The sequence below is a fragment of the Pseudophryne corroboree genome, chromosome 2 (assembly GCF_028390025.1).
Source record: "Pseudophryne corroboree isolate aPseCor3 chromosome 2, aPseCor3.hap2, whole genome shotgun sequence".
NCBI classification, from domain to species: domain Eukaryota; kingdom Metazoa; phylum Chordata; class Amphibia; order Anura; family Myobatrachidae; genus Pseudophryne; species Pseudophryne corroboree.
Genome location: NC_086445.1, coordinates 84,541,562 through 84,613,650, shown reverse-complemented (window position 1 = coordinate 84,613,650; position 72,089 = coordinate 84,541,562). Strand labels below are relative to the sequence as shown.

Genomic DNA, 72,089 nt, shown 5'->3' with positions numbered 1-72,089 from the left:
TTACAGTGATTTCCAGAAATACACTGAAACGTTGCATTTTGTATTAGTGATGAGCGGGTTCGGTTTCTCGGAAACCGAACCCCCCCGAACTTCACCCTTTTTACATGGGTCCGAGCCATACTCGGATTCTCCCGTATGGCTCGGTTAACCCGAGCGCGCCCGAACGTCATCATCCCGCTGTCGGATTCTCGTGAGATTCGGATTCTATATAAGCAGCCGCGCGTCGCCGCCATTTTCACTCGTGCATTGGAAATGTTAGGGAGAGGACGTGGCTGGCGTCCTCTCCGTTTATTCATTGTTGAGTTGATGCAAATATTTGTACTTGCTTATATTATTGTGGGGACTGGGGAGCAGCTTTATATTAATATAGGAGGAGTACAGTGCAGAGTTTTGCTGATCAGTGACCACCAGTTTTATCCGTTCTCTGCCTGAAAAAAACACTCCATATCTGTGCTCAGTGTGCTGCATATATATGTGCTCACACTGCTTAATTGTGGGGACTGGGGAGCAGCTGTATTATATAGCAGGAGTACAGTGCAGAGTTTTGCTGACAGTGACCACCAGTATACGTTGTCTGCCTGAAAAACACTCCATATCTGTGCTCAGTGTGCTGCTTTATTGTGGGGACTGGGGAGTCGGGACCACCAGTATAATATTATATAGGAGGAGTACAGTGCAGAGTTTTGCTGACACAGTGACCACCAGTATATATAGCAGTACGGTACGGAAGGCCACTGCTGTACCTACCTCTGTGTCGTCATTAAGTATACTATCCATCTACATTCTAATTCTATACCTGTGGTGCATTTTAGTTTTGCAGTTTGCTGACACAGTGACCACCAGTATATATAGCAGTACGGTACGGAAGGCCACTGCTGTACCTACCTCTGTGTCGTCATTAAGTATACTATCCATCTACATTCTATACCTGTGGTGCATTTCAGTTGTGCAGTTTGCTGACACAGTGACCACCAGTATATATAGCAGTACGGTACGGAAGGCCACTGCTGTACCTACCTCTTTGTCGTCATTAAGTATACTATCCATCTACATTCTATACCTGTGGTGCATTTTAGTTGTGCGCAGTATATATAGTAGTAGGCCATTGCTATTGATACTGGCATATAATTCCACACATTAAAAAATGGAGAACAAAAATGTGGAGGTTAAAATAGGGAAAGATCAAGATCCACTTCCACCTCGTGCTGAAGCTGCTGCCACTAGTCATGGCCGAGACGATGAAATGCCATCAACGTCGTCTGCCAAGGCCGATGCCCAATGTCATAGTAGAGAGCATGTAAAATCAAAAAAACAAAAGTTCAGTAAAATGACCCAAAAATCAAAATTGAAAGCGTCTGATGAGAAGCGTAAACTTGCCAATATGCCATTTACGACATGGAGTGGCAAGGAACGGCTGAGGCCCTGGCCTATGTTCATGGCTAGTGGTTCAGATTCACATGAGGATGGAAGCACTCATCCTCTCGCTAGAAAAATGAAAAGACTTAAGCTGGCAAAAGCACAGCAAAGTGTTAGGGTCTCCTGCCCTGTGCTGCCACGTCGTCATGGCAACCGGGAGACAAGTGCTAGCGGAGTAACCTGAGCGCAGCTGATACTCCGGTTCGGGTCTTTTGCTGTGCAGTGGTTACAAGCATGGGATCCGGTGCTGGTTTTTGTGCTCACAGTCTGTGAGGTCTGAGGGGGGCGTGGACAGCACCTGCTTTATAAGGCCTCTTCTCAGATTAAGCAGATGCTGCTGAATCTTTGTTGGTTAGTCAGTTCCTGAAAGTTAGCCAGTACTGTGTAGCTTTGTATTTTGTTATTGCTTACTGCAAATAGGCCTGGGCATTTGGTACTACACTCTGCCAATCCAGACCTAGCAGTAAGACTGGAGTCAGTCGTTTAGCCTGCTGAGGTTCTTTTGCTATTCTGTGAACCCAGCAGGTTTGTGGCTGTACTTTCAGACCTGCCTGCATAATGCTCTCTCACTGTGCAGGGCGTCCATGTGTCAGTTTAGTGGCAGTAAGCTGAACCTGGGCCCTGCAAGTGAGAATTAGGATTGTGGAGACTCTCCTTGTGTCTATTATTCCATCTCTGACCAAGGAGTTTACTGCCACACCCGTTGATAACCATTTAGGGTTTTGCTGTTGCCCTTAGCAACAGCATTTCGGGTTCTCTACGTATTAAAACACAACATCTTGCTTTTTCCATCTGAGCATTTCTAATACTAGGGAGACACCCAGTTTCTTAGCCTCTGGGCTTCTCTGTTCACTCTGTGTTGGTTTTGTTACCCTATCACCTTCTGTGTACGTTATGTCATATTTCCCAGTCTGTCTGTGAGTTCATTTGTTTTGCATCCCTCTCTGTTCAGACACCAGTACATTCCTGCAGGCACTGGTGTGTATAACAGTTCAAACACCAGTACATTCCTGCAGGCACTGGTGTGCATAACATATTCAGCAGCCCAATACTCCTGTTGAAATTTTGTGGGAATATGGAGCATACCCCTCAAAATACGTTGCAACAGGTGGTCGATCAGGTGCAGGTCCTGACTCGTCAATTTAATGATTTGTCCATTAAAATGCACACCTCCCAGGCCGCTGGCGGAGCTCCCGCAGCAGCAGCACCTTCAGGGGTTAAGGAGCCGAAAGTAAATCTTCCGGATCGTTTTTCTGGAGATCGCTCGCAGTTCTTTTGTTTCAAGGAGAGCTGCAAGTTATATTTCCAGCTTAGGCCTCAGTCTTCTGGGTCAGAGATTCAGCGGGTGGGCATAGTGATTTCCTTGCTACAAGGAGACCCACAGGTCTGGGCATATGGGTTGCAGCCTGACTGTCCGTCGCTTAAAAGTGTTGATGTTTTTTTTTACGGCACTGGGCATGTTGTATGATGACCCTGACAAGACGGCCTCAGCCGAGGCTCAGATTTCGATCCTTAAGCAAGGGCGAAGGCCAGTTGAGGTTTACTGTACGGAGTTTCGGAGGTTGGCCCATGATACCCAGTGGAATGACCCAGCCCTGAGACACCAGTACCGAAGAGGTCTTTCTAACCAGATAAAAGACCAACTGGTACAATATCCCTTGCCTGATAGCTTGGATCAGCTCATGCAGTTATCCATCCGGGTGGATAGACGGCTGAGAGAGCGTAGGCTTGAAAGGGAGACCGAGGTTTCCTTCTTTCCCAAGGGAACCTCAGACTCTGAGGAATTTTCCGAGGAGCCTATGCAGATTGGGGCTACCCGCCTCTCCTCGCGTGAGAAGACGCGGAGGAGACAGCAGGGGTTGTGTTTGTACTGTGGGAATAAGGGTCATGTGGTAGTATCATGCCCAGAAAAGGCGGAAAACTTCAGGGCCTGAGGGTGATGGGAAATATCCTGTCAGGCCAGAAGTCAGAATTTCCCAAGAAGACTTTTATCATTCCGGTGACCTTGAAGATCCTCGGTCAAACTGTCAAGACTGAGGCCTTTGTGGACAGTGGAGCCGACGGGGTTTTTATGGACCGCCAATTCGCCCTGAAACACTCTGTTTCCTTAGTACCCTTGGCGTCGGAAATTGAGATTTGTGGGTTAAACGGGGAACCATTATCCCAGGGTAAAATTACCTCTTGCACTAGCCAGATTACTTTGTTTATTGGAGCCACACACTCTGAAAAATTGTCCTTTTATGTGACTGTCTGTACTTTTGCCCCATTGGTGTTGGGGTTACCCTGGTTAAGGGCCCACAATCCTCAATTTGACTGGGTCTCTGGGGAGATTCTTAGTTGGGGTACTGATTGTTTCAGGAGTTGCTTGAGCCTTCCAGTCAGGCTCTCGCAGCTAAGTTTGCCAGGATTGCCAGGGTGTTATGCAGATTTTGCGGACGTGTTCTCCAAAAAAGTTGCAGAGGTACTACCTCCCCATCGCCCCTATGACTGTGCCATTGATTTGTTGCCGAATGCTAAGCTTCCCAAGAGCAGGTTGTACTCCCTGTCACGTCCTGAGACTCAGGCTATGGCAGAGTACATTCAGGAGAACTTGGCTAAAGGATTTATCAGACCTTCACAGTCTCCAGTTGGGTCGGGATTCTTCTTCGTGGGTAAAAAGGACGGTTCATTGCGACCCTGCATCGACTTCAGGGAATTGAACCGTATCACGATTAAAAACTCATACCCACTGCCTCTCATTTCGGTCTTGTTTGACCAGCTTCGTACTGCCACCATTTTTTCTAAGATTGACCTACGTGGTGCGTACAATCTAATCCGAATAAGAGAGGGGGATGAATGGAAGACTGCCTTTAATACCCACTCAGGGCATTATGAATATTTGGTGATGCCTTTTGGGCTCTGTAATGCCCCGGCAGTCTTCCAGGATTTCATGAACGATGTGCTCAGGGAATATTTGGATAGATTCTTAGTTGTATACTTAGATGACATCCTAATCTTCTCCCATTCCCTGGAGGAACATCGGAAGCATGTACGCTTAGTCCTCCAGAAACTCAGAGACCACCGGCTTGGGGCGAAGCTGGAGAAGTGCGAATTTGAAGTTCAGCAAATCGCATTTCTAGGATATATTATCTCCCCAGAAGGTTTCCAAATGGAGGGTTCCAAGGTACAGGCAGTCCTGGATTGGGTGCAGCCCACTAGTTTGAAGGCGCTTCAGCGTTTCCTGGGCTTTGCAAATTTTTATAGACGATTTATCGCTGGATTTTCGTCTATAGTGGCGCCCATGGTGGCACTCACTAAGAAAGGGGCGGATGTTGCTCACTGGTCTCGTGAGGCCAAAGCGGCTTTTGCCCGTCTCAAAAGGGCATTTGTCTCGGCCAAGGTGCTGCGACACCCAGATCCAGAGCGTCCTTTTGTGGTGGAGGTGGATGCCTCTGAGATGGGTATTGGGGCAGTGCTCTCTCAGATGGGAGTGTCTGATAATCGCCTTCATCCCTGTGCTTACTTTTCCCGTAAATTTTCGCCTGCCGAGATGAATTATGACGTGGGTAACCGGGAATTGTTGGCTATTAAGGATGCACTCGAGGAGTGGAGACACTGGCTTGAGGGGGCTAAGTTTGTGGTCTCAATTCTCACCGACCATAAGAATTTGGCATATTTAGAGTCAGCGAAGCGTCTCAATGCCAGGCAGGCACGATGGGCTTTGTTTTTTGCTCGCTTTAATTTTTTGATAACATATCGCCCTGGGTCAAAAAACATCAAGGCTGATGCGCTCTCGCAGAGTTTTGCTCCAATCCAGGAGACCACCGAGGAGCCGTTGCCCATTGTGTCCCCATCATGTATTAAAGTGGGCATTACCCAGGACCTCTTGTCATTAGTCCTTAGAGCACAGGAGCAGGCTCCTCCAGACCTTCCGGTAGGTCTTTTGTTTGTGCCTCCTAGGTTAAGACAGCGAGTGTTCCTGGAATTCCATGCCAAGAAGTCGGCAGGTCACCCGGGTATTGCCAGAACTCGGGAGTTGCTATCTAGGGCGGTGTGGTGGCCTTCGGTGGCTAAGGATGTGGATCAGTGGGTTCGGGCATGTGACATCTGTGCCCGAAATAAGACTCCTAGAGGGGTTCCTGTTGGCCCATTACATCCACTCTCTATTCCATCTAAGCCATGGACCCACATTTCAATGGATTTTGTTGTGGACTTGCCCAAATCCTCTGGGATGACAGCCATCTGGGTTGTCGTTGACAGGTTTTCGAAGATGGCGCACTTCGTTCCACTGGTTGGGCTGCCATCGGCCAGACGCCTGTCTGAATTATTTATGCTGCATGTTGTGCGCCTCCACGGGTTGCCACTTGATGTGGTCTCTGACCGCGGATCCCAGTTTGTGGCCAAATTCTGGAGGGCATTTTGTTCCGATCTCCAGATTTCTGTCAGCTTGTCGTCAGGCTACCATCCGCAGTCTAATGGGCAGACTGAAAGGGTGAACCAGACCTTGGAGCAGTTCCTCAGGTGTTATGTCTCCAAGTGTCAGACTGACTGGGTTGCTCATCTGTCAATGGCGGAGTTTGCCTATAACAACGCGGCTCACTCTGCTACAGGGATCTCTCCCTTCCTTTGTGTGTATGGGCATCATCCTAAGGCCAATTCTTTTGACCCCCTGGACTCCACGCCTGGTGGTTCCTCTGTCGTTTCGGTCCTTAGAGGTATTTGGAGGAAAGTGAAGAAAGCCCTTGTGTCTGTGTCATTAGTGACCAAAAGGGTTTTTGATAAGCGGAAAAGACTCTGCAGCTTCAAATTAGGAGACTTCGTCTGGTTGTCTACCAAGAATTTGAAGTTGAAACAGCCATCTCATAAGTTAGGCCCCCGGTTCATCGGCCCTTATAAGATCAATAGGGTTATCAATCCGGTGGCATTTCAGTTAGATCTGCCCCGTTCTTTGGGTATCAATAAAACATTTCATTGTTCCCTTTTAAAACGGGCGATTAGTAATCCTTCTTCCAGAGGAAGACCTTCCCCTCTTCTGATACATGGCCAGAGGGAGTTTGTTGTTGAAAGGATTCTTGACTCCAAGATGGTTCGGGGTCGGCTGTCATTTTTGGTGCACTGGAAGGGGTATGGCCCGGAGGAGCGGTCGTGGGTGCGCAGTTGTGATCTTCATGCCCCCAGACTGATACGCTCTTTCTTCTCGCAGTTCCCCGATAAACCCGGTGGTAGGGGTTCTTTGACCCCTCGTCAGAGGGGGGGTACTGTTAGGGTCTCCTGCCCTGTGCTGCCACGTCGTCATGGCAACCGGGAGACAAGTGCTAGCGGAGTAACCTGAGCGCAGCTGATACTCCGGTTCGGGTCTTTTGCTGTGCAGTGGTTACAGGCATGGGATCCGGTGCTGGTTTTTGTGCTCACAGTCTGTGAGGTCTGAGGGGGGCGTGGACAGCACCTGCTTTATAAGGCCTCTTCTCAGATTAAGCAGATGCTGCTGAATCTTTGTTGGTTAGTCAGTTCCTGAAAGTTAGCCAGTACTGTGTAGCTTTGTATTTTGTTATTGCTTACTGCAAATAGGCCTGGGCATTTGGTACTACACTCTGCCAATCCAGACCTAGCAGTAAGACTGGAGTCAGTCGTTTAGCCTGCTGAGGTTCTTTTGCTATTCTGTGAACCCAGCAGGTTTGTGGCTGTACTTTCAGGCCTGCCTGCATAATCCTCTCTCACTGTGCAGGGCGTCCATGTGTCAGTTTAGTGGCAGTAAGCTGAACCTGGGCCCTGCAAGTGAGAATTAGGATTGTGGAGACTCTCCTTGTGTCTATTATTCCATCTCTGACCAAGGAGTTTACTGCCACACCCGTTGATAACCCTTTAGGGTTTTGCTGTTGCCCTTAGCAACAGCATTTCGGGTTCTCTACGTATTAAAACACAACATCTTGCTTTTTCCATCTGAGCATTTCTAATACTAGGGAGACACCCAGTTTCTTAGCCTCTGGGCTTCTCTGTTCACTCTGTGTTGGTTTTGTTACCCTATCACCTTCTGTGTACGTTATGTCATATTTCCCAGTCTGTCTGTGAGTTCATTTGTTTTGCATCCCTCTCTGTTCAGACACCAGTACATTCCTGCAGGCACTGGTGTGTATAACAGTTCAAACACCAGTACATTCCTGCAGGCACTGGTGTGCATAACACAAAGAACTGTGCGTTCTTCTAAATCACAAATCCCCAAGGAGAGTCCAATTGTGTCGGTTGCGATGCCTGACCTTCCCAACACTGGACGGGAAGAGCTTGCGCCTTCCACCATTTGCACGCCCCCTGCAAGTGCTGGAAGGAGCACCCGCAGTCCAGTTCGTGATAGTAAAATTGAAGTTGTCACTGTTGAAGTACACCAGGATGAGGATATGGGTGTTGCTGGCGCTGGGGAGGAAATTGACAAGGAGGATTCTGATGGTGAGGTGGTTTGTTTAAGTCAGGCACCCGGGGAGACACCTGTTGTCCGTGGGACGAATATGGCCATTGACATGCCTGGTCAAAATACAAAAAAAATCAGCTCTTCGGTGTGGAATTATTTCAACAGAAATGCGGACAACAGGTGTCAAGCCGTGTGTTGCCTTTGTCAAGCTGTAATAAGTAGGGGTAAGGACGTTAACCACCTCAGAACATCCTCCCTTATACGTCACCTGCAGCGCATTCATCATAAGTCAGTGACAAGTTCAAAAACTTTGGATGACAGCGGAAGCAGTACACTGACCACTAAATCCCTTCCTCTTGTAACCAAGCTCCTGCAAACCACACCACCAACTCCCTCAGTGTCAATTTCCTCCTTACCCAGGAAAGCCAATAGTCCTGCAGGCCATGTCACTGGCAAGTCTGACGAGTCCTCTCCTGCCTGGGATTCCTCCAATGCATCCTTGAGTGTAATGCCTACTGCTGCTGGCGCTGCTGTTGTAGCTGCTGGGAGTCGATCGTCATCCCAGAGGGGAAGTCGGAAGACCACTTGTACTACTTCCAGTAAGCAATTGACTGTCCAACAGTCCTTTGCGAGGAAGATGAAATATCACAGCAGTCATCCTGCTGCAAAGCAGATAACTCAGGCCTTGGCAGCCTGGGCGGTGAGAAACGTGGTTCTGGTATCCACCGTTAATTCAGAGGCAACTAGAGACTTGATTGAGGTACTGTGTCCCCGGTACCAAATACCATCTAGGTTCCATTTCTCTAGGCAGGAGATACCGAAAATGTACACAGACATCAGAAAAAGAGTCAGCAGTGTCCTAAAAAATGCAGTTGTACCCAATGTCCACTTAACCACGGACATGTGGACAAGTGGAGCAGGGCAGACTCAGGACTATATGACTGTGACAGCCCACTGGGTAGATGTATTGCCTCCCGCAGCAAGAACAGCAGCAGCGGCACCAGTAACAGCATCTCGCAAACGCCAACTCGTTCCTAGGCAGGCTACGCTTTGTGTCACCGCTTTCCAGAAGAGGCACACAGCTGACAACCTCTTACGGAAACTGAGGAAGATCATCGCAGAATGGCTTACCCCAATTGGACTCTCCTGGGGATTTGTGACATCGGACAACGCCAGCAATATTGTGCGTGCATTACATCTGGGCAAATTCCAGCACGTCCCATGTTTTGCACATACATTGAATTTGGTGGTGCAGAATTATTTAAAAAACGACAGGGGCGTGCAAGAGATGCTGTCGGTGGCCCGAAGAATTGCGGGCCACTTTCGGCATTCAGCCACCGTGTACAGAAGACTGGAGCACCACCAAACAATCCTGAACCTGCCCTGCCATCATCTGAAGCAAGAGGTGGTAATGAGGTGGAGCAAAAGGCCATTCAAGCCTATACATCTGCCCACGATATAGGCAAAGGAGGGGGAATGCACCTGACTCAAGCGCAGTGGAGAATGATTTCAACGTTGTGCAAGGTTCTGCAACCCTTTGAACTTGCCACACGTGAAGTCAGTTCAGACACTGCCAGCCTGAGTCAGGTCATTCCCCTCATCAGGCTTTTGCAGAAGAAACTGGAGACATTGAAGGAGGAGCTAAAACAGAGCGATTCCGCTAAGCATGTGGGACTTGTGGATGGAGCCCTTAATTCGCTTAACCAGGATTCACGGGTGGTCAATCTGTTGAAATCAGAGCACTACATTTTGGCCACCGTGCTCGATCCTAGATTTAAAACCTACGTTGTATCTCTCTTTCCGGCAGACACAAGTCTGCAGAGGTTCAAAGACCTGCTGGTGAGAAAATTGTCAATTCAAGCGGAACGTGACCCATCAACATCTCCTCCTTCATATTCTCCCGCAACTGGGGGTGCGAGGAAAAGGCTAAGAATTCCGAGCCCACCCGCTGGCGGTGATGCAGGGTAGTCTGGAGCGAGTGCTGACATCTGGTCCGGACTGAAGGACCTGCCAACGATTACTGACATGTCGTCTACTGTCACTGCATATGATTCTCTCACCATTGAAAGAATGGTGGAGGATTATATGAGTGACCGCATCCAAGTAGGCACGTCAGACAGTCCATACGTATACTGGCAGGAAAAAGAGGCAATATGGAGGCCCTTGCACAAACTGGCTTTATTCTACCTAAGTTGCCCTCCCTCCAGTGTGTACTCCGAAAGAGAGTTTAGTGCAGCCGCTCACCTTGTCAGCAATCGGCAATGTGGAGAAGATGATGTTCATCAAAATGAATTATAATCAATTCCTCCATGGAGACATTCACCAGCAATTGCCTCCAGAAAGTACACAGGGATCTGAGATGGTGGATTCCAGTGAGGACGAATTAATAATCTGTGAGGAGGGTGATGTACACAGTGAAAGGGGTGAGGAATCGGAGGATGATGATGAGGAGGTGGACATCTTGCCTCTGTAGAGCCAGTTTGTGCAAGGAGAGATTGATTGCTTCTTTTTTGGTGGGGGCCCAAACCAACCAGTCATTTCAGTCACAGTCGTGTGGCAGACCCTGTCGCTGAAATGATGGGTTCGTTAAAGTGTGCATGTCCTGTTTATACAACATAAGGGTAGGTGGGAGGGCCCAAGGACAATTCCATCTTGCACCTCCTTTTTCTTTCATTTTTCTTTGCATCATGTGCTTTTTAAGGACAATGTTTTTGAAGTGCCATCCTGTCAGACACTGCAGTGCCACTCCTAGATGGGCCAGGTGTTTGTGTCGGCCACTTGTGTCGCTTAGCTTAGTCACACAGCGACCTTGGTGCGCCTCTTTTTTTCTTTGCATCATGTGCTGTTTGGGGACTATTTTTTTGAAGTGCCATTCTGTCTGACACTGCAGTGCCACTCCTAGATGGGCCAGGTGTTTGTGTCGGCCACTTGTGTCGCTTAGTCACACAGCGACCTTGGTGCACCTCTTTTTTTCTTTGCATCATGTGCTGTTTGGGGACAATTTTTTTGAAGTGCCATTCTGTCTGACACTGCAGTGCCACTCCTAGATGGGCCAGGTGTTTGTGTCGGCCACTTGTGTCGCTTAGCTTAGTCACACAGCGACCTTGGTGCGCCTCTTTTTTTCTTTGCATCATGTGCTGTTTGGGGACTATTCTTTTGAAGTGCCATCCTGTCTGACACTGCAGTGCCAATCCTAGATGGGCCAGGTGTTTGTGTCGGCCACTTGGGTCGCTTATCTTAGTCACACAGCGACCCTGGTGCGCCTCTTTTTTTCTTTGCATCATGTGCTGTTTGGGGACTATTTTTTTTAAGTGCCATCCTGCCTGACACTGCAGTGCCACTCCTAGATGGGCCAGGTGTTTGTGTCGGCCACTTGTGTCGCTTAGCTTAGCCATCCAGCGACCTCAGTGCAAATTTTAGGACTAAAAATAATATTCTGAGGTGTGAGGTGTTCAGAATAGACTGGAAATGAGTGGAAATTATGGTTATTGAGGTTAATAATACTATGGGATCAAAATGACCCCCAAATTCTATGATTTAAGCTGTTTTTTAGGGTTTTTTGAAAAAAACACCCGAATCCAAAACACACCCGAATCCGACAAAAAATTTTCGGTGAGGTTTTGCCAAAACGCGTCCGAATCCAAAACACGGCCGCGGAACCGAATCCAAAACCAAAACACAAAACCCGAAAAATGTCCGGTGCACATCACTATTTTGTATGCAGATACAGCTGCTGTCACACACAGAATATAGGCGTGCCGCATATCATTTTAATCAGCAGAAGCTGCTTGTACCCCTAAGCATACCAAATGCCTTAGGCATTTGCCTAGCTTGGCTATGCCTAGGGCCGGCTCTGATTGTTGATAATATTAGGGATTGACAATACAATTAAATTGAACCCATGGCTACAATCAAGTGGTGGAAGCCATTTTGGAAGCTGGACAGAGGCGGAACTACTGGTACAGTGCACATGGGTCCCTGGGGACTAATGCGCCCACGGCGGCCCGGTCCCGAGATTAGTTTTTGCCTCATGCACCACCACTCCGAAATGCAATGGGATGGACACCTCCACAATTGCGAACTTGCAATTGGTGCATCTGGTTGTGATGACTGGCTGCCAGCCCTGAGTTCCCTTTCCTTTCCTAGTCTGAACCAGGCTGCTTGCTGTCACTCTCAGCCTCCCGCTGTCATCCACTGCTTCTCCCTGTCGCCTTCTACTTCCCCCTGTCACCCTCTACCTATACCTGTCACCCTCTGCCTCTCCCTGCCAACTCTTCCTCTCCCTACCACCCGCTGTCACCCTCTGCCTCCCAGTGTCACCATCTGTTCCCTGCTGTCACCCTCTGTCTCTCACTATTAAAACTCCAATTGGTATATTCATAATTGTGCACCGATTAGCCCGTTAATCAGAGTTGCCACGAGTTGCGGTGGAAAGATACCAAACTGTTGAAAACTTGTGTGTACAGGATTGAGAATGTAGCCGACTTTCTGTACACACCAGCAGATGCCTTAATACAACAAACAGCCCAGATACTTTACCAGTGGAGCGGTTTATAGATGGTATATAGTGTACAGCCATACTGACTGATATACACACTCTGGTAATGGAGCGGGGCATGAGGGAAGAAGGGGTGTCATACAGCTCACCAGTTGGTGAGTGAATGCAGGTAGAGGGTAGTGCTGCAGGATCATTCTAAAGCATTGCAGCCTCAGTATATAGCAGGATTCACCAGAGCTAAGTGGAAGTCTACTGTCTATCACTGTGGCACTCTATAACAGTGACAAGATGGTTCCTGCGCATATGCAGTACTTAGGTTGGTGGCCATCTTGGTACAGAGAATGAATACTCCATGGAGGAACAATATGGAGTCTGCATTGCTAAATGGGTGCATTACTAGAAAATAATATGCAGTAACTACTATATATAAAGTACCTATTCAGCTTGATGGGTTTAGCTGTAGATACGCCTATTTCTAGGCATATAATTTGCACCTACAGAAGTATAGAGTAGGTGTAAATGGGATCCGGTCTCTAAGTTGACAGTAACTAGGTCGACAGGGACACTAGGTCGACAGGGTCTCTAGGTCGACATGTTCTAGGTCGACAGGTCAAAAGGTCGACATGAGGTTTTTACAATTTTTTCTTTTTCTTTTTACTTTTTATACTTAACGATCCACGTACACTACGATTGGGAATAGTAACCTGCCCGAAGCATGGCGAGTGAAGCGAGCCATGTGAGGGGACACGGTGCACTAATTGGGTTCCCGGTCACTGTACAGAGAAAACGACACCCAAAAAACTTATGTCGACCTTTTGACCTATCAACCTAAACCATGTCGACCTAGAGACCCTGTCGACTTAGCTACTGTAGACCAATAGTGGTCGACCTAGATACTGTTGACCTTCCATACCATACCCGTGTAAATGTGCAGTGATTGTGCTGACTAGAAGCAAATCCAGTGCACACAAAGAGGGCAGGTGAACCACAAGAAGCAGGCAACTCTGCATTACTCATCAAGACTCTTATTGTGTGGAGTTTGTATGTCCTCTCCATGGTTGCATGGGTTGAACCAGGGAATAGGTACAGATGTGAATGAGTAAAAGCACAGCACAATATGTGTGTGGTATATAAATGATAGGGATACAATACCAAAAATTTATGCTTTTCATCAAGATTATAATAATACTGATAATTCGGATAATACGGCATGTACCTGAATCTGACTGGAGTCTGCATCATCTGTTTCCGCTTGTATTTTCCTGATACTGCATGCGCCATTTGCGTTGTTGCGTTGTATGCGCATGTTGCAGCACTATCACAGCAGCTGGAACGTTTGTATTGCTCACTTTGGGGGTCATTCCGAGTTGATCGCTCGCTAGCAGTTTTTAGCAGTTGTGCAAACGCTAAACTGCCGCCCTCTGGGAGTGTATTTTAGCTTAGCAGAAGTGTGAACGAAAGGATCGCAGAGCGACTACAAAACAAAAATGTGCAGGTTTAGAGTAGCTCCAGACCTACTCCTAGCTTGTAAACACTTCGGACTGTTCAGTTCCGGATTTGACGTCACAAACACGCCCTGTGTTCACCCAGCCACGCCTGCGTTTTTCCTGGCACGCCTGCGTTTTTTCGAATACTCCCTGAAAACGGTCAGTTGACACCCAGAAATGCCCCTTTCCTGTCAATCACTCTGCGGCCAGCAATGCGACTGAAAAGCTTCGCTAGACCTTGTGTGAAACTGCATCGGCCGTTGTGAAAGTACGTCGCATACGCATGCACAGCAGAAGTGCCGTTTTTTTTGGGTTTTTTTGCTTCATCGCTGCGCAGCGAACATTTTCAGCTAGCGATCAACTCGGAATGACCCCCTTTGAGCCTAATTCAGAGTTGATCGCAGCAGCAAATTTGTTAGCAGTTGGGCAAAACCATGTGCACTGCAGGGGAGGCAGATATAACATGTGCAGAGAGAGAGTTAGATTTGGGTGGGGTGTGTTCAAACTGAAATCTAAATTGCAGTGTAAATATAAATCAGCCAGTATTTACACTGCACAGAAACAAAATAACCCACCCAAATCTAACTCTCTCTGCACATGTTATATCTGACCCTCCCCCACCCCCCCCACCCCACCCCTGCAGTGCACATGGTTTTGCCCAACTGCTAACAAATTTGCTGCTGCGATCAACTCTGAATAACCCCCTTTATTTGGTGTTGGAACATGAAATTCTACCGACCTGAAATTGTCATAGCTGAAAAAACGTTAAATAGAGAAAATGTGATACTAGCTTCTGTTTTGCAATGTTAGCTTGTTAAATGTAATGTACCATTTACAATGTTGTACTGCAATGAAGGGAACTACTATATGAATTCCACTGGCAGCTTGGTGATTGCCAGCATTATTGAGAGTAATAGACTGTGTGAGGTCCTGCAGGGAAAATATCTTTCTCCCAGACAGCTCACCCGCCATGTATCTATGTCTGGTGCCGCATGTACACAGACTACGGACAGGGGTGACCCGCAATGCAATACCATGAAACTTAGGGTTACATTACATGGTGGCGGGCACTCATGGTTATGCAAGAAATGTAATGCTAAATGCTACATTTTTTTAATAAACGAAAATTAGAAGCATTTAACATTACGTTTCTTTCATATCCATGAGTGCCACCGCCATTGCAATCTATGTATGCTGGGGCGGAACTACCGCCAGTGCAGGCAGTGCCTTGCACTAGGGCCCGCCACTGTCCAGGGGCCCAAAGCATGTAATGAGTCAAACTGATTCATTACATGCCGCTGTGTGCTGCACACAGCCACCCGCCGAGGAGAGGAGAAGAGCGCAGCAGCACGGGGGAGAAGAAAGAGGAGGAAGGTGGAGGAGGGAGCCGCAGCAGCGCTGTGTAATTGGTAGAGGCGCTGCTGCTGCTGTCCCTCTGCTTCACCATAGGCTGCCCTCCGCCGCTGTGAATGCTGGGAAGCGCATCCCAGCATTCACAGCGGCGGAGAACAGCCTATGGTGAAGCAGAGGGACAGCAGCTGCAGCGCCTGCACCAATTACACAGCGCTGCTGCAGCTCCCTTCTCCCCTGCCCGGGATCTCTGCAGAAGCTGCACCGAGGAGCCTGAGCCAGCAGAGAGAGTAAGTCTAATTCTTTCTTTCTTTCTTTCTTTCTTTCTTTCTTTTCTATCTGTCTTAATGTTTAAAAAGGGGGATGATGTCTGCCGTAATGTGTAAAAAGGTGGGCGCTGTCTGCCATAATGTGTAAAAAGGGGGACGCTGTCTGCCGTAACGTGTAAAAAGGGCACGCTGTCTGCCGTAATGTGTAAAAAGGGGGACGCTGTCTGCCGTAATGTGTAAAAAGGGCATGCTGTCTGCCTTAATGTGTAAAAAAGGGGACGCTGTCTGCCGTAATGTGTAAAAAGGGGGACGCTGTCTGCCTTAATGTGTAAAAAAGGGGACGCTATCTGCCGTAATGTGTAAAAAAGGGGACGCTGTGGAGACTACTGTGCACCGTTATATGAATTGGTATTATTTTGTGGCCACACCCCTTCTTTATGAAGCCACGCCCCTATATAGTTTGTGCGTGCCTACGGCGCGCACTGCCCCTGTTTTCCATGTAGGGGTGGGGCTCCGATGCCGTTTCTTGCACACAGTGCTAAAATGTCTAGTTACGGCACTGTTGCTAGGCATCCATTACTCTGGCCCTGAGCAGGTCCCCCTCACCAGATCCTCTCCAGGGGTGAGTTGGTGGATTGGATGGGATGGGGGGGGGGCAAAGCATTTTTTTGTCGCACCTGGGCCCACCGCTCGCTATTTCCGCCACTGTATATATGTACAGTATATTATATATATATATATATATATATATATATAGTCCCAAGGAATGTCCGCACTCACATCTATGAATCCATATTTGAGGGGTGCTCCTCAAGAAAACCCAAAAAGGCTTCAGCTATACCAGGTATGCGAGATCAAGAAATCCCAGCAGAGGGCACTCACCAGTCCAAGAAAAATGTAAAAGACTTTTATTGGTGCATCACAATCTTTGGTAAATAGTCGACGTTTCGACCCATAGGGCCTTTCTCAAGACAAACAAAAGAAGACATCCAGTCAGCATGCCAGCTACAAGCTTAATGACACTGCCTACCGGGTCCCCTTATATAGCATATCACATCACAATCAATAATACAATCACCCCAAATGGATCAGACATGCTACAGCTTTGTTACCAGAATCTGCATATAATAAAACTTCAGGATTCACATAATCAAACAAGCGCCACATTCCATGTTACAGGGATAGGCTAACAAGCACTCATTACCGATACCCAGCAGCTGTAGACGCGGGCCGCGCACCCGGAGCTACCGGAAGTGCTTCATTCACGTCTCATCAGTCACCATAGAAACCCTCAACTCTGTGTGTGGAACGCAAACCCGGAAGTGCCGGAAGCGCACACGATGCGTTCCACCAGCGCTCCGGGCTGCTCTCCACAATACCAGGATCAGCAAAGAATCTAACCATTACATAGTATACTTTAAGAGTTTAGAATGTTAATCAGTACAATCACTGACATGAGTTCATTATAGACTTATAAGAACAACTTGGTAATGAGATTACAAATATGACATATATGCTTATGATAGACAACCACACGCCACGTTATCAATCACGAAGGGGGGGTAATCAGTACTTATTAGCGATTAATGCCGACTGTGGACGCGGACCGCACACCCGGGAATCATGGATGTGTGCCATTCGTGTTCCACCAGTCGCCATAGTAACCTTACATTGGGTCTATCGAGCACAAGGCCAGACCTCATCGGAAGCGCATCATATGCGAGACCCCAGTGCTCAGGGCCACGCTCTATAAGATAGAAAATCGGTACATCAATATATCACATTGTGCACTTCTAGAATTTTAGAATAATCATAATTAGTACTGATAACATGGATATATATCAATCAATAGGGACATAATACCCCCGACGTCATGTGATACACAAATCATCTAATGCGCTCTAGTGTAAACCCTCTCTCTTGTAAACATCTCATTAGGGGTATCAAAGATCTATAACAAGTTCCTTCAAACTAGACCATAATATAACACAATATCTAATTGCTATAGAAGAGGACCCGGCAGAAATAGACCACCAACAAATACATACATCAAATAAACAAAAACACATAAAAACTCAATATACAAACAATAACACTAGCACTGTACCTCCCAATGGCGGAAATCAACATGTGATTCCCATTATTGACGCTCATTGGATGAAAATATTCAGAGGATTATGTTCATTCAGACCATGTGGGGTGATAGTATCAAGTCTATGAATCCATCGAGCTTCACATTTTTTTAGAGTAAGCACTCGATCACCACCTCTCAGAGGTTCCGGAACATGATCAATGACCATACAACGTAATGAAGCCACCTGGTGATTAGCCTGGAGAAAGTGTTCAGCGACCGGTTTATCAGTATCATCAACTTCAATTGCTTGTCGAATGGAATATCTGTGGTTGGCCATTCTGTCCCTAAATGGTCTTTTGGTCATCCCAATATAGTAAAGACCACAAGGGCAGATAATTATACAGATCACATAGACACTAGTGCATGTCAGGTTATACCTAATGGGTATCCTCGTGCCATTATGTGGATGGCGAAATTCTTTACCACTGATCATCGAGTTGCATGTGGTGCATCCCTTGCATTTATAGCAACCAGGGTCTTCTTTTGTTTGTCTTGAGAAAGGCCCTATGGGTCGAAACGTCGACTATTTACCAAAGATTGTGATGCACCAATAAAAGTCTTTTACATTTATATTGGACTGGTGAGCGCCCCCTGCTGGGATTTCTTGATCTCGCATACCTGGTGTGTATATATATATATATATATATATATGTACAATCAAGGATGCGGCACTCACGAACACTTTATAAAGAATCACAGACACCAGCTGAGGTATAGTCAACGTTTCAATCCTTTACGGATTTTCGTCAGGAACAAACAAATGTTTGTTCCTGACGAAAATCCGTAAAGGATTGAAACGTTGACTATACCTCAGCTGGTGTCTGTGATTCTTTACAAAGTGTTCGTGAGTGCCGCATCCTTGATTGTACATGTTTCTTCCATGAGGGCACCAGAACCAGTAGTATACTAGGTGGAGTGCCGGGTAAATTGCATAGTGTATATAATAAGAATTTACTTACCGATAATTCTATTTCTCGTAGTCCGTAGTGGATGCTGGGGACTCCGTAAGGACCATGGGGAATAGCAGCTCCGCAGGAGACTGGGCACATCTAAAGAAAGCTTTAGGACTAACTGGTGTGCACTGGCTCCTCCCCCTATGACCCTCCTCCAAGCCTCAGTTAGGAAACTGTGCCCGGACGAGCGTACACAATAAGGAAGGATTTTGAATCCCGGGTAAGACTCATACCAGCCACACCAATCACACCGTATAACTTGTGATCTGAACCCAGTTAACAGTATGATAACAGAGGAGCCTCTGAAAAGATGGCTCCCAACAATAATAACCCGATTTTTGTAACAATAACTATGTACAAGTATTGCAGACAATCCGCACTTGGGATGGGCGCCCAGCATCCACTACGGACTACGAGAAATAGAATTATCGGTAAGTAAATTCTTATTTTCTCTAACGTCCTAAGTGGATGCTGGGGACTCCGTAAGGACCATGGGGATTATACCAAAGCTCCCAAACGGGCGGGAGAGTGCGGATGACTCTGCAGCACCGAATGAGAGAACTCCAGGTCCTCCTCAGCCAGGGTATCAAATTTGTAGAATTTAGCAAACGTGTTTGCCCCTGACCAAGTAGCTGCTCGGCAAAGTTGTAAAGCCGAGACCCCTCGGGCAGCCGCCCAAGATGAGCCCACTTTCCTTGTGGAACGGGCTTTTACAGATTTTAGCTGTGGCAGGCCTGCCACAGAATGTGCAAGCTGAATTGTACTACAAATCCAACGAGCAATAGTCTGCTTAGAAGCAGGAGCACCCAGCATGTTGGGTGCATACAGGATAAACAGCGAGTCAGATTTCCTGACTCCAGCCGTCCTGGAACATATTTTCAGGGCCCTGACAACATCCAGCAACTTGGATTCCTCCAAGTCCCTAGTAGCCGCAGGCACCACAATAGGTTGGTTCAGGTGAAAACGCTGGAACCACCTTAGGGAGAAACTGAGGACGAGTCCTCAATTCCGCCCTGTCCGAATGGAAAATCAGATAAGGGCTTTTACAGGATAAAGCCGCCAATCCTGACACGCGCCTGGCCTAGGCCAGGGCCAACAGCATGACCACTTTCCATGTGAGATATTTTAACTCCACAGATTTAAGTGGTTCAAACCAATGTGACTTTTGGAACCCAAACTACATTGAGATCCCAAATTGCCACTGGAGGCACAAAAGGAGGCTGTATATGCAGTACCCCTTTTACAAACGTCTAAACTTCAGGGACTGAAGCTAGTTCTTTTTTGGAAGAAAATTGACAGAGCCGAAATCTGAACCTTAATGGACCCCAATTTCAGGCCCATAGACACTCCTGTTTGCAGGAAATGTAGGAATCGACCCAGTTGAATTTCCTCCGTCGGGCCTTACTGGCCTCGCACTACGCAACATATTTTCGCCAATTGCGGTGATAATGTTTTTTGCGGTTACATCCTTCCTGGCTTTTGATCAGGATAGGGATGACTTCATCCGGAATGCCTTTTTTCCTTCAGGATCCGGTGTTCAACCGCCATGCCGTCAAACGCAGCCGCGGTAAGTCTTGGAACAGACAGGGTCCTTGCTGGAGCAGGTCCCTTCTTAGAGGTAGAGGCCACGGATCCTCCGTGAGCCTCTCTTGAAGTTCCGGTTACCAAGTCCTTTTTGGCCCATCCGGAGCCACGAATATAGTGCTTACTCCTCTCCATCTTATCAATCTCAGTACCTTGGGTATGAGAGGCAGATGAGGGAACACATACACTGACTGGTACACCCACGGTGTTACCAGAGCATCTACAACTATTGCCTGAGGGTCTCTTGACCTGTCGAGTTTTTTAATCATGTGGACGACTTCTGGGTGAAGTCCCCACTCTCCCAGGTGGAGGTCGTGCTGAGGAAGTCTGCTTCCCAGTTGTCCACTCCCGGAATGAATACTGTTGACAGTGCTATTACATGATTTTCCGCCCAGCGGAGAATCCTTGCAGCTTCTGCCATTGCCCTCCTGCTTCTTGTGCCACCCTGTCTGTTTACGTGGGTGACTGCCATGATGTTGTCCGACTGGATCAACACCGGCTGACCTTGAAGCAGAGGTCTCGCTAAGCTTAGAGCATTGTAAATGGCCCTTAGCTTCAGGATATTTATGTGAAGTGATGTATCCAGGCTTGACCCTAAGCCCTGGATATTCCTTCCCTGTGTGACTGCTCCCCAGCCTCGCAGGCTGGCATCCGTGGTCACCAGGACCCAGTCCTGAATGCCGAATCTGCGGCCCTCTAGAAGATGAGCACTCTGCAACCACCACAGGATGGATACCCTTGTCCTTGGTGACAGGGTTATCCGCTGATGCATCTGAAAATGCGACCCGGACCATTTGTCCAGTAGGTTCCACTGGAAAGTTCTTGCGTGGAATCTAACGAATGGGATTGCTTCGTAGGAAGCCACCATTTTTTCCCAGAACCCTTGTGCATTGATGCACTGAGACTTGGTTCGGTTTTAGGAGGTTCCTGATTAGCTCGGATAACTCCCTGGCTTTCTCTTCCGGGAGAAACACCTTTTTTCTGGACTGTGTCCAGGATCATCCCTAGGAAACAGAAGACAAGTCGTCGGAACCAGCTGCGATTTTGGAATATTGAGAACCCAATCGTGCTGCCGCAACACTACCTGAGATAGTGCTACACCGACCTCCAACTGTTCCCTGGATCTTACCCTTATCAGGGAATTGTCCAAGTAAGGGATAACTAAAATTTCCTTCCTTCGAAGGGATATCATTTCGTCCATTACCTTGGTAAAGACCCGGGGTGCCGTGGACCATCCCTACGGCAGCGTCTGAACTGATAGTGACAGTTCTGTACCATAACCTGAGGTACCCTTGGTGAGAAGGGTAATTTTTGACATGAAGGTAAGCATCCTTGATGTCCCGAGACATCATGTAGTCCCCTTCTTCCAGGTTCGCAATCACTGCTCTGAGTGACTCAATCTTGAATTTGAACCTCTGTATGTAAGTGTTCAAAGCTTTTAGATTTTAGAATCGGTCTCACCGAGCCGTCTGGCTTCGGTACCACAATAGTGTGGAATAATACCCCGTTCCCTGTTGCAGGAGGGGTACCTTGATTATCACCTGCTGGGAATACAGCTTGTGAATGGCTTCCAAAACTGCCTCCCTGTCAGAGGGAGACGTCGGTAAAGTCGACTTTTGGAAACGGCGAGGGGGAGACGTCTCGAATTCCAATATGTACCCCTGAGATATTACCTGAAGGATCCAGGGGTCTACTTGCGAGTGAGCCCACTGCGCACTGAAATTCATTGAGAACGGGCCCCCACCGTGCCTGAGCTTGTAAAGCCCTAGCGTCATACTGAGGGCTTGGCAGAGGCGGGAAAGGGTTTCTGTTCCTGGGAACTGGCTGATCTCTGCAGCCTTTTTCCTCTCCCTCTGTCACGAGCAGAAAAGAGGAACCTTTTGTCCGCTTGCCAACAAAGGACTGCGCCTGATAATACGGCGTCTTATTTTGAGAGGCGACCTGGGGTACAAACGTGGATTTCCCAGCTGTTGCCGTGGCCACCTGGTCTAAAAGACCGACCCCAAATGTCCCCTTTCAAAGGCAATACTTCCAAATGCCGTTTGGAATCCGCATCACCTGACCATTTTACTGGTAGAATTGGACAACGCACTTATACTTGATGCCAGTCGGCAATTATTCCGCTGTGCATCATGCATATATAGAAATGCATCTTTTAAATGCTCTATAGGCAATAATATACTATCCTTATCTAGGATATCAATATTTCCAGTCAGGGAATCCGACCATGCCAACCCAGCACTGCACCTCCAGGCTGAGGCGATAGCTGGTCGCAGTATAACACCAGTATGTGTGTAAATACCTTTTTTGGATACCCTCCTGCTTTCTATCAGCAGGATCCTTAAGGGCGGCCATCTCATGAGAGGGTAGAGCCCTTGTTCTTACAAGCGTGTGAGCGCCTTATCCCCCCTAGGGGGTGTTTCCCAATGCATCCTAACCTCTGGCGGGAAAGGGTATGCAGCCAATACTTTTTAAGAAATTATTAATTGTTATCGGGGGGAAACCCACGCATCATCACACACCTCATTTTATTTCTCAGATTCAGGAAAACTACAGGTAGTTTTTCCCTCACCGAACATAATACCCCTTTTTTGGTGGTACTCGTATTATCAGAAATGTATAAAAACATTTTCCATTGTCTCAATCATGTAACGTGTGGCCCTACTGGAAATCACGGTTGTCTCTTCACCGTCGACACAGGAGTCAGTATCCGTGTCGGCGTCTGTATCTGCCATCTGAGGTAACGGCCGCTTTAGAGCCCCTGACGGCCTATGAGACGTCTGGACAGGCACAAGCTGAGTAGCCGGCTGTCTCATGTCAACCACTGTTTTTTTATATAGAGCTGACACTGTCACGTAATTTTCAACAGTACATCCACTCAGGTGTCGACCCCCTAGGGGGTGACATCACTGTTACAGACACTCTGCTCCGTCTCCACATCATTTTTCTCCTCATACATGTCGACACAAACGTACCGACACACAGCACACACACAGGGAATGCTCTGATAGAGGACAAGACCCCACTAGCCCTTTGGGGAGACAGAGGGAGAGTATGCCAGCACACACCAGAGCGCTATATATATACAGGGATAACCTTATATAAGTGTTTTTCCCCTTATAGCTGCTGTATGTTTTAATACTGCGCCTAATTAGTGCCCCCCTCTCTTTTTTTTTTTAACCCTTTCTGTCTGCAGGGAAGAGCCAGGGAGCTTCCCTCCAACTGAGCTGTGAGGGAAAATGGCGCCAGTGTGCTGAGGAGATAGGCTCCGCCCCCTTTTCGGCGGCCTTATCTCCCGGTTTTTTGTATATTCTGGCAGGGGTTAAATGCATCCATATAGCCCAGGAGCTATATGTGATGCATTTTTTGCATTGTAAGGTATTTCTGTAATGTTTTATTGCGTCTCAGGGCGCCCCCCCCCAGCGCCCTGCACCCTCAGTGACCGGAGTATGAAGTGTGCTGAGAGCAATGGCGCACAGCTGCAGTACTGTGCGCTACCTTATTGAAGACAGGAACGTCTTCTGCCGCCGATTTTTCCGGACCTCTTCGCTCTTCTGGCTCTGTAAGGGGGCCGGCGGCGCGGCTCCGGGACCCATCCAGGCTGGACCTGTGATCGTCCCTCTGGAGCTAATGTCCAGTAGCCAAGAAGCCCAATCCACTCTGCACGCAGGTGAGTTCGCTTCTTTACCCTTAGTCCCTCGATGCAGTGAGCCTGTTGCCAGCAGGTCTCACTGAAAATAACAAACCTAAACTAAAACTTTCACTAAGAAGCTCAGGAGAGCCCCTAGTGTGCACCCTTCTCGTCGGGCACAGAAATCTAACTGAGGCTTGGAGGAGGGTCATAGGGGGAGGAGCCAGTGCACACCAGTTAGTCCTAAAGCTTTCTTTAGATGTGCCCAGTCTCCTGCGGAGCCGCTATTCCCCATGGTCCTTACGGAGTCCCCAGCATCCACTTAGGACGTTAGAGAAATATATATATATATATATATATATATATACACACACACAGTATATGTAAAGCGCTGCGGAATATGTGTGCGCTATACAAATAACCCAGAACCTAAACTTTAAGTACAGCCAGCCTTACCTTGTTTTTACTTGCTGGCAGGCTGCTGTCACACACAGGAGAGCGAGAGTTCCTCTCTCTTTGGTGGTCATTCCGAGTTGATCGCTAGCTGCTTTCGTTCGCAGCGCAGCGATCAGGCAAAAAATCGTCACTTCTGCGCATGCGTATGGGGTGCAATGCGCACGCGCGACGTCCTTTCACAAAAGCCATTGCAATTTCACACAAGGTCTAGCAACGCTTTTCAGTCGCACTGCTGGCCGCAGAGTGATTGACAAGAAGTGGGTGTTTCTGGGAGGTAACAGACCGTTTTCGGGGGGTGTGTGTAAAAACGCAGGCGTGTCAGATACAAACGCGGGCATGCCTGGAAAAATGCAGGCGTGGCTGGCCGAACGCAGGGCGTGTTCTTGACGTCAAAACAGGAACTAAACAGTTTGAAGTGATCGCTAGCTAGGAGTAAGTCTCGAGCTACTCAGAACTGCACAATCTTTTTTTGTAGCAGAGCTGCGATCCTTTCGTTCGCACTTCTGCTAAGATAAGATACACTCCCAGAGGGCGGCGCTCAGCTGCCCTGCCTGTATCCCCTGTAGCTCAGTTACGTGACGTCAGAGGCGTCACCAGGTGTGGTGACACCCGGAGCGCACTCTGTATTATCACACACACACACCCCGTGAAGCCCGTAAAGGGGGCGTGGCCTAATCAAACGGTACGTGGCCTCGCGGGTCTTTTTTCCCTTCGCTTCAGGGGCATGTCCAGCTTCCCCGAAGATGCTGGCTGCCCCCGGAGACTGCTCAGCGTGCAGTGCCGGCTCTTCTCTGTGAAAGGAGCCGAGTGCTGCAGGAGTTTATCTCAAAGCAGCACTCGGCTCCTATCACTACAGAAGAGCTGGCACTTTGGTGTCACCCCTTCCGAGGGGGACACCTGGGTGCGGGCCGCACTTCCCGCACCCGCCTTCTGACGCCACGCAGCATGTGGCGCCGCGCTGGTGTTTTGTTATTGCAAATGGGAGCCGGGAGCCAGGACAGCCATCGCTCAGCTGCCTGCCCTGCTTGTGGTGTGGCCGCACAACCGTCTGGCAGTGCAGTGGGGAGCCGCTGTCAGGAGCACAGCACCGCAGATCGGATCAGAGATCCGAACTGTGGAAGGTGACGGGGCCACAGGGGACCCCCCTTTTAAAAAAGGGGGCCCGGAGTACATACCCCCAGGACTCCCCCCCCCCTTAATCCGGCTCTGAGTATAACAGAGGGCCAGGGGCATCTCTGTGTGCAGACTCCGTGTGTGGGCACCTCCTCTCCTGTAGCCATCACGCTGCTGCTAGCGCTCTGAGCGCTGTAGACTCTGGTATAGCACCAAAGTCTACAGCGCATGCGCAGGACTCCAAAAAATGCCTGCCGCGCCATTTTTTCAGAGTCCTGCGCATGCACTGTAGACTCTGGCACTGTGCCAGAGTCTGGGTCTGGGACTCAGGGTCGACAGCACAAAGGACGACACACTTTAGGTCGACGCCAATTGGTCGACACACATTAGGTCGACATGGTCAAAAGGTCGACAGGGTCAAAAGGTCGACAAGAACAAGGTCGACATGGAAAAAGGTCGACATGAGTTTTTTATGTTTTTTTGGTGTCGTTTTCTTCGTAGAGTGACCGGGAACCCGAATTAGTGCACCGCGTCCCCTCGCATGGCTCGCTTCGCTCGCCATGCTTCGGGCATGGTGCCTTCGCTCCGCTACCGCTTCGCTCGGCACACTTTACCGTTCCAATCGTAGTCCACGTGGATCGTTAAGTATGAAAAGGTTAAAAAAAAAGAAAAAAATCGTGAAAAACTCATGTCGACCTTTTTCCATGTCGACCTTGTTCCTGTCGACCTTTTGACCATGTCGACCTTTTGACCCTGTCGACCTAATGTGTGTCGACCAATTGGCGTCGACCTAAAGTGTGTCGACCTTTGTGCTGTCGACCTGGAGTCCGGATACCCCAGAGTCTCTAGTGGTCAGTGCGCTAGCAGCGGCGTGATGGCTACCGGAGAGGAGTGGGCCCACACACGGTCAGCAATGGACTCCGGAAAGGTAACTATAGGAGAAATGTGTGCAGTGTGGACCTCCCTGGGACTCAGGGGCCCGTGTGCACCGCACACACTGCACCCATTATAGAAACGCAAATGGAGAGAGATCTGAAGATCCCTACGGTGCATGCGTTATACAGAGTGTATGTACAAAGGCACTGTTGTGATCGGGTCAGATGGTATCACAAATTTGGTAGAAACGTTATGTGCATTGCTGGGCAGTGACTGGAAGGTGATAAAAAGCATACGCAAAAATGGTCCGTTCAGTGGGCGTATAATGGGAGTGCCTGAGGCGTGCCAATGTAAGCGTCTATGTCACAAATCCAGCCAGTCCCCAAATATGTCACTCTGAAACCGCTGGTCGTGCTTATGGTTACGTCAGCACTCACGGTAAATACACAGCTCCTCTGACACCATGACGGGGAACAGGAGCCTTACGTTCTCCGGATGATTACTATACCACAATTATGATTATTCAAACAATAAGGTTACACCTATGTAGCACAGACTTTAACAGTACGTACAGCCCAGGGTCGGACTGGCCCACAGGGAAACCACCAGTGGGCCCCACTGCCTGAGGGCGCACTCCTTCCTCTGGGGATCAGGTTCCAGACTATGCACTTGTATTATACATGGTAGATATGTTGCATTACACTGCACTAAACTATTATGTATTTCAAGCCTCTGTGGAAGCTGGACATACCCCCTTTGTAGGCTGTCCACACCCCTAAGTATGGGCCCCTATAACTGCATTCCCCCGGTGGGCCCTTCATGTCCCAGTCCGACACTGGTACAGCCTTATAGGTTCATGGAAGGAACTTCAGAAATCACCCTAAGGTTAATGATTTTTTTTAATCTGAGTACATCCAATCTTTAAACAAGTTAAAAAAAAAAGCTTTTTAAAAAAAAAAGGACACCTATTTGTATTGATCTGGTACATGTAATTTTTGTGCTGTTCTTTGTTGATGTATATGTACACTTTTTCACAATAAACTTTATATGTTTTTGTTTTGTTTTTAAAAAGGACTCACATGGAAAAAAAAAAATATATATATATATATATATATATATATATATATATAAATAAAAACAGTTATTCTTATGTAAATAAAAACTATGGGGCCGATTTATCAATGAGTTTTAGCTATTTAAAACTTGTTGAGTATGATAAATGGTGCTCCAGACAATCAGCTCCCAACTGTCATTTTTCAAACCCAGTTTGTCACATGACAGTTAGGAGATGATCGGCTGGTACTTTATCTCCATACACTTCATCTCCATCCAAAGCTTAGTAAATAGACCCCTTAATCTCTATCTGGGGTTTTGAAGTATTGGCCAGACCAGGGAATGGCTCATAAATGGTCGCGGTTTCTGGGAGTTTCTTTACAGATGCTTCCAATACACAATTTTGGGGATCTGAGGATCCTGATATCTAGAAAAGGATATTGGCCCTCATTCCGAGTTGTTCGCTCGGTATTTTTCATCGCATCGCAATGAAAATCCGCTTAGTACGCATGCGCAATGTTCGCACTGCGACTGCGCCAAGTAACTTTGCTATGTAGAAAGTAATTTTACTCACGGCTTTTTCATCGCTCCGGCGATCGTAATGTGATTGACAGGAAATGGGTGTTACTGGGCGGAAACACAGCGTTTCAGGGGCGTGTGGCTGAAAACGCTACCGTTTCCGGAAAAAACGCAGGAGTGGCCGGAGAAACGGTGGGAGTGCCTGGGCGAACGCTGGGTGTGTTTGTGACGTCAACCAGGAACGACAAGCACTGAACTGATCGCACAGGCAGAGTAAGTCTGAAGCTACTCTGAAACTGCTAAGTAGTTAGTAATCGCAATATTGCGAATACATCGGTCGCAATTTTAAGAAGCTAAGATTCACTCCCAGTAGGCGGCGGCTTAGCGTGTGTAACTCTGCTAAATTCGCTTTGCGACCGATCAACTCGGAATGAGGGCCATTGTTTGATCTATGTAACATGGCAGTAGTGACTTCATACAGAATCCCTCCAACAGGTCATAAATGGTGAGCTGGTTCTTGGAGACATGCTGGCTGCCCATAGCTTGACAAACAACGAACGGGACATCTGTACAAACACATACTAGGTCACACATAGGTCCACAGAAAACAGTTATTATAAAGTTTGGGGAATTATCATATCTAATGGTTACTCCTGAGCAGTACCCTGACATGCTGTGTTCACAGACGCATAGCCGCAGGCATAGGAGGCCGGTGTCTGACAGGGAAATCGCATCCGGCATTGGATTGGAGGAATTTTATATGGTGCGACCAATGGTGGTTTATAAGGCTGCACCAATCGGTATTACAGCGCGCACAGGTATTAAAGTGTGAGTCTCAGACCTTGCACATTCGGGCGTACGGATGTACACAAGGGGAGGAGCTTGTAGCAGCATTTACATAAACTCGCAGTCGGAAGACCGCCAACAGACGCTGCTGTGTGCAACACTGAATCATGCCCACAATATGCTATTCCATCCTCAATGTACTGAATATAATCAAACTTGCCGACTTCTCAGCCTGCCCCCCTGGTAAAGCAGCGGATGGGCCATGTTGACGCACATCACGCTGAATTGCGTTAACGTGGCACGTATAGACAGGTAAGGATGTAATATCACCACCATACCAATGGTCCTGACTACACTAGATCCCTGCATCTAATATTGCCAACAAACTGGTATTATAGTGCAGCGGGATATGTTGGTGCTATATAAGTAAATGTTAATGATAATAATAATAATAATAATAATAATAATAATAAGTATTGAATCCTGATTCCACTGGATATAATGTTGGCAGACTAAATGGCACTGGTTCCAGACACTGGACTATGGGCCTAATTCATAATGGATCGCTATTGTGAGAAATTGCAGTTGTCTGCGAGTAGAATGACGCCGCCCCGACAGAAGGAAAAAACGCCCCCTTTAAACTTGCGAATGTATCGAGATTGCAATCCATTCGCAGATGCATACGCAATTTCCGGATCATCGAAGATTTTTTATCATCTGAGCAAATGTAAGTAGGCTTGAGGCTGGCAGTAATCTGTGACTGAGATGGCCAGGAAGTGGTCTGCGCTGACGACAGAGACCCTCGCCAAAAACGCCTGGGCACGCCTGCATTTTTTTCTGGAACTTCCCACTGTACCACCCACGGGCCGCAATATCATGCGCGGGGGGGGCATGTCACTTCACTGGAAGAGAGGGGCTGGCGACATGGCCAGCTGCTCACAGAGCGCTCGGCATGCCCCCACAGTGACGACAACAAGAGGCGTGGCTCGCAATCGCTGGATTCTCATGAAGCCATGGGTCTTTGTCGAGGCCATGCCCCCTTTCCAGGTGTGCGCAGCAGATCTGATTAGGCCCTACAAGACGTTGGGACGTAACAAAGACAGCCATAAATGCGTTCTGTATAATAAACACAGGGGTAAAATTCCTGTGTCTGTGAACCCCCTCTCTCGTCTGCTCATGTGTATAGCTCCAGTAAAATGTCACCAGCTCCATCTGCAGCATTAGTGGTGAGACAAGCATAGTATATTGGTGCAGGAGGAGCAGTCTGGGGGCCCATGAGGCCCATGTACAGCCCACACAGTGTCGGACTGGGGCATGTAGGGCCCACCGGGAAAATTCAGTGGTAGGGGCCCATGTTTAGGGGTGTGGCCAGTCTCTAGAGGGGGTGTGGCCAGTCACCACACTGGTTTGCCTAACCATTTTGCAAGCGTTGGTCCCCTAGATAAATATATACAGTAAATACTGTAGTGCATGCAAGATAATATACTAGATTAGTAACAGCACAGTCTGGAATCTGATCCCTAGAGCAGGAGGTGGGCCTCCAGGCCGTAGGGCCCACCGGTGGTTTCCCCTGTACCCCTGTGGGCCAGTCCAACCCTGAGCATACACCTTGTACGCATTATAGATACACCCCTGAGCTCAGCATTAAATTGCAATTAAAAATAAAGCATCCTGGGGGACATGTTCTAAGCAGTGATAAGAGTGGAGAAGTGAGCCAGTGGAGAAGTTGCCCATGGCAACCAATTAGCATTGACGTAACATTTATAATTTGCATACTATAAAAGTATACAGAGCAGCTGATTGGTTGCCATGGGCAAATCTCCACTGACTCACTTCTCCAGTTTTACCACTGCTTAGTACATCTCTCCCCCTATTCCTTGTGCGCTACCTGAAAATGAAGGAAGTATTTTCCCTGCATGCAAAAAACAAATTAATTTGCACCCCCCGCAGCGCCGCAATGTTTGTCCAGGTGCAAATGTAAACTTTAATGTTGTTTTCCTATTTTAATTGGGCAGATTCTCAGACAGTTGCACATTGCACTTTCTGTTTTGGAACATGTCCTCTATTCCTACATCTCTATAGAGTTGTGTTTTGCGAAGGGGGCGGAGGCTTTGTTTCTGGAATAAATCTCTGCCCCCCGCTTCTATGCGAGGAGATGTATTCCTGCTCCGTAGCTCTCACGCTGAGCTCTCCGGAGAGCTTCTTGGCAACATTGGAAATTGTCAACATATTGTCATTGTGAGGAAAACAACAATTCCAGCATGTACATTTACACACAATTCCAGGCATAATGATGCCAAGTAAAATGTTATTACTGCAATGCAGACTAGTGTACAGCAGCCTGTCTCCGAGCTCTTATTATCGGAGCTTATATGTGCATTATGGGGGTCATTCTGACCCGATCGCACGCTGCAGTTTTTCGCAGCGTATCGATCGGGTCAGATCTGCGCGGCGCATGGCCGCACGTCGCTACACTATGATCGCCTCTGCCTGATTGACAGGCAGATGCGTTCGATGGGCGGGAGGGGGCAAAACGGCCGTTTCGTGGGTGCCGTGGTGCCAACGCAGGCGTGGCCGGACCGTGCGGGGAGTGGCCTGCAGCGGCTGCGTGACGTCACACGCAACCACTGCGGGCCAGGGAGTGAAGAGTAGCTCCCAGCCAGCACGCTAAAGCTGCGCTGCCCGGGAGCTACTCTTGAAGTGCAAAGGCATTGCCGCTGTGCGATGCCCTTGCACTTCTGCGGTGGGGGGGCGGCACTGACATGCGGGGCGGACTAGCCCTGTGCTGGGCGTCCCCTGCATGTCTGAGTTTAGGATCCTAGTCGTGCTAAATTTAGCACAGCTACGATCAACTCGGAATGACCCCTTATAGCTCTATGTATACTTATGGCTTTATATATACTGTAGTCTTACTACTATTTTATATGTGGGTGTGGTATGCAAGGTCGACAGTAACTAGGTCGACCACTATTGGTCGACAGTAACTAGGTCGGCAGGGTCTCTAGGTAAACAGGGTCTCTAGGTCGACATGGTGTAGGGCGACAGGTCAAAAGGTCAACATGAGTTTTTAATGTTTTTTTGGTGTCGTTTTCTCCGTACAGTGACCGGGAACCCCGATTAGTGCACCACGGCCCCTCGCATGGCTCGCTTCACTCGCCATGCTTCAGGCAAGGTGCCTCGCTACGCTTAGCACAGGTTACTATTCCCAATCGTAGTCCGCGTGGATCGTTAAGTATGAAAAAGGTCAAAAAAAGAAAAAATAAGAATTTACTTACCGATAATTCTATTTCTCATAGTCCGTAGTGGATGCTGGGACTCCGTCAGGACCATGGGGGGATAGCGGGCTCCGCAGGAGACAGGGCACATCTAAAAAAGCTTTTAGGTCACATGGTGCGTACTGGCTCCTCCCCCTATGACCCTCCTCCAAGCCTCAGTTAGGTACTGTGCCAAGGACGAGCGTACACAATAAGGAAGGATCTTGAATCCCGGGTAAGACTCATACCAGCCACACCAATCACACCGTACAACTTGTGATCTGAACCCAGTTAACAGTATGATAACACAAACGAAGTAGCCTCTGAACAGATGGCTCACAACAACAGTAATAACCCGATTTTTGTAACAATAACTATGTACAAGCATTGCAGACAATCCGCACTTGGGATGGGCGCCCAGCATCCACTACGGACTATGAGAAATAGAATTATCGGTAAGTAAATTCTTATTTTCTCTAACGTCCTAGTGGATGCTGGGACTCCGTCAGGACCATGGGGATTATACCAAAGCTCCCAAACGGGCGGGAGAGTGCGGATGACTCTGCAGCACCGAATGAGAGAACTCCAGGTCCTCTTTAGCCAGAGTATCAAATTTGTAAAATTTTACAAACGTGTTCTCCCCTGACCACGTAGCTGCTCGGCAAAGTTGTAATGCCGAGACTCCTCGGGCAGCCGCCCAGGATGAGCCCACTTTCCTTGTGGAATGGGCCTTTACAGATTTAGGCTGTGGCAGGCCTGCCACAGAATGTGCAAGTTGGATTGTACTACATATCCAACGTGCAATCGTCTGTTTAGACGCAGGAGCACCCAACTTGTTGGGTGCATACAATGTAAACAACGAGTCAGATTTTCTGACTCCAGCTGTCCTTGAAATATATATTTTTAATGCTCTGACAACGTCCAGTAACTTGGAGTCCTCCAAGTCGCTAGTAGCCGCAGGCACCACAATAGGCTGGTTCAAGTGAAATGCCGAAACCACCTTAGGGAGAAATTGAGGACGTGTCCTCAATTCTGCCCTGTCCGAATGGAATATCAGATATGGGCTTTTGTATGACAAAGCTGCCAACTCCGAAACTCTCCTGGCTGAAGCCAGGGCCAACAGCATGGTTACCTTCCATGTAAGGTATTTTAAATCTACCGATTTTAAAGGCTCAAACCAATGAGATTTGAGAAAATTTAGAACCACGTTCAAATCCCACGGTGCCACTGGAGGCACTATTGGGGGTTGTATATGTAGTACACCTTTGACAAAAGTTTGTACTTCAGGCACTGACGCCAATTCCTTCTGGAAGAAAATTGATAAGGCCGAAATTTGAACTTTAATGGACCCCAATTTGAGGCCCATAGACAATCCTGCTTGCAGGAAATGTAAGAATCGACCCAATTGAAATTCTTCCGTTGGAGCCTTCTTGGCCTCACACCACGCAACATATTTTCTCCAAATGCGGTGATAATGTTGTGCGGTCACTTCTTTCCTGGCTTTAATTAAAGTAGGAATAACTTCCTCAGGAATGCCCTTCTCTTTTAGAATCCGGCGTTCAACCGCCATGCCGTCAAACGCAGCCGCGGTAAGTCTTGGAACATACAAGGTCCCTGCTGAAGCAGATCCCTTCTTAGAGGTAGAGGCCACGGATCCTCCGTGAGCATCTCTTGAAGTTCCGGATACAAAGTTCTTCTTGGCCAGTCCGGAGCTACCAGTATTGTTCTTACTCCTCTTTTCCGTATAATTCTCAGTACCTTTGGTATGAGAGGCAGAGGAGGGAACACATACACTGACTGGTACACCCACGGTGTTACCAGAGCGTCCACAGCTATTGCCTGAGGGTCTCTTGACCTGGCGCAATACCTGTCCAATTTTTTGTTGAGGCGAGACGCCATCATGTCCACCTTTGGTTTTTCCCAACGGTTCACAATCATGTGGAAAACTTCTGGATGAAGTCCCCACTCTCCCGGGTGAAGGTCGTGTCTGCTGAGGAAATCTGCTTCCCAGTTGTCCACTCCCGGGATGAACACTGCTGACAGTGCTACGACATGATTCTCCGCCCAGCGCAGAATCCTTGCAGCTTCTGCCATTGCACTCCTGCTTCTCGTGCCGCCTTGTCGGTTTACGTGGGTGACTGCCGTGATGTTGTCGGACTGGATCAACACCGGCTGACCCTGAAGCAGCGATTTTGCCAGGCTTAGAGCATTGTAGATCGCTCTTAGCTCCAGTATATTTATGTGAAGAGACGTCTCCAGGTTTGACCACACGCCCTGGAAGTTTCTTCCCTTTGTGACTGCTCCCCAACTTCGTAGGCTGGCATCCGTAGTCACCAGGACCCAGTCCTGTATGCCGAATCTGCGGCCCACTAACAGATGGGCAGTCTGCAACCACCACAGGAGAGACAACCTTGTTCTCGGTGACAGTGTTATCCGCTGATGCATGTGCAGATGCGATCCGGACCATTTGTCCAGCAGATCCCACTGAAATGTTCGTGCATGGAATCTGCCAAATGGAATCGCTTCGTACGAAGCCACCATCTTTCCCAGGACTCTTGTGCATTGATGTACTGACACAGTTCCTGGTTTTAGGAGGTTCTTGACAAGTTCGGATAACTCCCTTGCTTTCTCTTCCGGGAGAAATACCTTTTTCTGAACCGTGTCCAGAATCATGCCCAGGAACAGCAGATGTGTTGTCGGGGTCAATTGAGATTTTGGAAGATTCAGAATCCACCCGTGTTGCTGAAGCACTACTTGTGTTAGCGCTACACCGACTTCCAGCTGTTCTCTGGACTTTGCCCTTATCAGGAGATCGTCCAAGTAAGGGATAATTAATACGCCTTTTCTTCGTAGAAGAACCATCATTTCGGTCATTACCTTGGTAAAGACCCGAGGGGCCGTGGACAACCCAAACGGCAGCGTTTGAAACTGATAATGACAGTCTTGTATCACGAACCTGAGATACCCTTGGTGTGAGGGGTAAATCGGGACATGTAGATAAGCATCTTTTATGTCCAAGGACACCATGAAGTCTCCTTCTTCCAGATTCGCTATCACTGCTCTGAGTGACTCCATCTTGAACTTGAATTTCTTTATGTACAGGTTCAAGGATTTCAGATTTAGAATAGGCCTTACCGAACCGTCCGGTTTCGGTACCACAAATAGTGTGGAATAATACCCCTTTCCCTGTTGTAGGAGGGGTACCTTGACTATCACCTGCTGAGAATACAGCTTGTGAATGGCTTCCAAAACCGACGTCCTTTCTGAGGGAGACGTTGGTAAAGCAGACTTTAGGAACCGGCGAGGGGGAGACCTTTCGAACTCCAGCATGTAACCCTGAGATACTATCTGCAGGACCCACGGGTCCACTTGTGAGTGAACCCATTGATTGCTGAAAATCTTGAGTCGACCCCCCACCGTTCCTGAGTCCGCTTGTAAAGCCCCAGCGTCATGCTGATGGCTTTGTAGAAGCCGGGGCGGGCTTCTGTTCCTGGGCAGGGGCTGCTTGCTGCCCTTTCTTACCCTTTCCTCTGCCTCGCGGCAGATAAGACTGTCCTTTTGGTCGCTTTTTATAGGAGCGAAAGGACTGCGGCTGAAAAGACGGTGTCTTTTTCTGTTGGGAGGGGGTCTGAGGTAAAAAAGTGGATTTGCCGGCAGTTGCCGTGGCCACCAGGTCCGAAAGACCGACCCCAAACAATTCCTCTCCTTTATATGGCAATACTTCCATATGCCTCTTGGAATCCGCATCACCTGACCACTGTCGCGTCCATAAACTTCTTCTGGCAGATATGGACATCGCGCTTACTCTTGATGCTAGAGTACAAACATCCCTCTGAGCATCTCGCATATAAAGGAAAGCATCCTTTAATTGCTCTAGAGTCAATAAAATACTGTCCCTATCCAGGGTATCAATATTTTCAGTCAGAGAATCCAACCACACTACCCCAGCACTGCACATCCAGGCTGAGGCTATTGCCGGTCGCAGTATAACACCAGTATGTGTGTATATACTCTTCAGTGTAGTTTCCAGCCTCCTATCTGCTGGATCCTTGAGGGCGGCCGTATCAGGAGACGGCAACGCCACTTGCTTTGATAAACGTGTGAGCGCCTTATCCACCCTAGGGGGTGTTTCCCAGCGCGCCCTAACCTCTGGTGGGAAAGGGTATAATGCCAATAACTTCTTGGAAATTAGCAGTTTTCTATCGGGGTTAACCCACGCTTCATCACACACGTCATTCAATTCCTCTGATTCTGGAAAAAATACAGGTAGTTTTTTCACCCCCCACATAATACCCCTTTTTGAGGTACCAGCAGTATCAGAGATCTGCAAAGCCTCCTTCATTGCCGTGATCATATAACGTGTGGCCCTATTGGAAAATACGTTTGTTTCTTCACCGTCGACACTAGATTCATCTGTGTCGGTACCCGTGTCGACTGACTGAGGTAAAGGACGTTTTACAGCCCCTGACGGTGTCTGAGACGCCTGAACCGGTACTAACTGGTTTGCCGGGCGTCTTATTTCGTCAACTGACTTTTGTAATGTGCTGACATTATCACGTAATTCCATAACTAAAGCCATCCATTCCGGTGTCGACTCCCTAGGGGGTGACATTACCATCATCGGCAATTGCTCTGCCTCCACACCAACATCGTCCTCATACATGTCGACACACACGTACCGACACACAGCAGCCACACAGGGAATGCTCTAATCGAAGACAGGACCCCCTAGCCCTTTGGGGAGACAGAGGGAGAGTTTGCCAGCACACACCAAAAGCGCTATAAATGTATATAAACAACCCTAGAAGGTGTTGTTTACTATATATGCGCTCTTAATATATAAATATCGCCAATTTATGCCCCCCTTCTCTTTGTTACCCTGTTTCTGTAGTGCAGTGCAGGGGAGAGACCTGGGAGCCTTCCTCACCAGCGGAGCTGAGCAGGAAAATGGCGCTGAGTGCTGAGGAGAATAAGCTCCGCCCCTTTTTCGGCGGGCTTTTCCCCGTTTTTTAAGAAACTGGCCTGGGTTAAAATACATACATATAGCCTTAATGGCTATATGTGATGTATTTATTTTGCCACTAAAGGTAATTATATTGCTGCCCAGGGCGCCCCCAGCAGCGCCCTGCACCCTCCGTGACTGAGTCAGTGAGCCGTGTGACAACAATGGCGCACAGCTGCCGTGCTGTGCGCTACCTTCAAGAAGACTGAGGAGTCTTCTGCCGCCTGCTTTCCGGACCTCCGTTCTGCCGTCTCTTCAGCGTCTGTAAGGGGGATCGGCGGCGCGGCTCCGGGACGAACCCCAGGCTGACCTGTGTTCCGACTCCCTCTGGAGCTAAGTGTCCAGTAGCCTAAGACTCCAATCCATCCTGCACGCAGGTGAGTTGGAAATCTCTCCCCTAAGTCCCTCGATGCAGTGATCCTGTTGCCAGCAGGAATCACTGAGATTGAAACCTAAAAAAAAACTTTTCTAAACAGCTCTTTAGGAGAGCCACCTAGATTGCACCCTCTCGGACGGGCACAAAAACCTAACTGGGGCTTGGAGGAGGGTCATAGGGGGAGGAGCCAGTACGCACCATGTGACCTAAAAGCTTTTTTAGATGTGCCCTGTCTCCTGCGGAGCCCGCTATCCCCCCATGGTCCTGACGGAGTCCCAGCATCCACTAGGACGTTAGAGAAAAATTGTGAAAAACTCATGTCGACATTTTGATCCAGAACATGTCGACCTAGAGACCCTGTTGACCTAGTTACTGTCGACCAATAGTGGTCGACCTAGTTACTGTCAACCTAGAAACCGGATCCCCTTATATGTAACGGCTGTTTTCCACCGGTTATTCGTTTGAATGGTTCAGTATTTCTACATGTATATAATGGGATGTAGTCAGAAGGTCAACACTAAAAATATTCACATTCATAATGTCAACAGTTACTGTATGTCAACAATATAAAAATGTCAACAGGTGAAATGTTTTCCTCGTCAGAATGTTGACTTAAGGGTAAGGCTGTGGGAAGATGCTGCTGCAGCCACCAGGAGAAGGTAAGTCACCGCTGGGCCACCAGGGATGACATGTCCACATTTCATTACTGTCTACATGATGAATGTCGACAAGTAATACCCAACCAAATACATTTAATAAACCTGATATATGCCAAATAATTGTATTTCTATGTTGCTGTTGTGACTCCATAAATACTTTTTGTAATAGTTCTTTGGTAAACTTTTAAGACACATCAACTAAAACTAAAGAGTACCTCATATGCCACTATAAAATAATATAATAAAATACATCTTGTGAAAACACCTAGAGTCTGTTAAATTATAAAGGTACAGTATGTGCTAGATTTATAAACTGCATGGTTCTACAAGGTAAAATATATTTAATATGTTAAACTCTGTGAAGAAAATGACCTAACAATAAATTCAACGTGTATAACATGTACGATTTAATGCGCATTTCACCACAACTGGCTTGCTTACAGAGCAATCCACTCATGGCGAAATGCATGGCTGACTGTCCGGGGGCATTAAAGAACTTCCAGGAATATTGAGGTATCTTTACACTGTTTCCTTCATTTCCATTACTAAAGGATCTGCTCATTGTGGATTACCACTAATTTGGGCATCTTTGACTCAGGCAAATATACAGATGATAGCTACCCATTATATCCATTGGTGTGCATCATATTTTATACACCTGGTCATTCACTGCTTTGGCACATGGTCAGTGCATTGGTGCTATACTATCTTATGGATCTTTAATCTGCTGCTACATACTATACTATAACTGCCATTGGCCACCATTGGCTGCCTTTCTGTGAGATGCGATTGGCTGACGTACGGCACCAAATTTTAAATGCCGCCACTGTCTCTCCATGCAATGGCTGGCTGCTGGTCTATGATCTGCAACCAACTTGGTGTCCTAAGAGGTAGCGAAAGTAACAGCAGCGATGGCTATCTCCCACCATCAGCTGGTCTTCCTGTACAAGGTGCAAGCCTCATTGGATGACCTGCACCACCCTGCCAAGGTCCAGCACATCTTGCCCTGTGCCCCCCAGGTCCAGCCTTCCCTGTCCTTTGTCCCCCCCATCTCCCCCCACACCAAGGTATGGCCTTCCCTGCCCTGTGCACCCCAAGTCCAGTCTTTCTTGCCCTGTGCCCCTCTATTAAGGTTTCAGCTATCCCTGTCCTGTGGCCCCCCCCCCTTACCAAGGTACAGCCTTTCCTGCCCTGTGCACCCCAAAGTCCAGTCATTTTTGCCCTGTGCCCCTCTATTAAGATCTATCTTTCCCTGCTCTGTGCCACCCCCCATCATGTCTAGCCATCCCTGCGCACCCCCCCCCCCCACTCATCCCCTTCCCCGATAGGTCCAGCCCTCCCTGTCCTGAACTTCTCCTTGGTCCAGGCCTTGCTGCCCTGTGCCCCAGGTACAGGGGGGCCTGCCTATTTTCTCAGTCCCGGGTCCCACAATTTCTGATGGCAACCCTGGTTACTATGTGAGTGCAGTATTGTAAAACGGCCTGTTCTTAAAAGACTGCTGTATGTACAAATGGAATTTCTTCTTATTTTGCAGAACTACATCACATTCCAATGAGCAATGAATCAGTAACAAAAAAAGATGTGCAAAGATTTTTTAACTTCAGCAGCCTGCAGTGTCTTACCCTTCTGACATTTTCACGCAGCATGCATAATTTACATGAGGGATTAATATTTTAGTTTTATTCCTAAAAACAGAGATTTTGTTTATTTCTGTCTGCATTCTGCATATAACACGCAAGACGTGTCGGTTCAGCCACAGATTTGTGTTGTTGACCGTCGTCAGGGGCAAGCTCGGCCCATAACACATGTCTGACCGTGGTTACAGTGAGCGCTGACTCACGTTCCCTTGTCAATGATCAGGGTTTTTACTTACAGGGAATAAAAGTAAGTTTTCCTTTTAAAGAAACATTGATATTCTTTTAGCAATTCAGGCTGACAGTGATAAATACGTATTTAAGTCTACGCGGCTCGTGGAATACCGTCAGCGTGATGTCTGCGCACTCACCAACCAAATAATTTTTGAATAATCATCTCGCTACTTTTAATCTGTGGAATGGAATCAGGGGCCCGTCACTCAGTGGGATGGGATTTGCCATTGTGACCACATCCGCAGCCGCTTTGCATTCCTCAGGCATTCACCTCCAGCAGCGTGCTTGGCTACGCTTGAGACTCAAAATAACGGCAAAACGATTATCTGTTTTTGTTAATCTAAGGCAATGTGACAATCTTTTACCCAATTTTGCTGGATACTATGTGATAGATTTAGAATTACAGACAGAAGCATCTTGAAGTAGAAGTTTGGGAAAAACTACATAACAAAAAAAAAACCAGACCAGACGTTTAGGTTTGTGAAAATGGATGCCAGGCGCCATCTAGTGGCCAAAGTCAAGACATAAAAATCTAATTTAAATACAGAGTTTGGCAACATTGCCTGTTCTGCAAAGGTGATTAGTTACAGATGGTTAGCTTGAATGCCACAGGTCAGAGACAATAATGATAACAAAGCATTTTTGTTACACTGCATGTTGGGAAGTTTGAATTTAATCAGCCTGTAATGACCTTAACTTAAAGAAGCTTAAAGCTCAAAAGACTCGAGCTAGTACTTTGGTTCACCTGCTCAGGCAGAAACATTTGTATTCATTTTGGGCAGAACTCACTGTGACTGCTGATTCCAAATATTGTACTCCCTGTGTCATTTATTATTTCACTCTGTATTATACAAAATTTATTGAAGAAGACAATACTTTCCAGTTTCTTTTGAATGGAACAATCTAGCATATTTGTACTTCCATTTCCTTCTGTACAGTTTACAGATTATTTATTAATTAACCTAGAGATATGCAACATATTGCAATGGTGCTACTACTCCATATCAAATATATAGTCCAAAAAACAGTTTTATTTCAGCTACTTTCTTGGACATCTGCATTTATAAGCCGTGCACACATGGCGTTACTTTGAGGGCAGGTGTGTATTAAGAGAGGAGCGGGCCCGTGTGCACTCCCCACCTTCCCTGTCTCCATTACTGTGACAGGGATGGTGGGCCCCTCTCAGCTCTGGGCCCCATAGCAGCTGCACTGTCTGCACCTACGGTAGCCACACCCTTGTATATAACACATGTAACTGTGACAGGGAAGGTGGGCCCCTCTCAGCTCTGGGCCCCATAGCAGCTGCACTCCCTGCACCTAGAGTTACATGTGTTATATACTTTTTCACCATTGGGTGGTACGTAGGGGTCCTTTCAAACTTTTTCCTTGGGGCCTGCGATATATCTAGGTATGCCCCTGGACCTGCTCATTGTAGTGTGGTATAAAATGAACTGGAGGGCATTATAATGTTATATAATATGAACCGGGGCACTGTAATGAGGCACAATATGAACTATATATCTTAATGTGAATTGGGGGTACTGTGCGGCATAATGTGTACTGGCAGCTCTGAAATGTGACATAGGGTGAACTTAAGCACTACTGTGATTCATAAAAGAAACAAGGGCACTACTATGGGGCATAACATTAAATAAGGTTCTACTATGGTTCAGATAATGAACAAGGGCACTATTATAGGGCATACAATGAACAACTGCTGCAGAGAAGTGTCTCTCTAGAAGCACTGGGATGGGGGCCCCTTCAAAATGTTGCTATGGGGCGCACAAAGTTCTGGCTACCCCCCTGAGAGGGGGGCAGCTCAGTTAGTGCCCCAAGGGGGAAGAGATGAGTTTCTGGGTTCCCTGGTGTCCTAAATTGCAGAAGAGAGTGGAATAATCATTGAAGGGTTCACCATCGATGGTGCCATCAGTACTTTACATCAATGACACTAAACCATCAATGGCTTGGACCATCAATGGGCATCAGTGTCAATCAGAGATAGGAGTGAGGATACTTAGGCAGTGGGGTGGAGCAAAGCGCTTTGCCCCCTGTGCTGGGGAAAAAAAACACCCATCTCTCCTATCAATGGTAGAGAACCATTGGACTTCCACCTTTGATGGCAATTACGCAGCAGTTGTTGATTGTGAGACGCCCAAGTCACTCCTGTTACCTTCCAGGGACACCCACTGAAAGTCAGACGCATGAGCAGACTGAAAATATTGGTCGAGTGAATGCTACATTGCCATTATGTGTACTTCTGCATCAGGTCTTAAGTGTTCTGGGTGGATATACTCCATGTTAATTGTGAGGGTCTATCAAAATTATTTTTACTATCAGTGTCCTAAGAGCTTGGAGTGTGCGTCAGCATTTTTCTTTCTCCAGCATAGTACTAGCAGCCTTAGCATGTTAGCACTTCCTAATATGCTTAGAAATAGGGTGTGCAGTCCAGTTCACCCCCCCCCCCCCCTTTTTCCCAGAACTGGGTGCCAGCTCAGAACTACAGTTGTGCCCCCATGCACCTAGCATCAATCTGCCCTGCGGTGCCCAGTGCGACTGAGCTGCTCGGAGACGTGTAGCGTGCTGCCTTTTCCTATACATGTTGCACCTTATTCATATCGCAGATGCAGCAAAACACCACTTGCAGTGCACTACAGCCACTGGGCTGTGACTTTATCCGCACAGAAAATAGTTTTACGCACATACAAAGTCTGCGATGAAGCACAGTGAAACGTGGCGTCAGGTAAAGCTGTGGCTGTTGCATCATACCACTTCATATACAGACTCAGATTTTGCTACTGCTTATGATCGCAAAATGAGGGATGCCCAGTACAGGGCAAGGCCATCCAGCATGCCAAGTCCCGCCCAGTGTTGCGATCGCAATCTAATTGTGATCACATCGCCGACCAGGAAATAGGGGATGCACCGCCACCATCTTTTTCATTGGAGTGGCGGTGTGTGACGTCATGCAGCCTCCCTGAAAACAGTCCGGCCATGATGCGTTGGCTGGACCACTCTCCAGCAACGCCAGAATTGCAATTTGACCCCCGCACATGTGCAGACGACCTGTGTTTTCACAGCATTGCAATCCAAGCTGAATGAGGGCCAATGGCTACGATAAGAGGATGCTGGGGATGCTTCAAGAACCATGGTGTATAGACGGGATCCGCAGGAGACATGGGCACTTTAAGACTTTAAAAGGGCATGTGAACTGGCTCCTCCCTCTATGCGCCTCCTCCAGACTCCAGTTATAGGAACTGTGCCCAGGGAGACAGACATTACGAGGAAAAGGATTTATTTAATTTTTATTTTTTTTAAACTAAGGTGAGATACATACCAGCTCACACCTCAAACATGCCGAACAACATGGCATTCAACAACAACGCATGCAACGGCATAATCAACATCAGCCACAGACTGACTGACCTTAACTCAACATGAGTGTAACCATAACCAAACTACAGATACAGTCCGCACTGGGACGGGCGCCCAGCATCCTCTACGGACTAAGAGAAAAGGATTTACCGGTAGGTATTAAAATCCTATTTTCTCATACGTCCTAGAGGATGCTGGGGATGCTTCAAGAACCATGGGGTTTATACCAAAGCTCTAGAACGGGCGGGAGTGTGCGGATGACTCTGCAGCACCGATTGACCAAACAAGAGGTCCTCCTCAGCCAGAGTATCAAACTTGTAAAACTTCGCAAAGGTGTTTGATCCCGACCAAGTAGCAGCTCGGCAAAGCTGTAATGCCGAGACCCCTCGGGCAGCCGCCCAGGATGAGCCCACCTTTCTGGTAGAATGGGCTTTTACCGATTTTGGTAACGGCAATCCTGCCGTAGAATGAGCCTGCTGAATCGTATTACAGATCCAGAGCGCAATAGTCTGCTTGGAAGCAGGAGCCCCAATCATGTTGGGAGCCCACAGGACAAAGAGAGCCTCTGTTTTCCTAATCTGCACCGTTCTGGCGACATATATTTTCAAAGCTCTGACCACATCGAGAGACTTCGATTCCGCCAAGGCATCAGTAGCCACTGGCACCACAATAGGCTGGTTTACGTGAAATGATGAAACCACTTTTGGTAGAAATTTCTGACAAGTTCTCAACTCCGCTTTATCAGCATGGAAGATTAAATAGGGGCTTTTGTGAGACAAAGCCGCCAACTCAGATACCCGCCTTGCGGATGCCAAGGCCAACAACATGACTACTTTCCAAGTAAGGAATTTTAACTCAACCTTATGTAAAGGTTCAAACCAATGAGATTGCAGGAACCGCAACACCACATTAAGATCCCACGGTGCCACAGGGGGCACAAATGGAGGTTGGATGTGTAGTACGCCTTTCACGAAGGTCTGAACTTCTGGAAGGGAGGCCAATCCTTTCTGAAAGAAGATTGATAAGGCCGAAATGTGTACTTTAATAAAGCCTAACTTTAGGCCCGCATCCACACCTGCTTGCAAAAAATGGAGCAAACGCCCCAGCTGAAATTCTTCTGTAGGAGCCTTCTTGGATTCACACCAAGACACATATTTCCTCCAAATACGGTGGTAATGCTTTGCCGTTACTTCTTTTCTAGCCTGAAGAAGCATGGGAATGACTTCACTGGGAATACCCTTCCGGGCTAGGATTTGGCGGTCAACCGCCATGCCGTCAAACGCAGGTAAGTCTTGATACACGCACGGTCCTTGTTGTAACAGGTCCTCCCGTAGAGGAAGAGGCCAGGGATCTTCTATGAGCAACTCCTGAAGATCTGGATACCAGGCCTTCTTTGGCCAATCTGGAACAATGTGTATTGCCTGAACCCTTGTTCTTCTTATAATCTCTATCACCTTTGGAATGAGTGGAAGTGGAGGGAACACATAGACCGACGGAAAAACCCACGGTGTCACTAGGGCGTCCACCGCTATTGCTTGAGGGTTCCTCGACCTGGAACAATATCTCTGAAGTTTCTTGTTGAGGCAGGACGCCATCATGTCTATTTGGGGAATTCCCCAATGACTTGTCACTTCTGCAAAGACCTCTTGATGAAGACCCCACTCTCCTGGATGGAGATCGTGTCTGCTGAGGAAGTCTGCTTCCCAGTTGCCCACTCCTGGAATGAAGACTGCTGACAGAGCGCTTGCATGTATCTCCGCCCAGCGAAGAACTTCCGTGGCCATTGCCGCTCTGCTCTTTGTTCCACCCTGGCGGTTTATGTACGCCACTGCTGTTATGTTGTCTGACTGAATCAAGACGGGCAGACCCCGAAAAAAAAAGAGGTGCAATGAGGTAGCTGTGTGACTAAGCTAAGCGACCCAAGTGGCCGACACAAACACCTGGCCCATCTAGGAGTGGCACTGCAGTGTCAGACAGGATGGCAGATTTAAAAAATAGTCCCCAAACAGCACATGATGCAAAAAAAAAAAGAGGTGCACCAAGGTCGCTGGATGGCTAAGCTAAGCGACCCAAGTGGCCGACACAAACACCTGGCCCATCTAGGAGTGGCACTGCAGTGTCAGACAGGATGGCAAATTTAAAAAATAGTCCCCAAACAGCACATGATGCAAAGAAAAAAAAAAGAGGTGCAATGAGGTAGCTGTGTAACTAAGCTAAGCGACCCAAGTGGCCGACACAAACACCTGGCCCATCTAGGAGTGGCACTGCAGTTTTCTAGCGAGAGGATGAGTGCTTCTATCCTCATGTGAATCTGAACCACTAGCCATGAACATAGACCAGGGCCTCAGCCATTTCTTGCCACTCCGTGTCGTAAATGGCATATTGGCAAGTTTACGCTTCTCATCAGACGCTTTTAATTTTGATTTTTGGGTCATTTTACTGAACTTTTGTTTTTTGGATTTTACATGCTCTCTATTATGACATTGGGCATCGGCCTTGGCAGACGACGTTGATGGCATTTCATCGTCTCGGCCATGACTAGTGGCAGCAGCTTCAACACGAGGTGGAAGTGGATCTTGATCTTTCCCTATTTTACCCTCCACATTTTTGTTCTCCATTTTTTAATGTGTGGAATTATATGCCAGTAATATATCAATAGCAATGACCTACTGTACCGTACTGCTATACATTATATACTGGTGGTCAGCAAATTATGCACTGTCCTCCTACTATATATACTGCGCACAACTTAAATGCACCACAGGTATGGATGGATAGTATACTTGACGACACAGAGGTAGGTAGAGCAGTGGACTACTGTACCGTACAGCTATATATTATATACTGGTGGTCAGCACAATTATGAACTGTCCTCCTACTATATATACTGCGCACAACTTAAATGCACCACAGGTATGAATGGATAGTATATTTGACGACACAGAGGTAGGTAGAGCAGTGGACTACTGTACCGTACTGCTATATATTATATACTGGTGGTCAGCACAATTATGCACTGTCCTCCTACTATAAATACTGCGCACAACTTAAATGCACCACAGGTATGGATGGATAGTATACTTGACGACACAGAGGTAGGTAGAGCAGTGGACTACTGTACCGTACTGCTATATATTATATACTGGTGGTCTGCAAAATTATGCACTATCCTCCTACTATATATACTGCGCACAACTAAAATGCACCACAGGTATGGATGGATAGTATACTTGACAACACAGAGGTAGGTAGAGCGGTGGACTACTGTACCGTACTGATATAATACTGGTGGTCACTGGTCAGCAAATTTCTGCACTGTCCTCCTACTATATACTACAATGCAGCACAGATATGGAGCGTTTTTCAGGCAGAGAACGTAGATATTTTCAGCACACTGAGCACAGATATTTGCAGCACACTGAGCACAGATATTTGCAGCACACTGAACACATCTGGGAGAACGCTGCACGTCCTCTCCCTATCATCTCCAATGCACGAGTGAAAATGCCGGCGACGCGCGGCTCCTTATATAGAATACGAATCTCGCGAGAATACGACAGCGGGATGATGACGTTCGGCGCGCTCGGGTTAACCGAGCAAGGTGGGAGGATCAGAGTCTGCCTCAGAACCGTGTAAAATGGGTGAAGTTCGGGGGGGTTCGGATTCCGAGGAACCGAACCCGCTCATCACTAGTGAGAACGCAACGTTTTTCATCAATTGCTCCTTGGATCTCGCCTTTATGAGGAGATCGTCCAAGTACGGGATAATTGTGATTCCCTGCTTGCGCAGGAGAATCATCATTTCCGCCATAACCTTGGTGAAAATCCTCGGAGCCGTGGACAGACCAAACGGCAATGTCTGAAATTGGTAATGACAATCCTGAACAGAAAACCTCAGGTAAGCCTGATGTGGAGGATATATGGCAGGCATGTCCAAACTGCGGCCCTCCAGCTGTTGTGAAACTACATATCCCAGCATGCCCTGACACAGTTTTGCTGTCAGAGTATGCTAAAGCTGTGTCAGGGCATGCTGGGATGTGTAGTTTCACAACAGCAGGAGGGCCGCAATTTGGACATGCCTGGTATATGGGGACGTGTAAGTAGGCATCCTTTATGTCGGCCGACACCATAAAATCCCCCTCCTCCAGACTGGAGATCACTGCTCGGAGAGATTCCATCTTGAATTTTAATTTTTTTAGAAAGAAATTGAGGGATTTTAGGTTCAGAATCGGTCTGACTGAGCCATCCGGCTTCGGTATCATGAACAGACTCGAATAAAAGCCCTCCCCCTGTTGTGACGGGGGTATCGTGACAATGACTTGATTTTGACACAGCTTTTGTATTGCAGCGCATACTACCTCCCTTTCTGGAAGAGAAGCTGCCAAGGCCGATTTGAAAAATCGGTGAGGGGGCACATCTTGAAACTTTAATTTATACCCTTGGGTTACTATTTCTAATATCCAAGGATCCAGGGCCGAGTGAACCCAGACCTGACTGAAGAGTTTGAGACGTGCCCCCACCAGTGCGGACTCCTGCAGAGGAGCCCCAGCGTCATGCGGTGGATTTGGTAGAAGCCGGAGAGGACTTTTGCTCTTGGGAACTTGCCACAGCCGGTGACCTTTTTCCCCTTCCTCTTCCTCTCGCAGCAAGGAAGGAGGACCCTCGTCCTTTTTTGTATTTATTTGGCCGAAAGGACTGCATCTGATAGTGGGGCGTTTTCTTTTGTTGTGCAGGAACATAAGGTAAAAATGATGACTTACCCGCGGTAGCCGTAGATACCAGGTCAGTGAGGCCGTCACCAAACAAAACACTACCATTAAACGGTACAGACTGCATAGTCTTCTTAGAGTCAGCGTCAGCATTCCATTGATCAGCATTCCACAATGCCCTCCTAGCCAAGACCGCCATGGCATTGGCCCTTGATCCCAAAAGGCCAATATCCCTTGCAGCTTCCTTTAAATATGCTGCAGCGTCCCTGATATAACCCAGAGTCAAGAGCACGCTATCCCTGTCCAGGGTATCTATCTCAGATGACAAGTTATCTGCCCACTTTTCAATAGCGCTACTCACCCATGCCGAAGCAACGGCAGGTCTGAGTAGTGAACCCGTAGTGACATAAATGGATTTTAGTGTATTTTCCTGTTTACGATCCGCAGGATCCTTTAGGGCTGCTGTGTCAGGAGACAGAAGCGCAACCTTTATGGACAGACGCGATAGAGCTTTGTCCACTGTGGGGGATGACTCCCACTTTTCCCTGTCCCCAAAAGGAAACGGATATGCCACTGGAATTCTTTTGGGAACCTGTATCTTCTTGTCAGGATTTTCCCAAGCCTTTTCAAAAAGAGCGTTCAGGTCATGAGAGGGAGGAAACGTTACCTCAGGTTTATTTCCTTTAAACATACAGACCCTTGTATCAGGAACAGCAGGGTCCTCCGTGATATGTAATACGTCTTATTGCCACAATCATGTACTGAATGCTCTTAGCCAGTTTAGGATTCAATCTGGCATCACTATAGTCGACACTGGAATCAGAGTCCGTGTCGGTATCTGTATTTGCTATCTGGGTAAATGCACGTTTCTGTGACCCCGAAGGGGTCTGAGCTTGCGACAATGCATCCTCCATGGATTTCCTCCATGTCTGGTTCTTAGACTCAGATTTATCTAATCTCTTAGTCAAACGAGCCACATTTGCATTCAAAACACTCAACATATTTACCCAATCAGCCATCGGCGGTGCCGACACGGTCACTCCCACAGCCTTTTCTGTCCCCACTCCAGCCTCCTCCTGGGAAGAGAACTCAGCCTCAGACATGTCGACACACGCGTACCGACACCCACAACCACACTGGGGCTATAGGAGGCAGACCCACAGCAAAGCCTGTTAGAGAAACACAGAGGGAGTTCTGCCAGCTCACAACCCAGCACCTATCCCGGTTCTGAAGCGAGTAATATACTGTTACTTGTACAGTAGTGTGGGAGGCCAGGCTCAGCGTCTCTGCAGCTGTGAAGAGAAAATGGCGCTGGTCAGAGCTGTGAAGGCTAAGCCACGCCCCCATAATGGCGCGCTTCAGACCCGCTTATTTTTACATATTTATACTGGCGGGGGTCTGTATTTAGTGCCCAGGCACTGTATACACTTGTGCCAGTCGCCCTGCACCCTGCAGTGCCGTTTTGTATGTGGGAGCATGGCGCGCTTCTGACTTCTGGCTCTGCAAGGGGGTTGACGGCGCGGCTCCAGGAACGAGCATCTAGGCATACCTAGCGATAAGACCCTCTGGAGCTAAATGGTGTCCAGTAGCCTAAGAAGCAGAGCCTTGAAACTCACAGAAGTAGGTCTGCTTCTCTCCCCTCAGTCCCACGATGCAGGGAGCCTGTTGCCAGCAGGTCTCCCTGAAAATAATAAACCTAACAAAAAGTATTTTTTCTGAGAAACTCTGGAGAGCTCCTCAGTGTGCATCCAGTCTCACTGGGCACAGAATCTAACTGGAGTCTGGAGGAGGGGCATAGAGGGAGTTGCCAGTTCACACCCCTTTTAAAGTCTTAAAGTGCCCATGTCTCCTGCGGATCCCGTCTATACTCCATAGTTCTTGAAGCATCCCCAGCATCCTCTAGGATGTACGAGAAATTTTGTTGCAGTGACATTGAAACACCTGCAATGGCACCCTAAATTGCGCTTTTCATTCTGCAGCCTATTAGGTTTTGCATATTAAAATACATCATTTAAAGGCTACCGTAAGTGCAACTTATGTGTGCACTACGCCGCTGGCATCACACCTAATAATTCTGCCCCCTAAATGTCTGTAGCGTGTCTGTGTACAGCACAGGTCACTGTTGTATGAGGAAGCGGTTACGTGGACACTGCGCACCGGATTCCGGTGGTCAGCATTCCGAAGTCAGGATCCCGAAGACTCACAATGCCGCCAGCCACAATACCCATAGAGTGGGAATAGAACCTGTGGCGAGCCCAGTGAGCCCACAAGGGTCTTCGGTGCACTCGCCCCCTGCCGGCATTCTGACGGCTGGGATCCTGATGTCGGTATACTGACCGCCAGGTTCCCGTGCGCCGGCAACGTAACCCCAACCCATTGTATGACTAATCTGAATAGGAACACTAGCCATATGCCTGGGGTACAAGTGTTTAGAGTGTTCCCACAACTGTAAGAAGGTTTTGTTTTGTCCTTAATTTATCAATAATTTATCAATAAGCCAAAACCATCCAAACTAATAAAGGTGCTGGATGGAGGAGAAAGAACATGTGGGTACACATTTACTAATTTGGGCTATATTCACGCATTATACAACGGGAAGCCTAATATCCGACTTTAATTGGTACAAAACCTCTGCTATCATATTTTCCCTTCATACCTACTGTATATTACACCCCTTCTGCTGGTCCCCGCTGTGGGGGATGGGGTAACAGCAGCCCTACTACAGATTACTTTGTGTTGTATACAAGATATTGGCCCTCATTCCGAATTGATTGCTCGCTGCCGATTTTCGCAGTGATCAGGTAAAAAAAACGGCAAAACTGCGCATGCGTACGAGTTGCAGTGCGCACGCGCGACGTACTTTCACACAAAACTGCAATTTCACACAAGGTCTAGCGACTCTTTTCCGTCGCTCTGTTCATTGGTGAGTAATTGACAGGAAGTGGGTGTTTCTGGGAGGTAACTGACCGTTTTCCGGGAGTGTGCTAAAAAACGCAGGCGTGTCTGGGTAAACGGGGGAGTGGCTGGCCGAACGCAGGGCGTGTTTGTGACGTCATAGCAGGAACTAAACAGACTGTGATCACAAGGTAGGAGTAGGTCTGGAGCTACTCAGAAACTGCAAGGAATTATTTAGTAGCAGTTCTGCTAACCTTTCGTTCGCACTTCTGCTAAGCTAAGATACACTCCCCGAGGGCGGCGGCTTAGCGTTTGCACTGCTGCTAAAAGCAGCTAGCGTGCGATCAACTCGGAATGAGGGCCATTACTGGGAACATACTACATTTCTCAGAGACTAATCAAGGCAATTTCCTGGACATTTACAAACAGGTTTATGTGCTAATGTGTATAAAGTAAATGTGTATAAATGACAGATATATCAGATAAATCACACAAATCGGAGCTGGTCACACCTCTTAGTATTACTGTCGTTTGTGCCCACAACAATGAGGAGTTACACTGTGTCCCCCAGTGACAGTAATCCCACTATACAATAGAAGAATATGCAGAGAATAAACAGCATAAATGGGTTACAGACGTTAGGTCGACACAACTTGGGTCGACACTCATTAGGTCGACCACTGAAGGTCAATAATGTCATTAGGTCAACATCCATTAGGTTGACAGGTCAAAAGGTCGACATGAGGTTTTTTTTTTTAAATGTTTACATTTTTTGGATTTTTTCATACTTAACAATCCACGTGGACTACGATTGGAATGGTAATCTGTGCCGAGTGAAGCGGTAGCGGAGCGAGGCACCTTGCCTGAAGCTTGGCGAGCGAAGCGGTGATTTAACTTGGGTTCCTCGTCACTTTACAGAGAAAACGACACCAAAAACAGTCAAAAACCTCATGTCGACCTTTTGACCTGTCGATCTAGTACATATCGACCTAATGGCAACGTCGACCTATTGTCCCTGTCGACCTGATGCATGTCGACCTTCCATGGTCGATCTAATGACTGTCGACCTAAGTTGTGTCTACCCAACGACCCATACCCGCATAAATATGATATACTGTATGCACTAAGTCACACTGTACAGGTCTGTGGAGCTTAATTTATTAATAATGTCACTAATATTGTTACTAATGGTTACAGCTAGATCAGTTGTATTCACCTTATCCGGCACTTGTAAAGATGAAAGTGTAGTGCCTTGCAGTGTTTTACTTATTTTCCTAATGTCAAATTCTGGTTCTGTGAACCCGCAGCTGTAAATGTAACAGTGACTCTACCGGGAATATTTGTCTTGACATTCTGGAAGACTCCCGCACTTCCACGATGATGCAGTTTGCTTTGCCACTTCTCCCATACTACCTCCCTTCTAGGACGGAAAGGCAGAAGTACTGTAGGTAAGTACGCTCACAGGGCACCTGTGGATAGTGCATTTAGAAAGTGGCAACCAAAGATGAAAGTATAGTTCTTGAAACCTCAATAGGGAGTGGAAAGCCAGGGCTTATTTCTGCAGCCAAATGATTTATGACTTAAATGTCCCAGTGTCCAACTTGGATATGGTTGGATGTAGGGTTATAATACAATCTCTATTGTAATATGTGGGGTATTACGTCAGCCACACCGCATCGCATTTTACTAGTTGGAATCGTGGGGATAGTTGACAAAAGGGAGAAGCTGTTGTTCTGACGGAAAGGTAAGAAGAAGAAGGCAGCAAGTGGTGGTGGTCTAGAGCAGAGGTTCCCCAACTCGGTCTCCAAGGAGCACCGGTCCAGGTTTTAAGTATATCCATGCTTGGTTCCAGGTGACTTATATGATTTAACCATCTGTGCTGAGCTGTGGATATACTTAAAACCTGGGCCATTAGTGCTCTTTGAGGACCAAGTTTGGAACCACTGGTGTAGAGAGGTGGAAAGAAAGTGGAAGCGGGAGAAGGGGAGTGAAAGTCAGCAGATAGAAGTGACACAGAGAGGGGCAAGTGAGCGGAGGAAGCAGGAGTGACATACTGAGCAGCAGCCAGCACAATGGGGTTCCTCCTGAGAGAGCTCCTATGAGCAGTTTCTGAACCAGGGCTGGCAGTAGCAGAGAGTGAAAGATTTTTTTGAGCATGTGTATGACCCGGTAATTGCTCTGATGGACTTCCCCTGTTAGAATTTAGTTTGGTCAGCAGTTTATACCCAATAAAAAAAAATGGTGACTTACCAAGTATAAGTATTTCGGGTTGGGGACGGAACACCTGCAGTCAGAATACTGACACCGGCATCCTTACTGCAAAAATCCAGACAGGTGGCCACAACTAAACTAACTCTCCCTTCATACAATCTAACCCTCCCCCCGCAGCCTAACCCTAACCTTCCCCCCCCCACACACACACACACTGCCTAACCCTCCCCCTGCAGCCTAACCACAACCCTCCCTTCTTACAACCTAACCCTAACCCTCCCCCTGCAGCCTAACCCTAACCTTCCCCCCACACACACACACACTGCCTAACCCTCCCCCTGCAGCCTAACCACAACCCTCCCTTCTTACAACCTAACCCTCCCCCCCCGCAGCTTAACCCTAACCCTCCCCCTGTAGCCTAACCACAACCCTCCCTTCATACAACCTAATCCTAACCCTTCCCCCCCTCCCCCTCGCAGCTTAACCCTAACCCTCCCCCTGGAGCCTAACCCCAACCCTCCCTTCATACAACCTAACCCCCCCCCCCCCCCCGCAGCTTAACCCTAACCCTCCCCCTGGAGCCTAACCCCAACCCTTTCTTCTTACAACCTAACCCTAACCCTCCCCGGCATACTTCCTTTTGGTATTCCGGCATCCTGACAGCTGTCAAGATTCCGATGCCGGTATTTTGATTGCCAGGATCCCGTACATCTGAATGTCAACTACATTCCAGTCAGTTCCTATTTTTGAAGAGAAAACCACTCTTAGGAGCAGCCCAAAGCCAGGCACCTGGCTATATTAAAGCAGTCAGCCATTGCACCCTCCTAGCAGTCCCCGCTGTACAGAGCCATGACTACTGCACCAGTAACAACTGTTGTACTTGCTGGGAGATTGTGAAACAAAGGCCCATATTTATCAAGCCCTGGAGAGTGACAGGCCCCAAACACATGGGAAGAGATGTGTTCTGAGCGAGGAGGGGGGGGGGGGGGGGGGGGGGGGCGCTCATTTCCCCCAGCAGTGTGCTAGATTCTGCCATGCAGGCCAATCTAGTACCAGCGATAGTATCGCTGGAGGGGAATACACACGGAGAGATACGTGCTTAACTTCTAAGTAATCTAGTCAGATTGCTTAGAATTTAAGCACGGATCTCTCTGTGTGTACCCCCCTATACATTGCACGGTGATAAAGTACCAGCCAACCTACTCCTAACTGCCATGTTACAGGCTAGGGTTTAAAAATGACAGTTAGGAGCTGATTGGCTGATACTTTATCACCGTGACGTTTATCACTCTTCAAGGTTTGATAAATATGGGCCAAAGTAACAAAATGTATACAACATTTCCTAGGCAACAACTTACAGCAGAGGCCCAGAGTGGAAGTGATTGCAGAGAATAGGTCAACCCTCACAGACCGGTAATATGTACTGTATTGAGTTCACACTACTTTTAAACAGACTGGTACTAGGGATGCACTACAAGTAACCAAGGGGGTAATTCAGACTGGATTGCTGCAGTGGCAGCGATTGCAGTCTGAATTAGTTTGCGGAGTGCGCATGCGCAACGGCCGCACTGTGTGTGCGCACCCCGGGAGCCCAGCGAGATCCTATCAACTTCTCACTGGCTGGGATCGCCTCTGCCTGATTGACAGGCAGAGGCGGTCGCAGGGCCGGAGGGGGCGTGCTAATGGCATTAGAACGCCGCTGGCGGGGTGTGGTCCGGACAATGGAAGCGTGTCTGGACCGTTAGGGGGCGGGCTGCGGCGGATGTGTGATGTCACACACAGCCGCTGCGACCTGGGACGTGGCAAGTAGCTCCCTGCAAGAGTGCAGGAGCTGCGTTGGCAGGGAGCTACTCGTCAGGTACAAAAGTAACGCCGCCATTTGATGCTTTTGTACCTGTGCGGCGGGGCAGGGCCTGACATGCGGGGCGGGCTAGCCCTGTGCTGGGCGTCCTCCCGCATGTCAGAGTAAATGATCGTAGATGTGCTACGATCAACTCTGAATTACCCCCCAAGAGTGAATTTTCTTTGTGGAGAGGGACGCTAGATAAAACAAAAGCACTAACGGTACCTGTAAAGTTTTTATAAATACTGTCGGGTGTCTGTAGAATCTTAAGTGCACCAGAGATCAGCGCCATGTGTCACAGCCGCAACCACTGGACACACATCCCCGGTACTGGGCCCAGGCAGACATCGTGGCAGCATGGCTTCACAGAAATGCCAGTTGCCAATAACGTACATATTATCAGAGGCTGGTATTGCTGCTGCTTAGCAAAAACCACCCACATTTTCCCCAAGAATTATTCAGCTATTACTCGCCTTCTGTATCAAGAAAAGAGTTGAGCAAAACGAGGGGTCTTCTTTACAGACCGAGAATATAGATAATCCAAGTATAAAGAATTAAACTAAATTGGTTTGGAGAGTAAATAGTAGGATATCTTTAACCATATCCAAGTGCTTGAACACCCCATATGAATGATTCACCTTTGTCTGCAGTTTTGTCTAACGCCGACAGTAAGTGACTACACCACCGCTGATGGTTAGGGTTGGGATACTGATGAATCCAGGAGAAACAGCACCAGTTCAGCTACAGTGACTATTAACTGTATCACGGCTCAGGCCTTCCAATCACTCTCTAATACCCCTTTCTGGTGCACAAGAATCAACCCGGGTCCTGCTTATGTTTGAAAGGGTCTGACCTGGGTTGACAGTCCCAGGTCCGCGACCCTGCAACCGACCAGGGTTATTCCCAGACCTGTGTCTTCATGGTCATGCCTAAAAGAAATTCATTGGCGGGAACAGTAGTGCTTGGAGATGACATCATCTGTAACCAGAAGTTACTGGAAGACCTGGTCCGGTGTGAAGGATGAAGACCCAGGAATGATCCGATCGTCAACCATGTGTGAACAGGGGATAAGTACAGAAAACCCCAGCTTCAATCTGTGCTCAGTGTTCCGGGTCCGAACTGGCGTTTCTATCTGAAAGGGGTATAAGCATACCTCCCAACATGGCCCTCTCCAGGAGGGACACAGTGCTCTGCTCCTAGACTTCCCTCTTAATGTATGATTGCCATCACCTGTGCTGAAACACCTTTCTTATCCAGTAACCTGTTCAAAACAGGTGCTGGCAACCATAGATTGAGAAAAGTCCAGAAGCAGAGCATGTTGTTCCTCCTGGAGAGGGTTATGTTGGGAGGTATGATATAAGGGACGTTGCCAGGTAGAACACAGTAACGAGACCGGGATGGCACAAATGTTGGCATGAAGGAATTAGTACATTTGAAGCAACCTGTGATAGAAGACGAGTCAGAGGATACTGTGGGACTAATTCAAACCTGATCGTAGATGTAAATATCCACAATCTCAGGCATGCGGTGTGCTCTAATGTGTACGCAGGAACTGCCACAGCCTCCTGCTATGTACCGAGGCGCTTTGCGAATCCCAGCAGCTGCGTATAAAGATGCAGCGTAGAACGCATATCAGTGGATTATTGAACTTCTGAGTATGGTCGCTCAGCGTGGCCGCAGGAAGCGAGATGCCAAAGCCATTGCAGCTGCATACGGGAACGCAGTCCGAGCCATGCCCCCATAAGTCACAAAACGCCGGCACTTTTGCCGCCTCTCCCTGCAACCTACCTTAAACGGTCCCTTTCAATCACTTGGCATGTAAATCCTTTGGTCACATGCACAGCCGGCCAATAGTTGCTCAGCTGCAAAGACATCGGATTTGCGCTCATCTCTGTATCAGGCCCTAAATCATCATTTATCACCATCTAAGCAGAACAGCATTTCTAAGGATTCTGACCAAAGCTGTCCCTACTGATAGCCACCGTGTAGCACTGAGATCAGTCCATACTTTCAGCATGGCAGTACCCTTGTGACTACAGAAAGCTATTCCATGGCTAGATGGATATGCAGTCAGGTTAACCAATCAGGAAAGGTGTGTCATGGTTGTGGACATCTTCATTAAGGGGATTCTGTTCTCCAGTACAGAAAGACCCATCTTATATCAATCAAATATACAGTACAGTATTCCAAACATCACTGCGGCATAATATAAACTTTGTTATGCTTGCTACTGTATGTACTAATCTTGTCGACATTCACGTCAGGACCTACATATGTAGCCATGTTGAGCATTGCTGTGATGCGCCACGCTGCATCGCGCGCCAGGCTGTGACTATTTGCATCCGGTGGCCGCTACATTAATTTATTTTGGACGTGCACATCCTAGTCACGGGCACGCTAGTCACGCCAGCTATGCTGCGACGAGTATGCCTTGCGGAAAGAGGAGCATGGCTACATCTGTAGGTGGATCCCAGAATGCCAGGTTGACAAGGTAAAAATGCTGATGAAAGTATGTCATAGAAACATAGAATTTGTCGGCAGATAAGAACCACTTGGCCCATCTAGTCTGCCCCTTTTTTTTTTTTTTAATATTATTTTTATCTCTAACCTTGTTTGATCCTTATTTCTTTGTAAAGATATCCTTATGTCTATCCCATGCATGTTTAAATTGCTCTACTGTCTTAGCCTCTACCACCTCTGATGGGAGGCTATTCCACTTGTCCACTACCCTTTCTGTGAAATAATTTTTCCGCAAATTTCCCCTGAACCTCCCCCCCTCCAGTCTCAGTGCATGTCCTCGTGTCCTATTGCTTCTCTTCATTTGGAGAATGTTTCCCTCCTGGACTTTGTTAAAACCCTTGATATATTTGAAAGTTTCTATCATGTCCCCCCTTTCCCTTCTCTGCTCCAAACTATACATATTGAGATTTCTCAGTCTTTCTGGGTATGTTTTGTGATGTAGGCCATGCACCATTTTAGTTGCCCTCCTTTGTACAGTTTCTAATGTATTAATATCCTTTTGAAGATATGGCCTCCAGAACTGAATACAGTATTCTAGATGAGGCCGTACCAATGACCTATACAGTGGCATTATTACTTCTTTCTTTCTGCTGCTGATTCCTCTCCCAATGCAGCCAAGCATCTGACTAGCCTTCCTCATTGCCTTGTTACATTGCTTACCTGCCTTCATCTGAAATAGTGACTCCTAGATCCCTTTCCTCATCAGTAGTTTCCAGTATAGTGCCATTAATACTGTATTTAGCTTTAGGATTTTTGAGACCCAAGTGCATGATTTTGCATTTTTTGGCATTAAACTGTAATTGCCAGACTCTTGACCATTCCTCTAGTCTACCTAGATCCTCAATCATTTGTTTTACCCCACCTGGTGTGTCTACCCTGTTGCATACCTTTGTGTCATCTGCAAAAAGGCATACTTTCCCTTTAATGCCATTTGCAATGTCACCAATAAAGATATTAAAAAGCACTGGTCCAAGTACAGATCCCTGGGGTACTCCACTGGTAACATTTCCCTCCTGTGAATGCACTCCATTTACCACAACTCTCTGTTTTCTATCCTTCAACCAAGATCTTATCCATTCAATAATCCTAATATCCAATCCCAAACATTCAAGTTTATTTAGCAGTCTGCGATGTGGAACTGTGTCAAAAGCCTTACTAAAGTCTAGATAAGCTATATCCATGGCTCCACCTTTATCCATCACTTTAGTCACACAATCAAAAAAGTCAATAAGATTTGTTTGACATGATCTCCCCCCAGTGAATCCATGCTGTTTGGGATCCAGTAAATTGCCGGATTTGAGATAATCTACAACTCTTTCTTTTAAGAGTGTTTCCATCAATTTCCCTACTACTGATGTAAGACTCACTGGTCTGTAGTTGTTTGCCTCTTCCTTGCTTCCACTTTTGTGCAGTGGGACTACGTTTGCTCTTTTCCAGTCCCCTGGAATTACTCCTGTAGCTAATGACTGGTTGAATAATTCTGTCAATGGTGCTACCAGCACCTCTTTAAGTTCTTTTAGTATCCTTGGATGTATCCCATCTGGCCCCATAGATTTGTCCACTTTCAGCTTTGAGAGTTGTTAGGACCTTCTCCTCTGTAAATGTACTTGTTTCATTTTCCTGAATATCCCTGCAACTTAACTGTGGCCCCTTCCCCTCTCTTTCAGTAGTAAATAATGAGCAAAAATAATCATTAAGATGATCTGCTATTATATTGTCTCCTTCAACAAGACTCCCAGTGTCCGTCTTTAGTTTTATAATTCCGCCTTTTGTTTTTCTCTTTTCGCTTATATACCTAAAAAAAGTTTTGCCTCCTTTACCCACTGACAGGGCCATTTTCTCCTCAGCTTGTGCCTCTGATTACCTTCTTTGTCTCCTTCTGTCTAACAAGATATATCTTTTTGTCTTCATTATTTTGTGTCTGCTTATATTTCCTAAAAGCCATCTTTTTTGCTCTCACAATATTTGCTACTTCTTTTGCAAACCACACTGGCTTCCTTTTCCTTGTGTTTTTCCTAACAGTTTTGATACAAAGGTCTGTTGCCTTCAATATTGCACATTTTAATGTTTCCAACCTCTCCTGCACTGTTTCCAAGTTCTTCCACTCTGCCAAAGAATCGCTTACACATTTTCCCATTCCTATAAAATCAGCCTTCCTAAAATCCAACACCTTTGTTTTTGTATGGGACGAGTCAGTCTCTGTCTTAATGCTGAACCATACTGCTTGATGATCACTGGATCCCAGGTTTTCACCCACTTTTACGTCCGATAATCTGTCTCCATTTGTAAGTATTAAGTCTAATATTGCGTCTTTCCGAGTGGGCTCCCTCACCAATTGGTGGAGGGATGCTCCCTGAAGGGAATTTAAAATGTTCCTACTTCTAGTGGAACTAGCAACAGACACCTCCCAGTTTACATCAGGAAGATTAAAGTCTCCCATGATTATTACCTCTCCTTTTAATGCCATTTTAGTTATGTCCTGCAATAGGTTCTTGTCAAGTTCCTCTTCCTGACCTGGTGGCCTGTATATCACGCCAATACGAATAATCAACTTTTCCCCTGTTTCTATGGTCACCCAAAGGGCCTCAGTTTTTTCTTCAATACTTTGTATTAATGTAGTATTTATGGCATTTTTTACATACATTGCTACCCCTCCTCCGATTTTTCCAATTCTGTCCTTCCTAAATAAAGTATATCCCGGTATAGCTATGTCCCAGTCATGATTTTCATTGTACCATGACTCTGTAATTGCCACAATGTCTAGATCATCCCTTGTCATTATTGCAGTTAGTTCTGGGATTTTATTTCCTAAGCTCCTAGCATTTGCACACATAGCTTTTAGAGTTTTGTTTGTGCTTTTTCTGTTCCTAGCTATGTTCTTCTCTCTGCCTATTTTTATTTGGTTTTGATCTGAATTATCTTCTGTAACGTGTAATCATCAGGTTTACAGCCGAAAGGCAGGAACTCACAAAATTATCTTCCGCACGTGTAATCATCAGGTTTACAGCCGAAAGGCAGGAACTCAAAAAATGCTTTAAGTACACTTACCTATCCCCCTGGCACCCTTGTTCCAAGGTTCTTACAGGGATGCAAATAAAAAGCTGGCTGTCGGGATCCCAGCGTTCAGGAGACCTATGCCAGAATACTGACACACAAAATCCCCACCGCTGCCCTGTATACCCACTTGGTGGGGGGATCCATGCTACCAACCACGTGTGAATAGACCCTGTGACGAGCGTAGCGAGCCACCAGGCCCAAAGCATGCCAAGCAGACTTGCTGCCAGGATTCCGTCAGATGGGATGCCGCTGCCGGTATACTGAAAGCCAGCATCCGGTCTGCCGGTAAATCATACCGGATCCTCCTTACATTTATGTGTCAAGGCCCATATAAGTGATGCAAGTATGACCAGATGATGCAGACCATTACCGTCTTCTTGACCAACCTCCAGGCAAGCACAAATGCTGTACTTGTGAAATATAGATCTATAGCGTGCAGGTTTAGTAGTTACACCTCTGTGGTAGTGATGAGCGGGTTCGGTTCCTCAGAAACCGAACCCCCCCGAACTTCACCCATTTTACACGGGTCCGAGGCATACTCGGATTCTCCCGTATGGCTCGGTTAACCCAAGCGCGCCCGAACGTCATCATCCCGCTGTCGGATTCTCGCGAGATTCGGATTCTATATAAGCAGCCGCGCGTCGCCGCCATTTTCACTCGTGCATTGGAAATGTTAGGGAGAGGACGTGGCTAGCGTCCTCTCCGTTTATTAATGTTGATGCAAATATTTGTGCTTATTGCTTAATTGTGGGGACTGAGGAGCAGCTGTATTATATAGGAGTACAGTGCAGAGTTTTGCTGATCAGTGACCACCAGTTTTATCCGTTCTCTCTGAAAAACGCTCCATATCTGTGCTCAGTGTGCTGCATATATCTGTGCTCACACTACTTTATTGTGGGGACTGGGGACCAGCAGTATTATATAGGAGGAGTACAGTGCAGAGTTTTGCTGACCAGTGACCACCAGTATTATACGTTGTCTGCCTGAAAAACGCTCCATATCTGTGCTCAGTGTGCTGCATATATCTGTGCTCACACTGCTTTATTGTGGGGACTGGGGACCAGCAGTATTATATAGGAAGTGTACAGTGCAGAGTTTTGCTGACCAGTGACCACCAGTATTATACGTTGTCTGCCTGAAAAACGCTCCATATCTGTGCTCACACTGCTTTATTGCGAGGACTGGGGACCAGCAGTATTATATAGGAGGAGTACAGTGCAGAGTTTTGCTGACAGTGACCACCAGTATATATAGCAGTACGGTACAGAAGGCCACTGCTCTACCTACCTCTGTGTCGTCAAGTATACTATCCATCTAGTTCTATACCTGTGGTGCATTTTAGTTTTGCAGTTTGCTGACAGTGACCACCAATATATATTGCAGTACAGTACGGAAGGCCACTGCTCTACCTACCTCTGTGTCGTCACGTATACTATCCATCCATACCTGTGATGCATTTCAGTTGTGCACAGTATATATAGTAGTAGGCCATTGCTATTGATACTGGCATATAATTCCACACATTAAAAAATGGAGAACAAAAATGTGGAGGTTAAAATAGGGAAAGATCAAGATCCACTTCCACCTCGTGCTGAAGCTGCTGCCACTAGTCATGGCCGAGACGATGAAATGCCATCAACGTCGTCTGCCAAGGCCGATGCCCAATGTCATAGTAGAGAGCATGTAAAATCCAAAAAACAAAAGTTCAGTAAAATGACCCAAAAATCAAAATTGAAAGTGTCTGATGAGAAGCGTAAACTTGCCAATATGCCATTTACGGCACGGAGTGGCAAGGAACGGCTGAGGCACTGGCCTATGTTCATGGATAGTGGTTCAGATTCACATGAGGATGGAAGCACTCATCCTCTCGCTAGAAAACTGCAGTGCCACTCCTAGATGGGCCAGGTGTTTGTGTCGGCCACTTGTGTCACTTAGCTTGGTCACACAGCGACCTTGGTGCGCCTCTTTTTTTCTTTGCATTATGTGCTGTTTGGGGACTATTTTTTTTGAAGTGCCATCCTGCCTGACACTGCAATGCCACTCCGAGATGGGCCAGGTGTTTGTGTCGGCCACTTGTGTCACTTAGCTTGGTCACACAGCGACCTTGGTGCGCCTCTTTTTTTCTTTGCATTATGTGCTGTTTGGGGACTATTTTTTTGAAGTGCCATCCTGCCTGACACTGCAATGCCACTCCGAGATGGGCCAGGTGTTTGTGTCGGCCACTTGGGTCGCTTAGCTTAGTCACACAGCAACCTCGGTGCAAATTTTAGGACTAAAAATAATATTGTGAGGTGTTCAGAATAGACTGAAAATGAGTGTAAATTATGGTTATTGAGGTTAATAATACTATGGGATCAAAATGACCCCCACATTCTATGATTTAAGCTGTGTTTGAGTGTTTTTTTGTAAAAAAAACACACCCGAATCCAAAACACACCCGAATCCGACAAAAAATTTTCAGGGAGGTTTTGCCAAAACGCGTCTGAATCCAAAAGACGGTCACTGAACCGAATCCAAAACCCGAAAAATCACTAGTCTGTGGTATATGGGGGTAATTCAGACTTGATCGCAGCAGCAAATTTGTTAGCAGTTGGGCAAAACCATGTGCACTGCAAGGGAGGCAGATATAACATGTGCAGAGATAGTTAGATTTGGGTGGGTTAGATTGTTTCTGTTCAGGGGAAATACTGGCCGCTTTATTTTTACACTGCAATTTAGATTTCAGTTTGAACACACCCCACCCAAATCTAACTCTCTCTGCACATGTTATATCTGCTGCCCCCCCCTCCTGCAGTGCACATAGGGAGTAATTCCAAGTTGATCGCAGCAGGAAATTTTTTAGCAGTTGGGCAAAACCATGTGCACTGCAGGGGAGGCAGATATAACATGTGCAGAGCTAAATTTAGCACAGCTACAATCATCACACTGACATGCGGGGGACGCCCAGCACAGGACTATCCCACCCCACATGTCACTGCCCCCCTCCCCCCCTTCCGCAGAAGTGCAGAGGCATTGCACAGCAGCAATGCATTTGCACTTCAAGAGTAGCTCCCGACCAGTGCAGCTTTAGCGTGCTGGCTGGGTGCTATTCATCGCTCCCCGGCCCACAGCAGCTGTGTGTGACGTCACGCAGCAGCGGGACAGCCCAGCCCCCCCCCGTTCAGTCCGGCCACGCACTGACGCCAGCGCATGCGCAGTTCTGACCCAATCGCACCGCTGCAATAAACTGCAGCGTGCGATCAGGTCAGAATGACCCCCTATGTGCACTGCGGGGGGGCAGATATAACATGTGCAGAGAGAGCTAGATTTAATATATATATAAGATTTAATATAGATAAATAATCATGGTTGACACAAACCATCTCAAAACAATTAAATATGGAAGTGAGTTTGAAACCTGTCAACTCTCATCTCAGTTTTCAAATAGCATACAAGGGATACGGTCATTAGGTCGACCACACGTAGGTCGACAGTCATTGGGTCGACCACTATCTGTCAGCATGGTCACTAGATAGACATGGAAAAAAGTCAACATGCGTTTTTCACTTTTTTTTCCGTTTTTTTTACTTTTTCATACTTTATGATCCACGTGGACTACGATTGAGAATAGTAACCTGTGCCGAGCGCAGCGGTAGTGAAGCGAGGCACCTTACCCGAACGCGAGGGGACACGGTGCACTAATTGGGGTTCCCAGTCACTTTACGATGAAAACGACACCAATTTTTTAAAAAAAAAACTCATGTCGACCTAATGACTGCGTCGACCTATTTCAGGTGTCGACCTAGTCACTATCAACCTAATGCATGTCGACCCTATGATCCATACCTGCATACAAAGGGATGTAGTTTTGTGACCGGTGGTCAGGAGACCGCCGGTCACAACACCTCCCCCTACATCCCGCCCACGACACCCATAGAGTGGACATAGAACGTCGCCCGCAGCGTGGCGAGCCCTCAAGGGGCTTATTGCGCGCGCTCGCCCGCCCCTTATATCATCAGATTTAGATAAAAGTGGCCAATCTCGCCCGCACTATCAGCGTAATCCCCCAGGTAACCTGAAGAGACACATGGCCGAGGCTGGTCTATTCGACACGTGGCGGGCACACTACCAGTCCTCCAGAGACTATACCTTCTTTTCAAATCCCCATGGTACATATACACGTATAGACATGATTTTTGGATGCAGTAGCTTCCTACACATACTACTGAAGGTAGATATTATTTCAAATGCCTGGTCAGACCATTCGATTGTTTTGGGCTCTATTGATCCAATGGATTCTCATAAGGGCCGCAATTCTTGGAGGTTAAATAAAACCCTCCTTTGCATCCCGCACTTCAAAGAATACATTACTACCCAATTGAATGACTATTTTGATGTTAATGTTATGGACAATGTTTCCTTTCCAGTAATTTGGGAAGCCCATAAGGCGGTCCTTAGGGGCGCGATAATGAAGTATGCATCCCATAGGAAAAAACAACAGAACGAGAGGATCACCTCTCTCACGACTCAATTGACTCAACTAGACAGCACACATAAAACAATCCCACTCTCCCCATGTTTTAAGCCTGATCCATAGTGTTAGAGGCGAACTTCAGTCCCTTCTAGCCGAACATACCAAAAAATCCCTTAGATATCTCAAGCAAACATTTTATGAAAAGAAAGTAATAAATGTGACTCCCTTCTGGCAGCAAGACTCAGAGGAAAATGAGCCTCTCAAACTATCCTGGCTCTTAGGAATGATTCGATGACCTTAGTTACGACCCGGGTTCTATCAATAATTTGTTTTATACTTACTATAAATCTCTCTATAACTTGCCCGACCTGGCTGTGGGACCCAATAAGCCTTTTGAAATTGCTCAGAACTACCTGGATGCCAGTAACCTTCCTAACCTCTCGGACTCTGCCATACACACCCTTAACTCCCCTTTTTCCCTCAAGGAGTTTCATTCGGCCCTGGAAACTCAAAAACCGTCAAAGGCACCAGGTTTCCCTATGTCCTGTTAAAAGTCTTTCTCAGGTTTACTGGATCCCCATTTGGTTGCCGTTTTCAATAGTGATGAAAGGTGACCGATTTTATACAGATTCTTTAAAATCTGCAATCATTGTGCTCCCTAAGGAAAAGATCCCACACGTTGCACGAGCTACAGGCCTACTTCACTCATCAATGCAGACATAAAGCTACTTGCAAAAATATTGGCTATCAGGCTCAATTTCTACCTGACAACTGATCAACCAGGATCAAGTGGGATTTGTCCCTACAAGACAGGCCCTAGACAATAATAGGCGTACGATCAATTTCATCTCATACATCAGCAAACTTAAGACTCCATCGGTTCTGTTATCCTTGGATGCTGAAAATGCCTTTGACCGCCTGTCCTGGCCTTTTAGGTTTCAAACGTTGAGATCCTACAGCCTATGCGGTGGCTTTATATCTGCATTGCATGCTATGTATCATAACCCTGCAGCCATAGTTTCCACTAATGGGCTCTCCTCCCCTTCTTTCAGCTTGGGAAATGGAACCAGACAGGGTGTACAACAGAGGGCAGCCCTAAGTATTAAACCCCTCGCGGCTCATATTAGGCAGAATCCTGACATTAAAGGGATATCAGTTCAGGATTCCCAATACAAAATCTCGCTTTTTGCGGCTGATGTCCTGCTTTCTTTATCGTCTCCACTGACTTCTCTCCCTAATTTACAGGCTGAACTTTCGTTATATGGTACTTTATCGGGACAGAAGGTGAACAGCACTGAATCCGAAGCATTGGCTTTTCACCTTCCACACACCTCTGTGCAACTATTGGAGAAGAACTTTGATTATGTCTGGCGGCATTAATCCATTAAGTATCTTGGAATGCAAAACACTATGATCAGCTGTCTACAGTCAATTATATCAATCTATTGCACAACATTAAACAGGATATAGCTAAAAGAACTCCCCTGTGCATTTCATGGACGGGTAAAATAAATTCAATTAAAATGTCTATTGTTCCATGATTGCTCTATTTCAGGGGTTCTCAAACTCGGTCCTCAGGACCCCACACAGTGCATGTTTTGCAGGTAACCCAGCAAGTGCACAGGTATATTAATTACTCACTGACACATTTTAAAAGGTCCACAGGTGGAGCTTTATTTCACTTGTGATTCTGTCAGGAGACCTGGAAAACATGCACCGTGTGGGGTCCTGAGGACCGAGTTTGAGAACCTGTGCTCTATTTCAAACCATTTCTATAATTGTTCCCTACTCATATCTTCGCACCATGCAATCTTTGTGCGGTCAACTCATCTGGTCTAATAAAACACCTAGGCACAGTAGGAGATGTCTAGCTAAATCCTCAATTAATGGTGGCTTAGGCCTATCTATCATTGAGTGGTATTTCCAAGCTGCACAACTGAGCCACATAATGGCTTGGCACACTCAAGAGGGGTGCAAAAATAGGATTTTGGTACTTACCAGGTAAATCCTTTTCTTTGAAGCCATAGGGGGCAGTGGAGTACTCTTGGGATATGGACGGCTTCTGTAGGAAACAGGGCACTGAATATTTAAATTTAGAACACTCCACCCCTCCATATCCCCGAGTACCTCAGTGTTTTTTACTAAGCCGAACAGGAACTATAGAGAGGTTGACAATGGAGTATTACATATAACATAACGGACAACAACGAAGTTGACACACAACGTTACTGACACCTAAACAGTTGACACCATAACCAGCACTTAATAATTTGAACCAGTCAGTGAGAGTATGTTACCATAAGATCCTCTGAACTTACCACAAACCAGGTAAAACTGCTCTTGGTGGGCGACCAGTGCCCCCTATGGATTCAAAGAAAAGGATTTACCTGGTAAGTACCAAAATCCTATTTTCTTTTTCATCCACTAGGGGTCACTGGAGTACTCTTGGGATGTACCAAAGCTTCCCCCGTGGGCGGGAGAGCTGTTTGGCACCTGTAACACTAGGCGGCCAAAGCTAGATGCTGATGCCGCAAACGTATCAAACTTGTAAAAGCGCACAAACGTGTGCACTGAAGACCATGTAGCCGCACGGCAAAGCTGCGTCGTAGAAGCTCCACGACCAGCTGCCCATGAAGTTCCCACAGAACGTGTGGAATGAGCTGTTACTGATGTAGGCGGCTGTAACCTAGCATTAAGGTAAGCCTGACGTATAGTCAGTTTTATCCATCTGGATAAGGTCTGCTTAGAAGCTGGCCAACCCATCTTGGCAGCATCATAGAGAACAAACAACGTATCCGTCTTACGAACTGTAGACGTTCGGGATACATAAACACGTAATGCGCGTACCACATCCAGCGTTCCAGAATGTGCTGTTAACACAGGAACTACTATTGGTTGATTGATTGATGTGAAAAGATGACACTACCTTTGGTAAGAAAGCGGGATTCGTCCGAAGTTCCACTCTGTCATCATGAAACACCAAATACGGTGGCTTGCATGACAAGGCACCCAAATCTGAAACACGCCTTGCCGAAGCGAAGGCTAGAAGAAAAAATGTTTTCCAAGTGAGAAACTTTATATCCACTTGCTGTAAGGGTTCAAAAAATGAAGACTGTAAGAAATCTAAAACCAGATTCAAGTCCCATGGTGCTGTAGGTGGAATGAATGGAGGCTGTACTCTGAGGACACCTTGTAGAAAAGTGTGTACAGACGGCAATAGAGCCAATCGTCTTTGAAAATAAATTGACAACGCCGATACCTGCACCTTTAGTGTAGATAAACGCAGTCCTCCATCTAACCCTGTCTGCAGAAAAAACAAAAGACGGGATAACTTGAAAGATGTCGGAAACTTCCGAGCTTCACACCAACCTATATAGGCACGCCAAATTCTGTAATAATGAGCTGCCGTAACCGGCTTCCTAGCTCGCAACATGGTTAGTATCACCGATACTGGAATGCCCTCTCTTCTTAAGAGGGCGGTCTCAACAGCCACCCCGTCAAACGCAGCCACGCTAAATCGGGGTAAAGGAACGGACCCTGTTGTAACAGGTCTGGACGTAGTGGGAGCGGCCAAGGATCGTCTGTGAGTAGTCCGCGGAGATCAGAGAACCAAGCTCTCCGAGGCCAATGAGGCGCTACTAATATGACTGTGACAGACTCTCCTTTGATCCGTTTTAGCACCAGAGGGAGCAGCGGAAACGGTGGAAACAGATACACGAGGCTGTACGACCACGCGACGGAGAGAGCATCCACCGCCACTGCCTTTGGATCTTTCGTTCTGGACACATACTGGAGCGTTTGGTGATTGTGGCGAGACGCCATCAGGTCCACCTGAGGGTAACCCCACCACTGAACCAACATGTGAAACACTTCTGGATTTAATGCCCATTCTCCTGGATGAAAATCCCGACGGCTGAGATAATCCGCCTCCCAGTTGTCCACTCCTGGAATGAACACTGCCGACAATATCACCTGGTGGTATTCCGCCCAATTTAGGATTCGAGCTACTTCCCGCATTGCCATGCGGCTTCTCGTTCCTCCTTGTTTGTTGATGTATGCGACTGCCGTCGCATTGTCTGACTGCACCTGGACAGTCTGAGACCGAAGCATGTGCACTGCTTGTCGTAGCGCATTGTAAATTGCGCGGAGTTCCAGGATTTTATAGACAGCAATCTTTCGTGATCCGCCCAGAGACCCTGGAGCTGACAATTTTGAACTACAGCTCCCCAACCTCTGAGACTTGCGTCCGTCGTTAGAATTATCCAATTCCAGCCGCCGAACAGTTTCCCTGCGGTTAAATTGTGTTCCTTGAGCCACCAGAGCAGAGACACCCTTGCCCTTGGCGACAACCTCACCCTGTGGTGAATCTGCAGATTCGAGCCCGACCACTGTGCGAGCACATCCAGTTGAAATGGACGCGAGTGAAATCTTCCGAACTGAAGCGCTTCGAAAGCCTCCACCATTGTTCCTAAGAGGCGAATGCACAAATGTACCGAGACTGTGCGTGGCTTGAGCACTAATTGTACCAGATGGCGAATAATCTGTACTCTGTTGTGGTAGGTAAATTCTTTGATTGACCGTATCAAAAATCATACCTAGGAATTGAAGGCGTTGAGTCGGAATGAGATGTGATTTCTTGAAGTTGACAATCCAACCGTGGTGAACCAGTACATTGTACGTTAGCAGCGCATGTTGGAGAAGTATCTGTTAAGACGGGGCTTTGATGAGCAGATCGTCCAAATACGGAACTATTGTCACTCCCAGGGATCTGAGATGAGCAATCATCACAGACATCACTTTGGTGAATACCCGAGGCGCTGACGATAGGCCAAACGGTAGAGCCTGAAACTGGTAATGGTTCTGGCGTATTGCAAACCGCAAGAACCTCTGATGAGGCTGCCAAATCGGAATGTGTAAGTACGCATCCTTGAGATCTAGCGCAATCATGAACTCCTTTGGCTCTAAACTTGCAATCGCTGAGCGCAGAGATTCCATCTTGAATCTGTAGTAAGTTACGTACCGATTGAGACCCTTTAAGTTCAATATTGGCCTGACTGAGCCATCCGGCTTCGGTACCACAAACAGACTGGAATAATAACCCTGACCCTGTTGGTGTACAGGGACCGGAATCAAAACTGCTGAATCCAGTAGGGACTGAATGGCAATTTGCAGAACAGTCCTCTTGTCGTCCAACAGAGGCAATCCTGTCTTGAAAAACCGCAGTGGCGGAAGACAGTCGAACTCTATTTTGTAACCTTTTAACACTAAATTGCGGATCCACCCATCCGCGGATGTCTGGAACCACGCCAAATGGAACGTCTGAAGGCGTGCTCCCACAATCGGAGAACCGAGATGGGCTGGTAGCCCGTCATGCCACTGGCTTGTTGGTAACCTTAGCGTCCTGACGACTTGTGTTGGTTTGTTGGAAACCACGTCCACGACCACATCTACCAGGCGTGGCTGTTCCTCTGCCACATCCGCAAAAGGACTGCGGTCTAAAGGATTTGAACGAAGGTCCAGAGTACCTCCTTCTTGGTACCGGTGGAGGCAATGGTAAGAAAACAGACTTTCCACCCGCAGCCTCAGAAATCCATGTGTCCAATTCAGGACCAAACAACTTCTTGCCATCGTAAGGAAACGCCTCTATACCTCGTTTGACCTCTGCCTCCGCTTGCCAAGAACGCAGCCAGAGTGCTCGTCGTGCCGTAACTAGCGACGATGAAATACGAGAAGTGAGCTGACAGACGTCAGTAGAAGCTGTACAGAGATACTCCGCAGCCTCATACATTTGATCAGCAAGAAGTATAAGGTGTTCGTCATGGAGGGCAGACTTAAGTTCTGTTATCCATACTATGAGCGCCTTAGTGACCCAGATACCAACCAAGCCAGGTCTCAGCAGCACTCCTGCTGCTACATACATGGACTTTAGCATAGTTTCTATTTTGCGATCTGAAGGGTCTTTAAGCGTAGTAGCCGCTGGCACTGGTATGGTTAATTTCTTCATAAGCTTCGACACTGACGAATCAACTATAGGTGGATTCTCCCATGTACATGTCACAGAGTCTGGAAACGGGTAACTAGACTTAAATCTGCGAGGTATAGAAAACAGTTTATCTGGAATCTGTCGAGTTTCTACTAACATCTTATTAAGAGACTCCGACACAGGAAAACTTATTGGAGTTCTCTGTCGTTTAATAAATACGACCTGATCATTTGTGAGAGGCTCCTCAGTTTCTGTAAACTTCAGAGACTGACGCACTGCTCTGATGAGATTATCAATTCCTGAGCTGTTAAAATCCTCACTATCTGACTCCACTTCGCCCTCCTCACCCTCATCTTGTGCCGTGAGGTCTGGTATGGAATCGTCAGAATGCAACATAGCAGAAACTGGTAAATCATAACACATATGAAATTTATCCCGTCTACCCAAAATGGATTTGGACCTTTCGCAAGGCTGAGACCCCTCTGGTAGTTCTGGCGGTCTCACTCTAGACTCAGATCTTGCCGTTTCCAGCTCCTGTCGAGCGGCAGTCAATTCTGATTGCAACCCAGCCAGTACATTGGCTAGCATTTCCCATGGAGGGTCCGGGGAGGAAATGGTCTTTAAAACCGGAGCAGAATGTTTATTCGGAACCAAATCCACAAAACATACTGTACATGTGGTAGATCCATCCAGTAACACACTGCTACAGACTTTGCAATTATGCTTTTTATTTTTCGCTGGTGCCTTACTCATTATGGCGACAGACAATACACAAAAAACAGACACTTGCACGACTCAGTAAAATAGTACCAAGGTCTCTCTTATATATATATATATATATATATATATATATCTCTCTATCTGGCCAAGTGCAGTACACGTGGCCAGTACTATGAAATGTGATCCCAAATTCCCACTAACACCCCTGCGCCTCCGGTGGAGTAGAGACGTAGTACTGGAACGTTCTGGAATCACAACAGGAAGCATGGTTAGAAATGGCTGCCATGCTTACCCATATAAATCACAGTGCAGGTTAAAGTGACATTTATATGAAATCCTGTGTAATTAACCCTGCAGCCTAGCATACTGCTGTTGCTGCAGGTTATCCCTCTCATGCCGCTGATTCTGTTACATAATCTATAATTCCCCCCCTCCCCACTGCATACTCCGTTGCGGATGCAGTGTGGGCGGGCAGCACAGCGTGTGGGGCCGCCAGCGGTAGCCGGGTAGCGGGACGCGCAGGAACTGAGAGCGGGGAGCGCGTCTTGAAGCACTGTGAACAGCGGCCGTGCAGCGGTGGGGGCCGGAGCAGTGGTGGGGGCCAGAGCAGTGGTGGGGGCCAGAGCAGCGGTGGGGGCCAGAGCAGCGGTGGGGGCCAGAG

The 72,089-nt window shown here is 47.4% G+C and overlaps 1 long non-coding RNA gene across 1 annotated transcript; it reads left to right on the top strand.

Moving 5' to 3' along the window:
- Positions 1-39,496: 39,496 nt before the first annotated feature.
- On the top strand, positions 39,497-66,225 carry LOC135050531 (uncharacterized). The gene is made up of 3 exons (XR_010241649.1): positions 39,497-39,682; positions 51,949-52,089; positions 65,971-66,225. It is a non-coding gene; the product is annotated as an uncharacterized LOC135050531 (long non-coding RNA).
- Positions 66,226-72,089: the final 5,864 nt, after the last annotated feature.